We start from the raw sequence: 72,089 nt of genomic DNA, 5'->3' as shown, positions 1-72,089 counted from the left end.
TTAGCAGCACTGTTTCTTGCACTGGTATGTTGGCAGGTTTGACTCTTACAGTACCTAGTGCAAGCGAAAACCGACACTAAGGTGACGAACCTTTTCATTCCGCGACTGTACATTGATGATGCGTTGTTATTCGGTCTGCTTTCAAAGCTAACGCCTAGTTAGCTTTATTATCGCTAAAAAGTTATTAGTAAGAGCACACCTATTGCTCTGTAGGTCAAATTTTCAGGTATTCGAGTTTTTAAATCTCATCCGAAATTGCATAAATCGTTTAGGAATGAAATTGTTGGTTACAAGTCCCTATTTGGATCGTTTCAATTGTATTTGCAATTTTCAGTTTTTGATTGATTAGGACAATCCAATCTTCATTCTTAGCTTGTCCGAAAAGATAAATGATGGCGCTACATCGGGTTAATTTCTCTATTTCAGTATGTATTTCAGCCTACACGACTTTTTTCATAGATTTTACGCGTATAACTTGCGTGAGCAAGAAGACCAATCATTGAGTCACTGTCAATTAAAAAAAACCTATTTCATAAACGTTAACTTTCTCGCTATAGCCATTGTTATTTCCGTTTGATCTTGCTTAATTAGCGGCAAACAGAATAGATTATTACCTGCTGTGCCCGTAATTAGAGGAAGCGTCAGAGCCATCGATGAGGCGCCGAACGGTGACGTGTTAAGTACATCGGACAGTTTTCATCATTGGATTCCCATAAATTGATGTTGGATCTGATTAGTACTGCCGGCAGCACTTCAAAGTAAACAGTGTTAATTAAGTACGTTTTTCAAACAAAGACATGTTTTGTTATGTGCTGTCAACTGTAACTAGATATAAAATTGTGAACTAGGTAGCCAGATTTGAGAAAATAAGTTCAAAAAAATTATGATTGGTCTTGGTAAGCCATTCATTCCAAAATAAATACTCGAGTTAGAGCCTAATATAAAAGCTATTCAAACCTCCTCCAGGTAAATCTTTTGCCAAAATCTCTACAATAAAATAATCTACCGTTCCTTTCCAGACTTCCTAAAAACCAAGATTAGCTCCAAAAAGTCACTGAACGGCCTCCACAAAGTTTTTTATTGAAAATTTTCCATCCACTCCAACTTCCCGTGAATCTAGTTAAAAAATTCCCGAACACTTCAGAGGCGTTTGAGCGACACCGGATCCTATTACCTCATCTTTATTTTAGGAACGTGCCAATAATTAAAGATATTTTTGAAGTTAAACCGATCGGGTCCCCGGAGGAGTATTATCGCCCGGCCAAGGTGAGGGGGGAGAGGGGGGCTGATGGCATTTTTTTCCAAGTCGTCAGATAGATTGGATGACACTCGATCTCCCCAAGAGGACGAAATTAAAACGGTGGCGATGAGCCGAGCAGAACGACCCCGGAATTATTTTCCGTTGAGTGATTCTAGTCCATAAAATTTCTGATTGATCAATTCATCCGGTGTTTCCATTCCTCCTTAATGAAGAGCACGTTCGGACATTTTTTCGTTCCCCCGACTCTATTTTTCCGGCTGTTTTCGCTTTAGTGATGTTTTATTAATTTTTCTCCCCAGTTTGCGCTTTTTTGACCGGGCGCCGATAGTCGAAAACAGATTCGAGGCGATTTGAATGGCGATTAGGGTCGCCTGTTCGCCGGTTTTGTTTTCGATGTCGTTTTGGTTATCGGCTTCTGCGGTTTGCCGTGTTATGGAATTATTTTTAGACTTTTTTGATCCCCGTAAACGATTGTTACCTTTTGCTCCCAATTTGGAATCCATTCATGAGTACTTCACTACACTTCTCACTACACTTCTTCAATAAGATGAAAAGTTTTTTTACTGCCTGTATAAAAGACGTTAGATATTTTTTGTTATTTATCACTGACAAACAAAAAATTGATAAACAAAGAAATACACTTTAGCCTTTATTGTCCAAGGATATTTATTTATTTATTGTACAAGTATAGTACCTATTACGTTGCACAGACTAATATTAAGATAGCATCCCCTTAGATTATCACATTACTAATATCGGTAATATTATTCGAGTAGGTATAGCTGCTACGTTAGTTCGGAGAGTCCTGCATCTGCAGTAGCGTATAGAGATTCGCAATCGCAACCTCCCAAGGATTTAAGTAAAATTAACGAATTTTTGTTTTGTTTTTAATCAAACTAATAATAAGAATCTTCCATCCATCTCTGGAGTTGCGCCGATACGGGCGAACACCTCGCCGGCCCGCTAACAATTTAATTTACTAGGCACCTAACTTCGACCGATAAGCGTACATTCCGCCCCGCCCCCCTCTACGGAAATTTTCACGGGCCATCTAAAAACAAATTAATAAAAAGAGGGCAAGTGTGAGAGTTCCGCAGCGAATCACTTATCGTTATTAAACATCATATTTTTATAGATTCACAAAATAATTTCATTTCGCTCTCTTTTTTCTTTGATCAGGCACAGAAAAAAAGCACCAAATCATTATGTCCTTGCACAAAGTAAATACATCAAACTCCTTCCACATTTTACACGGACTCAAATTAATTAAGATCTGGAGATAAAACGGATGTATGTAACATACTCATTTACACCTACTCTAAATACTTTTATTGTAAACATACCTATACAATACATATTCATACACGCAAATATTTTTGGAGGGATTGAACCTGCTACATCTGGCGTAATAGCCAAGTTATTTTCCACCTAGGCCAAAATCGTCCGTGGATTCATGCTTAATATATTTAAGATGTAAGCAAAATCAATCAACAAAAACCAAAGGTCCACCGCACCCCAACCAACCCTAAAAGCTCGAAGTAAAAAATCGCACGCTCGACTAATAAACGCGATGTTCGCTAATTCATCATTGTTTTTCACTAATAAAAACACGACAAAAACACATCCTCTCCTCAGAAGTGTCCTCCCAGGGAGGGCTCGGGCGGAGGGGGCATCGCGTATACTTGCGAAATGTCCGTTCTTTGATTTTTTTGGGTCGACAAATTTTGCATTCATTACCATACTTATGACTTTGCACTGGGCTCCAAATTATGTTTTTTGCTGTACACAAGTCAAAGGGAAATTGTCAGCTCCGATGCTTGTATTTTAGATGAAACTAATTTGCCTTTAGAACGGCTGAAATCGGTTCAGTGGTTATGAAAATGCCGCTCCTCCTTTTTGGTAACGATGTTTGTGATTAGACGGTGGGATTTTTTTAATGAATACAAATTTTTAACATCGAAAGTAATGAAAAAAATATTTGTAGGCTTACCCTTTGCTGAGACCGATCTCGGATGTATCAAAACTGTCTTTGGAAGAGTAAAATTAATCATCATCATCATCTCACCCATAGGATGTCCACTGCTGAACATAGGCCTCCCCCAATGCTTTCCATGTTGCCCGGTTGGTAGCGGCCTGCGTAAAAAAAACTAAAATTTTCTTTTTTACAAACAATTTTATTACAGGAAATCTATTTTAAATAGATATAAAGCGTGTAGCACACTGTTCTCGTTACATCAAGCGGAACTTACACTACACTAAACACGTTCAATGTTAATAGTTATAAAGCAGCGCTTACACTGGGCTAAGGAGAGTCCCCTCAGGTGCCAGCCAATTTCCGGTGCAGCTCATTCTGCTAATTTTCATATTAACGAACATGTCTAGTCTAGTCTAGACCGAAACTCGAAGGCGATATGATGAGGGGTGTAAATGGTGGGACCTTTCTTAGGATTTTTTATTGTTCTAGTTGAAACTAAGTTTATTAGAGAAAAAAGGATTTGTTTTCGATAAAATCGTCAATGTTTTTAATTTGCAGAATTTGATACCTTCAATATCTAAATTAATTGCTTACCTCTTAATTATGGCCTGTCAATTTGCTAGTATTTAGTTGAGTATCTATAAATTGCATCAAATTGACCATAATAATATACCCTTTAGAACACTATGGTTATTATTATCGTTGATCAAGCTAAAAAATTTGAGATCACTGAGACAGTTCAAGTTCGTTTCAATATCTACCATACATATATCCTATAATTTACGAAATTGCGATACCCTCGAAAAGGGCAGGCAAATGATGATGACAAAACAAACTTTAAAGAGGAACATTCACAAACCAAAAGCATACGCCATAGTATAAAGTAAATAGAAAGGTATCTGCAAATACAACTTAGGTCTTCTAGCTTAAGTCGAAGAAAATTCGTGTGGTGATTGCATTCGTATTTTGTACACATGCGTTTCGCTAGGCTGTAGTTAGTGTAGTCTATATCATAATTTTCAGTCAGTATTCAAAATATCTTGACGAATAAAGCGTCGCGTCGATTAAGATTTATACTAACTATATCGAGTACGAGTATGATGATAAATTAATCAATTGATTTAAGCTATGGCGACCACTTCGTTTCCTGTCTTGGCGGCGCTGCCGCGCTGGTGTTTAGATTGTCGGCACAGCAGCGATACTCCGCAACACGCAACGCTGTTTACGTAGTTTCGGGTCTATCTATCACCGTCGCTCGTGCTGGCATCTCGCTTTGCGCAACAGGGATGGCAACATTCGAAACTTCCGACAATGTTTTTCGGAGTAACCCCGCATACCTACTTTTCCCTTTTACTACGACCACACCGAACCTTATAAATGAACGTCCATACTTCTACGAAACAACAAGCTGTAAACTCGTAATGTCCGAACTTGTCACTCGATCAGCGAGGGATTTTACGAGCGTCCCCGGTTATTAAGAGCAAGGGATAATGGATCCCGATCCGTCGGACAATGCTTCGGCCGCGCGACGCACGCGTTTCATTAAAACCAACAATGAGGGTAATGGGCGGTGTGGTTTCTTCAAATACAACCGTTTGCGGCTTCGATCAGGCAGTAAAAAATGCTGTATGCGTGTTATAAATATTCACGAGACTAGGTACTCCAGCTGGCCTTATAAATCTGAACTCAAGAATATTTTAAGCCTGAAGAACTTCAATATTTGGTTATATGCCTGACTGTTCTGACTGTTGATTCATAAATAAATGCTCGTAAGTCTAGCTCATTTTAGTAGGAATCGCGTTGATCACTGATTGAAAAGGTCACCTAATTGATCCGGATGCTTCATATCAGACTTATATCCCCAAAAAATAAGATAAAAGGGGATAATGGATCCCGATTCGTCGGACAATGCTTCGGCCGCGCGACGCACGTGTTTCATTAAAACCAACAATGAGGGTAATGGGCGGTGTGGTTTCTTCAAATACAACCGTTTGCGGCTTCGATCAGGCAGTAAAAAATGCTGTATGCGTGTTATAAATATTCACGAGACTAGGTACTCCAGCTGGCCTTATAAATCTGAACTCAAGAATATTTTAAGCCTGAAGAACTTCAATATTTGGTTATATGCCTGACTGTTCTGGCTGTGGATTCATAAATAAATGCTCGTAAGTCTAGCTCATTTTAGTAGGAATCACGTTGATCACTGATTGAAGAGGTCACTTAGTTGATCCGGATGCTTCATATCAAACTTACATCTCCAAAAAATAAGATAAAAGGGTGTAATGAATCCCGATCCGTCGGATAATGCTTCGGATTGGCATGCGGGAGTCCTATAATCCCAGAAAAATCTGACTTAGTGGTTTCTATAAAAAGGTCAAAATTAGATTGGTCAGAATCCAGAGTTACAGTATTCCATGCCAAAGTAGTTATCAATTCTTAAACAAAAAGACAAACCAAAGGTTCCACATTTNGTTAATAATTCTTAAATAAAAAGACAAACCAAAGGTTCTCCACATTATAACGGAGTAAAAATTCGTTGCCTAATCGTATAAAGCCCTGAATCATCCCAAGCATTTCGAGACAAAAGAGAAATTGATTCAATTCCCCAAATTGCTTCCATTTATTTCTTTTATTGATCTAATTCCAACTTGAATATGCATTAAAATACGTAAGAACGTTAAAAATAAGCGCTTCGTTACTGGTCCCATTCAATTTTAACGACGTCGTATACTCACCTTTGATGTTAATCTATAATGCAGGCTCGATCTCCCGATAAATAACGAATCAACAAACAAAGGACGGAAAAAAGAGGGGGGAGAGGGATTTCTACCCCCCCCATAATTTCATTATTTGCGACTATGATGCAGTCGGAGAAATACAGACAGTCCAAAAACTCCGATGAGCCAAGATATTCTACTGAAAAGGCTTAAGTGTTTTGAAAGCGTTAGAATGCCAAATCGAATATTTTTATACAATCACATATTATAATGCTAATCATTTTTTACATTTTATTACAGATCAAGTTTCATTGGCTGCATACATATGGTGTGCTTACATCATTTTTCTATCGTAGGTTAGGGGACCTAAAGGCCATGAGTGAGTTTTACTTTTCTTCTTTTCTGGGACCTATATATGAATTATTGCAATAATAATATGATGATTAAAAGGGCTTGCTGTTTTCCTCCAGGCTGTGACTATGAGCACTTTAAAATATCCGCAATCTATGGAACGGTGGCCGTTAAAGCTAGTCTTTGTTTGTCGGTTATCTTTTTCGTTTTATAAGCCCGGTATTGAAGAGGAATATTTAATATTTTGCGATGAAACTCCGGCGGCTCATGGCTTTTAATATTTGGTTTTTAAATGATTTTATTAACTAGCCATCCGATCTATTTACTGGTTATCAATTAGTAGAGATATTGGCTGTCGCCAACACAAAATAATGTTGAAGATGTCTATTAATGAAAAGTTTACGAGTCTTGGCAAACCTTTATTTAGACTCACCATCGCAAGTAATTTAGCAGCTTTACATAAAAAGTAAGGTAAAGTACCTTCAAAACTGCAAGCTTTGAATTTGACGTAGTCGCAAAATACGTTTTTTTCTCTAAAGTAGGTATCATGCAGTTATGACTAGGGTTGCCAGGCGTCCGGCCTTGTGGGTTGGGTTTAGCCGGACATGTTTGGCTTTTTAGGGACTTGTCCGGCCAAATATTGCCTTGTCCGGCCTGTCCGGCTTTTGTTAGGCTTTTTATTTGGTCGCCGCGCCAGGCGAAAGTCGAGTCGAACCGCACGCATCAGGATGTTGGTTAGCAACCGATGATGATAGTACTAACTCATGAGCTTACACTAATTGCACCCCCCCGTCACATGTCCGGCTTTTAGGGTAAAATGTCCGATGACAGTCCTAGTTCAGCCACTGCTGGTCAAAGAGCTCAATCTCCCAACTGCTGCCAGCTATTTTTTAAGATCTTGAGATTAGTAATTGAATCACTGAAATTCCCTAAAAATTACCTCCCCATCCGAAATCAATAAGTCAGACTCCATTTTACATTACTCCATAACTCAGGGCGCGCATCCGACCGTCGCATCTCCGAGAAAAACGTTTTCCCATAACGTTTACACAGAAAAATTGCTTTCCCACGGCGCAAAAGTCGTAAGCACCATCCGAGATACAGTGCGAATATTTGCAGCAGGAACGCTCTGCACCTCATCGAGAATTGCTCTCTCTACTCATTAAATTGTCTATAAGCCTTTGAAGGATCATAACCGTATCAACTCTAGGAGGTTAGTATTCTTTGTATGAAACTCCATACTGCAGCGCACACTTATCTGCACCGTAACGTAAACGCCTCGCCTCGCGATCGCGTGTTGACAGGGTGCGAAAGGGGATACGATGTTGATCCCTTTCAGAGTTGATAAGAGATGACCTTAAGACATCGTTGTAGCGCCTTTTATTTGTGATACTGCGATGGGAATTGGAAACAGTTCGTTTCAGCAAAATGACGTCCACTGCTGGACAAAGGTCTCTCCCCAATGATTTCCACAACAACGATGTGAACATGTTTTTATGAAAATTCATACTACGTACCAAAGTTTAGTTCTTTTTAACTCGGTCCGCGCGACCTTCAATGGAGTAACTTTAATTTTCTAAAATGTCGATACCTACCTTGATTAACCCTTTTATTTCAAGAAACTTGTGAAACTAAAATACCTAGGTATTGTGCCATTGAGCTGAAAAAGCCAGTACATTAAAAATAGTATTAGGGTTAAAACACTGAATATTATTGTAAACCAGCATTGATTAAAAAGGATTCAATTAGGAACCTACTTAGAGCATTTTTTATGTTCCCAAGTCTTTCTGCCCCTCGCTAACTTGCGTTCAAGCAAACCCACTTACGCTCTTTAGCTTCTGCGGCGCGCATAATGGCTCACTTTGACTTACTAGATGGAATTTTTAATGCAATAATTTCGATAATTTATCGCTAGATAGCGGCTCTTTGTGTTGGGGCGGCGGCTCAAATTGGTTTTCTTTTTATCAGCAAACATTAGAGTGGCTACCCGATTGACCTCCGGCTGTGGGGACACACAGCTTCTGGGGTGGCTGAGCCATTTCCTGGCTCATTATTGCTGAATCTTTGTTTATACCGCCATTGTGTATTGCATATTTTATAATGCTCGTCAGACACGTGTCAAGATGTATACAGCAAAGTTTGATACTTAGCAAATACGACCTCCCACACCGTTTCGCAAATATGTGGGAGTATTTATAGTTTGTGCCCTTTGAGAGGCCAAAAATCCGTCAAATGAGAGGCAAATGCGAAACATTTGCACAAAGTTAAATAATTTGCAATTTATTTGACTCTCATAGTTTTGGTGCATCTTTTATAACGTTCACACGTGTCGGTGTGCGTCTTAAGAGAATGACTTTCGATTCTTCATCTTTTATAGGAGTGAGGTCAGATTTTATAAATCTCTATAGACAGGCCACACGCTACAACCTCATGCAGGCCACTACCAACCGGGAAATGTGGAAGTCATTGGGGGAGGCCTATGTTCAGCAGTGGACGTCCTTTGGCTGAAATGATGATGATGATAGGCATCCATATAGATCAAATGTCACGGCTTTATTGGCCCTTCAAAACGCGGTATATAACTTACTTATCAAAAAATCAGGTTTTCATCAACCTGATTGTTCTGCCTGCGTAATATGTTTGGCTCTACCTAGGCGCAGACCACTGACTTTTTGTCGGCCGATAGTTCTGTCGGGCTGTTAATCAGTATGGGCATTTATGAAAGTGTGCACATTGGATAAAAGTCTTTAGTCTACGGGAAGTCAAAAACTTAAAGTATAGTCCACGGAGACTCTAAAATTGATCGCAGCTACAAAATAGAAGTCAATAGATATGTAAGATTTAAGCTCCCAAGACCATTCTTACTCAGTCCCTCGACTGCAATTCCTATGTTGCCCGTATCAAGTACCTATCAACTATCGTAGCTTGACCGCAATAAACCCAACTAGTACGAGTTGAGCTTGTCCCTAAGGAAGGATGTAACCGCAACAAAATTAATCAGAAGAATAGGTGTTCGAAGTTTAAAATTGGATGTCTAGTAAGTACAAAACGGAACACATGTCGCAAACATTCACAAACAGGTCTCCAATGCGCGAGAACGCACAGGATGATATACGAACCAATCACAGAGCTCTATTCAACGCTGTGCGTTCGATTTGCTGCTGCACTTAAGCAAGCATCGTTTGTGAATAGGGGCGTTATTTGTGATTGTGACCCAATCGATGAGCCGATACGAAAATGAGCATACCTAGCTGAAATGACCGTTTCAGCTCGGAATGACCACTTCCCAAAATGACAACCGAGGCGCAAAATGTCAACTTCTCGAAAAAACAACTTCTTAAAATGTCATGTTCGCTAAAAGACAACTTCTCATGATGTCTATTTCTCACAATGACAAATTCGCATTTGGTCTACTTCGCATAATGTCAACTACTTGTTGATATTTTATTTTCATTATTTCTAGAGTTCTAGTTCTTCTAGAGTTGTCATTATGTGAAGTTGACCAAATGCGAATTTGTCATTGTGAGAAATAGACATAAGAAGTTGTCATTTCGAGAAGTGGACATTTTGCGCCCCGGTTGTCACTTTGAGAAGTTGTCATCCCTAGCTGAAACGGAAATGACTTGCCAAAATCTGTCATTGCAACTCGCTACAAGATTGTTCATTAAAATTATAGATGCCCTACACTGAACCGTCCCAGCTATGACATTGTCAGGAGGACACTACTATCAATACTGTATTATTAGTTACGATTATTGCCACGTTGGCCAACCATATAATTGGGTATTGGCCACCACTCACTCCTTTTTAAAAAGGCACTTCATCCTGGTTTTAAAAACTTAATTAATTTTAAATTACCTGTAAATTAAGATTTTTGGTTGATTTGTAATTGAAAAAACTTGTTTAATTGAGTTGACAAAATAGTGACGTCACTGGCTAGTACTTCCATACAAAATCTATGGGAAAGTCGTTTTGACAGTTTTAAAAAGTACGTCAATAGATTGGTAGTGGCAAATACCCACCCTATTATTATGACATTTACAGGAGGGCTTCTTGTTAGATTTTGATTTTTGCCACTTGACGATTCAAAATCGTTGAACTATATGAGAGTTAATTATTATTAATCAAAGTTTTTCCTATCTGCTATTGCCAAAAACATTACAGTGTCCATTACCGTATGTCACTACCGCCTAGCTTTCAATTTCAAAGTGACACTTTGAGGTTCCGTAGGCGTAATTAAATACGTGACGTCATTTAGCGATGGCCTCTCTCGGTAATTCGCGAAAATGGAAAGATAAGCGACCAGTTTGTTCTGCTTTTTTATTATTCAAAATGACAGATAAGGGTGAGTGGTCGTTTTTTTTTTAGAAAAAACGTACTCTTCAATTTGGATGGTATTATTGTTATACACAGATCTGCTAGCCTAGGATAGGCGCCATTTTATCATTTTATAGAAGCATTTTATCGATTTAAAATGATAGGTATAAGCCATTATATTTGTCGTCTAAAGTTGAGACAAAATTATAGTGGCCCGTATCCTAGGGCACATTGGGCAATTGACTTGATTATTCAATCAATCCCAAATCAATTTTAGGGGTAACTTATTCCGAAAATAAAGTGATTATAAAGTGTTTTTTTTTAATACATAGTAAAGTTAATTCGTTCTAAGTTTTCTGAGCCTCACAGCAATATAAATTCAATAAAAGATATTAAAACAATCCTCTTATAAAGTACTCCCCTGGTTTCATGCGAATTTGAAGAAAATATTTCACCCCCAAGGGTGGAAAATTGGGGATGAACTTTTTTATACGCAATATTTTTAATTTTTAGTTTTTTTTTGTGTTCACGCATTTGAAGTCGGTTTTATTTTTTTAAAAAGTTAATTATATAGGAGTGAGGTCAGATTTTATAAATCTCTATAGACAGGCCACGCTACGACCTCATGCAGGCCGCTACCAACCGGGCAATGTGGAAGTCATTGGGGGAGGCCTGTGTTCAGCAGTGGACGTCCTGTGGCTGAAATGTGGATGGTGGTATCCACAGGGATCAAATGTCACGGCTTTCAAAACGCGGAATATAACTTACTTGTCAAATAATCAGGTTTGCATCAACCTGATTGTTCTGCCTGCGTAATATGTTTGGCTCTACCTAGGCGCAGACCACTGACTTTTTGTCGGCCGATAGTTCTGTCGGGCTGTTAATCAGTATGGGCATTTATGAAAGTGTGCATTGGATAAAAGTCTCTAGTCTACGGGAAGTCAAAAACTTAAAGTATAGTCCACGGAGACTCTAAAATTGATCGCAGCGACAAAATAGAAATCAATAGATATGTAAGATAAGCTCTCAAGACCATTCTTACTCGGTCCCTCGACTGCAATTATAAAGTATCAACTATTGTAGCTTGACCGCAATAAACCCAACCAGCATGAGTTGAGCTTGTCCCTAAGGATGTTACCGCAACAAAATTAATCAAAAGAATAGGTGTTCGAAGTTTAAAATTGAGATATCTAGTAAGTACAAAACGGAACACATGTCGTAATCATTCACAAACAGTGCGCGTGAACGCACAGGGTGACATACGAACCAATCACAGAGCTCTATTCAACGCTGTGCGTTCGATTTGGTACTTCACTTAAGCAAGCATTGTTTGTGAATACGGGCGTTATTTGTGATTGTGACTCAATCGCTGAGCCGATACGAAAATGAGCATACCTAGCTGAAACGACTTGCCAAAATCTGTCATTGCACTCGCTACAAAGTCTTTCATTTTAAATATAGATGTCCTACTCTGAACCGTCCCAGCTATGACTTTGTCAGAAGGGGGCTACTATCAATACTGGATTATTAGTTCCGATTATGGCCACGTTGGACAACCATATAATTATTATGACATTTACAAGAGGGCGCTACTATCATTACTTACTGGGTTGTTACTTTTTGATTTTTGCCACTTGACGTTTCACAATCGTTGGACTATAAGACTAGGCGCAGACCATCGATTATTAGTTCTCCGATAGTTGGATCGGGTTGTTAATCAGTATGGAGATGTATGAAAGAAAGTACGCATATTACAACGATTTACTATCGGCCGATTCTTCATACAAATTAAAATCGGGCCCAACTATCGGCCGACTAAAAATCGGTGCATTGCGCCTAGGCTAAATGAGAGTTAATCAAAGTTTTTCCTATCTGCTTTTACCAAAACCATCACAATGTCCATTACCGTATGTCGCTAACGCCTAGCTTTCAATTTCAAAGTGACACTTTGAGGTTCCGTAGGCGTAATTAAATACGTGACGTCATTTAGCGATGGCCTCTCTCGGTAATTCGCGAAAATGGAAAGATAAGCGACCAGTTTGTTCTGCTTTTTTATTATTCAAAATGACAGATAAGGGTGAGTGGTCGTTTTTTTTTTGAGAAAAAAACGTACTCTTCAATTTGGATGGTATTATTGTTATACACAGGGTAGCCCAGGATAGGCGCCATTTTATCGTTTTATAGAAGCATTTTATCGATTTTAAATGATAAGTATAAGCCATTACATTTGTCGTCTAAAGTTGAGACAAAATTATAGTGGCCCGTATCCTAGGGCACATTGGGCAATTGACTTGATTATTCAATCAATCCCAAATCAATTTTAGGGGTAACTTATTCCGAAAATAAAGTGATTATAAAGTGTTTTTTGAGTACATAGTAAAGGTAATTCGTTCTAAGTTTTCTAAGCCTCACAACAATACAAATGCAATAAAAGATATTAAAACAATCCTCTTATAAAGTACTCCCCTAACTTTAAGAATGTTTTTATATCGTCCCATGCGAGTAAATATGGCGCCCGTATTAACGATAAGCAGTTTAATATTAAACGATGTTGAGTGCAAACTACCGATACCCGATGTTGGAACGGTGCCCGCTCTCGGCCGCCTCGCCTGGATTTGCGCTTTGGGAATATTATAATGCTCATATGGATTTTATGGGGATATTAGCTCATTTGTCGTTGTAATAAGGTTTTTTCCCTATGTGACTCATCATTTCAGCCACAGGACGTCCACTGCTGAACATAGGCCTCCCCCAATGACTTCCACATCACACGGTTGGTAGCGGCCTGCATCTAGCGCCTTCCTGCGACCTTTATCAGGTCAGGTTCACCTTGTGAGTGGACGTCCCACGCTGCGTTTTCCGGCACATGCATTAGGTTGTTAGATTTAGAAGCTTTCAACATTGCAGTCAATCGCAGTACATTCCAGACGTAAGCATCCAAAGAATATTTCCATCAGCTGCTTAGCTATCTACAATTCAATTTGTTTGCCGAGACGGGGTCTGGCCAATGAATGGGCTTAAAAGTTTGGACTACCTATGGCAAAGACAACCACGTTAATACAATTAATGGGAATTATAAGGAATTATAATTAATAGGAAGCAAAAACCTTCCTAATTTATCAGTTATAGCCTTAAGAATTAATAAATTCACCCAAACTTACGCGCTTCACCAATTCAAACAAAGATCAAGCCTGATAATACGTGCTTATTTGCACGTAACGTGCATGTTATAACTTTCCCCGATTACAAGAGCAGTCCCCAAATATGAATAGACAGCATAAAGAACGCTATACAGCTGGCTTGCGGCCAGGCCCGCCCTTATCGGTTCTAAATATTAGCCATTGTGCAGTTTAGCTTTACAATCGTTCTTGTACAGCGCTGCTTAGTTCATAAATTAGTAATATTTAGTTGCTGAAATATTATAGTAGATTGTGATCTTCAAAGTAAAATTGTGTTACTATGGGAACAGCAATTAAAAGGTTAAGTTTAAGTCACTGTTAGAGAGCCATTGTGCAGCATAGAGCTTAACAATCGTTCTTGTCGTTGCTTAGGCTGAGTTGCACCAACTTACTTTGACCGTAACTTTAACAACAACCGGTACTTTTTGTATGGAGTTTGACAGATTTTTGACGTTTGTTAAAGTTAAAATAAGATGGTGCAACTCAGCCTTAGTTCATAAATTGATGACAGGACTTAGTTACTGCATTTTGCCTATCATGGGAACAACATTAAAACAGCTTTCAGTCAAGAAGTTTGAGATGTGTGGTTGTATTTCTCAAAAAATCTTTTTTGTCCCTTCAGATTTGGAGACTCCAATTTGATAAGTGAGTAATTCTTGAAATACAGTTTCGCGTTCGCTTATTTCTCTTCGAGCAGTACAAAGAAAAATGAATTCCCATCTCGCAAATTCACGGTAATAATCCCCCAATACACCCGATACGCACCTACCGGCGAACTTTTCATTTCATCCAGCAAACTTTTAATCTCAAAGTGCCCGTGAAAGAAAAATGGAGGCGTTAAGAAAATCGCCAACGCCACCTATTATCAACTTGAACAATTCTCAAACTCGAAATCTTAACCCGTCGTACGCGATCTGGGGTCGATCTTACCCCCTGGGGTTACGATTCCCTTTTGCGTAACAACACAGATGTCGCTTACGTCGCGTGCCTAAGACGGATTGTTACAGAAGAGTCATAAAAAGTAAGATATTAATGTATCGCGGGAGGCATTAGACGGTACCCGGATCGATTTCTATGCATAAAAAATGCTAATGGTCCACAGAGGCGCGTTGGGCGAGTTGGTGATTTATGCGAGTTGCCAACTATAAGGTTCGATGTTCTTTGAGGACAGGTGGAGGATGGTTGATAACGAGCTGGAGTTAATGATGGTGACTGTGTGTTTGAAACTTTTTAGGGAATTTCTGATGATTCTGGTTTACCCGAAAAGGCAAACTTAATCCAAATATGTATACAAGTAGCTTGCCCAACCACCACTTCGATACAACCTATCGGCTGTTGCTGAGAAGTGGCGGATGAAATTCTAGTTACCTTTATTAGACTTTTAATAATTAACCGCTTGAGTCCCAGACGGCATTAATTAATGTCATAACAATTGATTATCTATTGTGTCTAGATTCGCGGGCCTTGAAGGATTAATACAGTTTACAAGATATCTAATAAATGCGAGCTAGGCAATCCATGCAATAGTAGTATTAGTAAACCTAACTGCCTACCTTGAAATATAAGTATTGCCTTATGAAAATGTTTCATCAGTTACCTGAAGGTTGAAGTTACAGCCCTGCAACTCAATTCGTTCTCGAGTTACTTTTAAATCGCTTCACTAACCGGTCAACGTCAAACTAAGTTCGTTCCGACAGTTATCCTATCACGGGAATAAATTTCCAATTTGTTACTGGCCTGTAAATGACTCTAGCAAAGAAAAAAGTTAAGATGTCCCTTTTTTAAATCAGTGTTATTATTTTTAAATATCGTTTGAGGTCAGAATCCATACAGCCTATGTTTAGCGCAAAATAATTTACAAATGTTTCTGGCCAGTAAATGAAATAAAATAGCTGTCACTTTCTTAACTTGGTGTTCCTTTTTTAAAATTGGGTATCATTAAGGGCGAAGGTCGTAAACCATACAGCCAGATATTTTGCGCCAATTTTTCACACCAACGTGATATTCGAAGGACCAAAAACAAAATTAAAAAGAAAACGATGCCAAAAATCCTGATTGCCTCCATTCCAAAGCAATCCATTACTTATACAGGCCTCCCCGCAATAAAAATACGATTTATATACGGAAATAAATTCCACCTCTCTATAGGCGGGAATTATTAATTTCCGTTTAACGACGTCACACGGCTCGGGACGGGACTACTAGCGCCATCTAGTGTGTGGTAGACGAACTAATGTCGTGATTCTTTGACATCGTATTTTTAATGAGTTTTTCTTCCTGCCTATGAATATTTAGTTTATTGATATGTTTTATTCGTTTTGATTTTTCAAAAATCTTACATATTTGTAATAATTAGGGACTTGCTAAAAATATGTCAGGTAAACGTTCTGGATTTTCAAATTCAAATTCAAATTCAAATTATTTATTGCATGTCACATTTTAGGAATCGGGTCAACTCATTATGTTTAAAGTAGATTTTTTTCAGTATATTCAGTAGATGCATTTTAGTAACCAACGGTTTTTTATGTTCATTCTAGGCTTGCTTAGGAGTAACGATTAGTGTAAATACTTGTCAAACTTTTACACAATACATGACAGTGAAATCGAAATTTTCCAATATGTAAGAAGTCTACCTATGACTTGGAAGAGTAATCTACGATATCACAACTTATAAAATGGTGTTGATTTAAAAAAAATCCATAACACTTAAATCATATTAGATATTATGGATTGGTGCTCAAATTAGTTGCAAAAAAGCTTCCATCCAACTTCCCAGCGAAAAAAATAATAACCCTTAAACCTTCCGAAATTGAGATACAAAAAAGATACCAAACAAATTAATTACAATTACAAATAAAAAGCCGCAGCCCAAATATATTATATGTAATCGCGTCATTAATATTCGCGTCGTGGACGAATTAAAAATATATCCAAACAATGGTTCCGATGCGAACTGCTAGCAACGGTCACGTATACAAAATGGCGCAAAAGTACGTCTGTCCGGAACACCGATCGCGGAGATTTTTAGGGTTCGCTTTTATAATTGTTTTGTTAATCTAGGTTTGGTTTAAAATATGGTGAAAAATTTTTTCATGGTTGTTAGTTGGATAAAAATTGTTGGAGACATTAAGAAAACTACAATCTTTGAACCCTAAGATAATACTCTATTATCGATCACTGTCGCATCTCACATCCTTGTCTTATCTTAGACGTATGACCGTTTTCACCATCAATCCCTAATTTTAAGTTACCCCTATGAAAACAAATACTTAGTTTATAGAACCTAACTTTGCATTAAGTTTGTTTTCTTAAACTATCATCTTTGTAGCAGTGACAAAATATTTTTCTAGGTTCTTATGCTTTTTTAATGTCTATATTATCATGTTGCATTATTTCTTTTATCACTCTTTACAAAAGGGCATCAAAAGGAAATCGAAAATGAAAACTCACTAATTAATTATACAGAACCCACCGAACCCTCTCATCTCGCGTCTAGCCGCTTTTTTTATCGCGATACACGAACGCACGCGGGCGGAATATTTTAATTTTTATATTATTTTATTAAATATGGAAAAATAACCCTACCACAACCGACCGACTCCAGAAGACCCACCTAGCGTTATTGTGCTCAGCTTAACCGCGTGTGTATCTCGAATTTTAATATCGTATACGCTAATCCAACCCGCCCTTATTTTTATTGTGCTTTCGCATTATTTGCATATATAATTTATTTTGTTTTATGCCTTTATTCTGTAAGTGTAATTAAGTTAGGCGACCGCAGCGCCTCACAGGCATGATCTAATCAACGCTGTTTGAACGTTTCGGACATCCTAAAGATATTAAATGTTATGTTTATGCAACGGAGGTGACAATTTGAATAATAAATAAAGAATTATGCGAAAAGGCATTGCAATTCAAACACACGCTGAAGCTGAATCTGAAGAAATTATCAACCGAGGAAATATTTAAAAAATCAAAAGCTTTGACTCTTGTATTTCTCGAGTATTAATTCAACTGAATCGGTTGAACAGGGTGAATTAGCTATAATTAAAAAATAAAGAAGACCACGGGCCGGAAAACATATTGTGGATGAGCCAGAACGTTTTCTGGCCCATCCACAATACGTTTCAACGCGTACAATACGTTTATTGTGGACGAACCGGGGGCACTAGATGAAACGACGATCTGGTGAAGGTCGCGGGAAGCACCTGGATGCGGGCAACACAAGACCTGTCGTGATGGAAATACTTTGTCCAGCTGTGGACGTCATTTGGCTGAAACAAAGAAAATCATAATAATATACACTCGTCTATTAGACCATGTTAGAAATTTTTGGTTCAATATTCATTAGAAGTAACCAGAAGAGTTTACTTTGTCGTACAAAACTACTCGTAGTAGTTTTATTTTTTAGTTATAACAACGAAGTTTCTTTTATTATCAAGCAAATAAGGAACTGCATTGCAACTTTTTATACACTCGCGAGCAAAAGTGTGGAATCACTTACATGAAGTTGTTTCCACGCGATCTTGTGTACTAACGAATTTGTTAGTAACAAAAAAAGTGACACCATTTTAAAGATTAAACTTTTAACTTTAAATTGATATCAAATTCATTTAAATTACACCAGTATTTAAAAAGATATCCCGGCTGATGTGAAGAAGTAAGGAAAAAGACATGTATCAACTGTTTGATACGTCGCGAGTTGCGGCCTATTTACCCCCTATAAAAGCACGTGTTTTCGGATTTTTGCTTTCACATGTTAATCCATACACATCTCCACTTCTTTTGACACTTTACCTGGGATTCTACACCTTCAGAAGCAGCACAAATCGTTGCACTATTGCAAGAAGGGCTCAGCCAGCGGGCTGTCGCACGTCAGCTCCACATAAGCCAGTCCTGGGTTTCGAAAGTTTTAAGACGCTTTCGGGAGGCTGGTGGCTTTATCCCGAGACCAAGTTCTGAACAGCGCCGGTGCACATCGCAGAGGGATGACCGTTTTTTCATGTCAACCTCTCTATGAAATCGTCATTTGACTGGTATCGACGTCCAGCAAGAGCTCAGAAATGTTCGTAGGATAGCTGTTAGCAAGTGGACAGTTTGTCTAAGATATAAGCAATAGAATTTGACTCCAAAAAGGCCTGCCTTAGGCTCGAAACTGACGGCAGGTCACCGACAAGCACGCTTTCAATTAGCTCGCACTTATTTTGATGGGAAGGCGAGTAATGAAGGCGAGTTTTGTTCTCTGATGAATGCAGACTGTGTTTGCAGTTCAGCAGTCGAAGAGATCGGGTCTATAGGCGGCCTGGGGAGCGATTTGTGCAGTGCTGGTTCGCTGAAACAGTGGCTTATGGGGGTGGTTGCTCGACTTCCCATCGAGATGTGTACGAGCAAATTGAAAGCGTGCTTATCGGTGACCTGCCGTCAGTTTCGAACCTGTGGCAGGCCTTTTTGGAGTCAAATTCTATTGCTTATATCTTAGACGAACTGTCCACTCGCTAACAGCTATCCTACGAACATTTCTGAGCTCTTGCTGGACGCCGATACCAGTCAAATGACGATTTCATAGAGAGGTTGACATGAAAAAACGGTCATCCCTCTGCGATGTGCATCGGCGCTGTTCAGAACTTGGTCTCGAGATAAAGCCACCAGTCTCCCGAAAGCGTCTTAAAACTTTCGAAACCCAGGACTGGCTTATGTGGAGCTGACGTGCGACAGCCCGCTGGCTGAGCCCTTCTTGCAATAGTGCAACGATTTGTACTGCTTCTGAAGGTGTAGAATCCCAGGTGAAGTGTCAAAAGAAGCGGAGATGTGTATGGATCAATGTGTGAAAGCAAAAATTCGAAAACACGTGCTTTTAAAGGGGGTAAATAGGCTGCAATTCGCGACGTATCATACAGTTGATACATGTCTTTTTCCTTACTTCTTCACATCAGCCGGGATATCTTTTTAAATACTGGTGTGATTTAAATAAATTTGGTATCAATTTAAAGTTAAAAGTTCAATCTTTAAAATGGTGCCACTCTTTTTGTTACTAATAAATTCGTTAGTACAGAAGATCGCGTGGAAACAACTTCATGTAAGTGATTCCATACTTTTGCTTGCGAGTGTACTTATTACGTAATCTGCAAATGTTATATTTGGCAAGATGTCATGCTTCTTATTACCGAATCAAGGATAAATATTTACTTGATTTGGGTTGTAAAACAGACAAAAAGAGTAACCCCTTAGTCAGTGATTATGGCGTATACTTAGCTTGACAGAAATATTTTATTCTTTCAATATCTAAGAAAGCGAACCGAACTCTTTGTCTATCCATCCAAAGTTACAGCTTCTAAAATGCTATACATAATGATATGTACAATAATGTACATCATATGTACCCCAAATTGTATCCTCCATATCATTTCATAGGTAATATACAATAGACCGTAATACTGTCGTATCTCCAGTACGTTTCCAGAACATTACCCGTGGATTCGAACCGCCTCGTAAGTCATATTGTGAACTGTTACAATGTATATTGTAATGTAATAAGGCATTTAATGTACTTATACTGGAAATCACATGGAATTGTACATTTTTGTCACAAAGTATCTAAGTATTACTACTTCAAAGATCCCACTGTTAGTTAGATTCGTAGTCACCCAAATTCCTTATCCATTACGTATGTATCTGACGGTTTAAATTTGATTTTATGACTCCGAAGATTCGTTTCGTCAGTTATGTGACTTGAGAGATTTGATATTTGAATACCTACTTGAGTAAAAATACTCAGGTGTTCTAACACAAAACAAAATACTTTATCTCCCTAAGGGTAGATTCGACCAAACAAGATTAAATATTAATCTCAGAATAAATCGTCAGTTTTCACATATTTCCCATACTGAAACTGTCAATGTGCCAGTTATACCAGGAGTTATTCTCGGATAAAAGTTTGGTCGAATCGGGCTTAACTCGCGTTTAAAATTCCTACACACTACCTGCCAATTGTTTCTTCCGCCATTAGGTACTCACTCAGCATATGCCGATATTTTCTCCCTAAGTGATGATTTGTTGTTAGGTGACATGCCTACTTACCTGGATAAGAGTCCAATAAACATTGTAACATGATAATTACACACGCCGATATCAACCTTTCCTGTAGAGCCGTCGATTCATAAAACCGTTCATAACTATCCCAAATATTCTTTTGTACTCCTTTCAGAAACCCAATCGCACCGTAACTTCCTTCCATCCCACACACATTATTTAACCACGCAAATCCAACCCTGCCAGATGCAATTGGCTCAATTTTCAGTCGATTAGGGTTGAAACAAAGCGGCCGCGGGTTGAGGAATAACGCTGCATTAGCGAGCGATTATCGAAAAGAATCGAAGTGCGTTAACCCTGTCGGGATCCGACCCCTAAGCTGTGTGGGGGCTCAGTTTCAGCGGATGAGAAATGAAATTGAGCCTTTTCAGGACTTTACGGGATTACATTTTCATCGTTTCAGCTCAGAGATCACACCTTCTTTGACACACTTCAAGAACAGGTGAACTAGGAATTAAAGTTTAAATAAATAAATAAACTAGATAGGTAGGTTCTATAATTTTGGTGTAAAAAAATATTGTCTTACAGTAACTGGACTTTTAGGAATTAGCACGAAAAAAGTAGTTTGTTTGAAAATGCTTGATCTTGAGCCATTTTCGTTTTTAGAGATAACTTGGGACCGGGACAAACTTGTTCTTTACTGGTTAAGTTGTATAAGCAGCCAAACTCTAAACAAGTAATGGGAACGAAGGGTTCCCGTTGAGGAAGAAAATCTTATAGCATATTTAAGTCTTTCCATCTGATGATGGTAGGAGAAGACTGATGTTTTCTGTTACCCATCTGCCCATAGTACCTTGCTGAGATTGAGATTAAATGGCGTTGTATAAAGGATGCCCAAGGATGCATTTTTTACTTTATCCGCTATCATCAAGTCCCCACTTCCTAATTCGCGCGCTGCGGCTGCCGCCGGCATTAATTCTGGAGACGGAGCCGACAGCCCAACTGTGGTCCGCGCCGAACGATAATGGCTCCCAATTCCTACCCATAGTACCTTTGTTTAATTTTATACTATAGTCCGGTCGCCGAGCACGTAGAATGTCGTCCAATGACCCCAAGCTACCCATCCTTATCGCTCGCGCGTATTTATATTGCTGTCGCGACGGACGACTGATGGGTAGCTTGAAGTCATTGGACGAAATTCTTCGTGCTCAGCGACCGGGCTTTAGATGGGGTCAACAAAGCTTTATTTTTATTCATAAAATCCGCCATAACTGAGTCCCCACTTTCCCACTTCCTAATTCGCGCGCTGCGGTGGCCGCCGGCATTAATTCTGGAGACGGAGCCGACAGCCCAACTGTGGTCCGCGCCGAACGATAATGGCTCCCAATTTCACACCTCGCAGGATTCTTTTGCAGCATACATTGTGAGCTTTTAATTTGGTTTGTTAGAGAGCAATTGATTTGATTATACCTATTCTGTTTTCAAACATTTATGATGGTCGCGATGCGATGCGATTGATTCTGATCTCAGCATTGGCCCATTTGTTGACCCGAAGCAGTGGTCAAAAATCAAAATCAAAAATATTTTATACCTAGAAAGTAGTCACTCACCGCCCATTCAGACAGTGCTAGTTTAGGTTAAATTTAACAAATAACATACGTATTAGTTTAATGGACATGGCNGAATTCCATTGTATCGCGTCGTAGCAAGACTCGCATTTATTTAAATCGTCTTGCGGAGTAATCCTTCTGTACCTGTACTATTCCTTATATAGGTCCGAATTGCTTGGAAATTATTGACAATATTTTTGTCTATTTTCAGAAATACTCTTCCCCGTATTGGATATAACTAGGTTAGCAGTTAGAAACAAGGATATCAATGGGCAAATATTCGACACGACGTACGGCCCGATGTTCGTCAAATATCTTCTGTCTTTATTAGCGCCAGGTATGTATCCCAGTATCTGATAAATCATAGGCAATTTTGTCAGAAATTGTTTGAAAAATAGGGTAGTGCTTAGAATAGATTTGCAGAATTTTCCTAATAAATAAATTTCAAAAACTATGCTGTTGTATAATACTATCACATAACAATGACATATTGTAATAAAATTAGCTATTATTGTTATGTTGTATCAGAAACAAACAGAAGATTGGCCTACACTTTCCATGCTGGACAGACGGGTTTCGGAGGCCTGTAGCCCTATTCACGTAACAACTTCAACGACAACAAAACACTGAGTTGCGATCCTATCGAGTAATCGTTCCATCATAAATGACCCTTGTGAATACGGATTTAGAACTTGTTTTTCAATGGGACGACTTCTGTACGTCAACGAGATCTTGACTGTCAAAAAAATACATGAATGAGGGTTTTCGCGAATGAAAGATCCGCTAGATGGCGGGACGTGGATGTGGGGTCTGACTGCTGCGTGATTGGTGGATTTTGACATATCTGTCAATGTCCTTTCAAAAATAACCAATCATGCAGCATTTGGACCTCGCGTCTACGTATTGCCATCTGGCGGATTTTTCATTCGCGAAAACCCTCATTAGGCCACTGATCTTCCTTACATCCACGGGAAGTGTTCCTAATTTAGCCTCGCTGGAACAATATAGGTATGAAAACGTAAATGAATTTATATTTAAATGGTTTTCTTTTGTTTTCAGATAACCTGCCAGCGAACCAGATGTTAGCGATGCGAGTTTTAGTGAACGCTTTCAGCGACCTGCCTGGAGAGATGCTGGTGCTTGCTGCGAGAGACAGCCTCGTGCATTGTATCATATGCCTGCAGCAGATGAACAATAACGCGCAGGTCAGGGTTATGACGGTATCTTTACTAAGCGTGTATTTAAATAGGCAGTGCACATAGAAATAATAGTAGTTTGAGTAGAAGTTATCGAGTGGCGGCCACGATCAGGTAGAAGGGGAGGTCTCCCATTCGGTGGACTGACGATCTAGTGAAGGTCGCGGTGCACTTGGATGCATGGTCGGTCATTGCGGAAATAATTTGTTTTGTCCAGCAGTGGATGGATGTCCTTTGGTTGAAACGAACCCAAACAGTTCAAACTGGAGACAGATGACTAAAGAGGCTAGGTTTCTAAAAGTATTCCCACCTAACGAGCGAATGCTATGTTTGTCCTGGGAGAGAGTTAAATTGCCGGTCTATTCTTTAGTGTCCTCTGATCACCCCTATATAAACACCTACAAAAGTGAAATAGATCTAAAGTCCGGTCGCCGAGCACGTAGAATTTCGTCCAATGACCCTAATGCTACCCATCCTTATCGCTCGCGCGTAATTATATTGCTGTCGCGACCGTGGTCGCGACTGTGGGACGGGCAGCCGCAGTGAGTGTGTGACGAAATTATACGTGCTCGGCGACTGGACTTTATACCTGTTAAAGTTTCTAAGTGAAATATAATAGGCTAGATGACAAAATTTCAAATTTTTGTCCGTCAGACAGATAATTAGAAAATATTAGCATATTTTTTATTTTCTTTCATACCCAATTTAATAATAACAGTGCTACATCGAGTTGAAATGGCGCGTCACGTTACGCTTGAGTAGAATTTTTACTCAAAAGTGACGTCACGCGACATTCAACTCGATGTAGCACTGTTATTATTCGATTATGAAAAAAAAACATGTGTCCAAAATGTTTTTATTATCTGTCTGACGGACTAATAGAATTTCGATTTCATTACCCAGTCATCATCCCTATACATTTTTTGTGCAGATCGCAGCAGCCTCCCTACTCCTGAATCTGTGCGTAGCGTTGGCGGCGCAGTTGGACACGGCCGAGCTGGCCGACTGCCTCGTGGCCGTGCTGCCGCGACTGCACGACAACGAGGCCTACTTCCGGTAACCACATCTCATATGCAATACATATTAGCAGGCCTGTTCATCTCCGCGAGTTTACATCGAAAACAAAACACGCACGATGGCCCACCTACAGGATACTATTCCACAAGGCCTCACATACGAGCGAACATTGACTCACGCACGCGTATTCTTGTGTATGATGGAAGGAAATAAAGAAAATGGTGTACTGAATACTGTGCAGTATTTAACTGCCTAAATAATAATAAAAACACAGAATGTACTTTTTTAAGTTGCCTCAAGACACTGAGAGGTAAATAAGTAGTTAATATTATTCATGATAATTCATGCTAAATCATGTATTTCCTCCGCCATTTTCCGCAGTTTGGCACCTCACGTCACATCACTTTACCGAAGTCAGCCCTATAGCTTCGGCGCAGTGCCGATCACTGACGTTTGTCAACAAAATGGTGCTTGACTCTTGAGACAGGCTAAATTACACCATATTGTTAATGACATTGAGCATACATTTTTTAAATACCTTCGCGAAGTAAAACTTCTGTACGTAGTACTTATTATTATTCTGTGATATTAGTAGTAATGTGCTGTGCGGATGATACATATTATCGTTGCAATGATTACAAGTTGTTTCCACATCAGCCAGACAGTTTTGACAGTTCCAACTCCTTGTCAGTTTTTTTAGCATAGCTGCCATAGCCACGATGAGCCAAACTTCATGATTCACCAACATTATATCCTATATTGGGAGCACACGCTGACAAACTTTCAGCTTTTATAAAATAACGTAGGTCTGGCGTTCACCGGCTCTTAGTCTAAAAAGTTACATGAATGTGTTAAACTTTATGCTTTATGTTTTCCTAATAAAGAAAATAAATAAATGAGTCAAGCTCTCGCAATCACTGAATCACCTTTGTTCAACAGTAGACAAACCATAGTAGTGACTCGTAATATGTATGATATTTGAAATAGGATATTTAAAAAATGCAGCAAGGTTCTGGAGGCCGCGTACCGGAAAACGCAGCGTGGGACGTCCACCCACAAGGTGGACCGACGTCCTGATAAGGGTAGCAGGAAGGCGCTGGATGCAGGCCGCTACCAACCGTGCGATGTGGAAGTCATTGGGGGAGGCCTATGTTCAGCAGTGGACGTCCTGTGGCTGAAATGATGATGATGATTTAATAAATATTTAACCGCAATATTTTCTGATATGTATAAGTTATGTTTATAACTGAAAACTGACTCGAATCATTCGCACTGGTTTAACTCGAACTTCATAAGTACTTACCTAAAACAATTCTTCTCCATTCCAGGGCCCTCGTAGCACTAGGCACTCTGCTGGCCGAGACTCCCAACAAGCTCGTCATCCAAACCAAGGTGGTATCCAGCGCACCTCTACACAACCGCCTGAAGCGAGACGCCGCGTCGTCCGACGCCGCCATAAGGAAGCTGACGGTGGCCTCACAACAGCTGCTGCGACTGTTATAGTGCATTTAGTAATAGTGGCTCTCGAGAGAGGTATTTTCGAAGCGTTCGAATCGAATCTTGCGCTCGGCTGGGGACAAATCGCGTGCGTATTGTGGAATCGACGTTGAAGAATAGGGGGTCGAACACAAGTCAATTGAAATACTTTTTATGAACTGACAAATAGCAGTTTCTCCAAAGTTTATTGAAATATCCACATTTAACAGCACTTGGAGATTTTGGTTATCAAAGTGCTGTTAAATGACTAATGATTTGAATGATGATTTAAATAGCAACTAAAATAAAATGCTTTTATAAGTTCGTTCAAATAATTATTTGTATATGTTGGCCGATCCCCTATTCACAAATTGGCTTTTGAAAAATATCTTATTGAAATTCGTATGCTAATCATGCGCATTCGATTTGGAATTCGAATGTTTCAAAAATACGTTCCCAGTTTTGATTCGTTCCCATATTTGGATGAACAGTTTTGATTCCTATTGGCCTTTTTTATCGTGTGGTTTGTTGTCGGGTATCGATCGGCTGAAACGGAATTTTTCGATACTCATTGGTTGTATAAAGACCAATAGGAATCACTGAAATTAATGACACTTTAATACTTCCAGAAGAATCACAAGCGCAGAAATAACATGAAATGAAAACTTAAGTCAGTACAGACAACGGCATGTAAAGCTAAACACTGGCATCTTATTTAGTTGTAAGAAGTGCTATTTTGCAAAGTTTTTGAGCGATGCGCTATGTGATTCCACAATTTTATTCAAAGTTCTTGCGGTTTAGAAGTGGCAGCGTGAACCAGTTTCAATTGTTTGTGTGTTATGATAATGTGCTAGTCACAACTTGGTGTTAAGTAGTTTTATGGTCGCAGAAGGCTAGTAGACAATACTATTTCCCTGATCAAAGGACATTGGGAACTTTAATATGAGAAAATGCCCCACGGCGGACAAAGATGAAACGTATTTTATTTCAAAGCTTTATACTTGTAGGTATATTCACTTAAAGCGCTATGTTGTGAGATATGGGAATTCTGAGATATGACGAGTCTAAGTTGAAAATATATTTGTCTAAAATGATTTGATATTTTTACATGTTATGTTGTTTGGCATTGCAGAGTAACCAATAAAAGTAAATAAAATAATATAAATAAATAAAAAATATAAATAAAATAATATAAGTAAATAAAATATTATAAATACTTAAATTAATATTAGACAACATCTCATATATTACTCCAACCCAAAATAAGTAGCTAAGGCATTTGTGTTATGGAAATCGGGAACGACAAACCACAACACACCCAAACCAGAGACAATGTGAAAAGATCGTTTTCTATATTGTCCCGGCCGGGAATCGAACCCGGGACCTCAGGATTGGCCCGGCACCGGAAAACCGGTGTGTGCGCCTCTCCGCCACGGAGGTCGTCAAAAATGTTACCTAAATGTAAAATAAAATAAAATATTAAAACTTCATTTTCTCAATATTCCCATATAAGAGAGAAAAAAAAATGCACGGTAATTCATTGGATATTAGTATGTATCATCTGTGATAGGTTTCGTTTGTGTCCGCTACTTTTCAAAAAGTGGGGCAAAAAGTTCCCAATGTCATTTATTTGTTAGACAATAAAATGTACTAATGCATGCAATCCAAGACTTCTTCCATTGGATATTGTCCTGGACTGAAATATTGCAACTTGTGTCAAAACCACGTTCCCGTTACAAATAATGCTAGCTAGCTGCGACTGATACATTGATTTGTGTTGTTGGAGTAAAGTGTATGGATGGAATCTTCATAAATTGCAAGAACTTTGTTGTGCGATTGTAAAACAATACGAAGTTCATATATTCACAAACAGAAGCGTAAGGGACTTCGTATTGTAAAAACTTTAAATTATGACTTTTGACGATATGTTAGCAATAATGAGATCAAACCTAATGCTAGAAGATACTGTCTAAAAAATAATAAATAATAATAATAATAATAATAAGANTAGCAGGTATATTGTCCCACCCAGTAGCGCAATCCAGACGTAGAGCGCCTATGAGGTTTAGAACTTGCTTGTGGTCAACCGGCATCAACACAAACGAATTTATTTGTACCGGGGTGGTAGAAGAGGGGACTGTGGATGTGTTACCGATAGGGACCACCTTAGAGGCAAGTTCCCTTCCTATGCTAGCAAAGAACCTGTTGACCTCATTGATGGACGCTTCAGGGGTAGCCGAGATATTTAACAGCTCTTTGGGAGACTGTGGCTGAATGGTTGAATTGGTAATGGTTTTGATGACCCTCCATGTGTTTCTGGGATTGTTCTTGGCTTTAAGAAGTTCGTTTGTTTCGTACGTTCGCTTTAGTTTCCGTATCAAAGAATTACAGAAGTTGCGATATCGAATGTAGGTAATTTTCAGGATTAGATTATCAGGAAATTTCTTCACTCGCTGGTGCATTTTATCTCTATTACGGATGCAACGAACAACGCCAGGTGTAATCCAGGGTTTGACTGGGAGGGTTTTACGTCGAGTCCTAATGCGGGTTGTGTGTTTATGGATAACCTCTTGGATCAGACTTATAAACAGATCTGCTGCTGCATTGGTATCAGAGGTCTCTAGTACCGCTGAAAAGTCGATACTATCTACCTCGGCTTTAATAGCATCGTAGTCAATGCGAGGGAGCAGCCCACATGATTTAGCTTGCGTTGGTTGACTTACTTTCAGGCCAAGTAAAACGGGTAAGTGGTCAGTGACATAGGTGTCTAATATTAAAGCAATGGCTGTACTTCCAGTTCGCAACAAGATGTGGTCCAAACAGTTATCACCTCTGGTGGGAAGTAAGTGAGCTGGCAACAAGCCTAAGGCTGCTGTCAAGTTCAAGTAGTCGGCCGCGTGACGGTCGTGATTACCAGTTTTTATGTCAATATTCAGGTCACCAATAACCACAACATTTCTTTTAGATTTCAGAGGAAGAACTAGGTTTTCTAGACTGACATAAAAATTTTCAAGATTTGTGTATGATGGTGATCGATACACGCAAACAATAGCAATGCCATCCAAGTGGCAAATGAGGCAGTTTGCATCGATGAACTCAGGCTCTATAACAGTGTAGGTCAAGGTGTTTTTTACATAAGTTACAACACCATCATTTTGTTTGCTATTTCTGGTTGTAAAATGCGATGTAAAGCCCTGCAGAATGGGAAGGGCACCCGCGACCAGAAGCCAACATTCAGTAAGCACTATAACATCAAACTCGATCTCAGTCATATTCAGAATCATCATGAACTCGTCAAAGTTCTTTTTAATACTTCTTATATTGATGTGGATAATTCTAAAATTGTGAGCAGGTGTTATAAAGTCGCGACAATTCTCAGGGCTGCACCTATTCGCGACACTTAATGAAAAAGAATCAATTTCGTTTGTTACATTAGTAAAATTAGCCATATTTAGTAATTAAATTATAAAAACAGAGAAACTATAGATTAGACAAAAAAAAAATGAATTAATATTAGTTATAACAATAGACTAAAAGAAAGAAAAAGTCTATAAGATTGAATTCAAGCCGCTGCCAGTTGAAACACAGTACTATGTAGAAAGAGAGCATAAGTGAAAGAGGAGAGATTGCCGTTGTTGAGGTTGGTGTGAGGTGTGACATAGTATTTTTGGTTTTGTGAAAAAGAGTATGTGCATGAGAGTTTGTGTATAGTGTATTTAAGTCTATTATAATTATAATTACAACTGAACCGTATAAGATTTTATCAGAATGGTCGGGGCTGTCAAGTATACACCGGAGGACTAGTCAGCTTTGTTCGTGTAATTTATCGAAGTCTGAGTCAGCATTTATGCGTATGTGTGGGTCTCCTTCTCTCTTCCTTATATAAATGCTCCCATTTGCTGTCCAACAATAATTATAGTTGTTTAATTTTGCAAACTCTCTGCTCGAGTGGAATAGTCGCTTTAATTTAGGGGTCAATGATTCACCGATGTATATCTGCTGCGGTTTGCCTTCAATGTGTAAATGTTGAGTATTTAGTTTCTCTGCTCCATCTACTCGGTTAAATTTTTTGAAAGCAGTGATAAGTTGTGTTTTCTTCATTACATTAGACAGTTCCACGATGATGGGTTTATTTTCACGAGCTTTCGAACCAATACGGTAGACGTCACGGATGTCCGTGGTTTCTATAGGAATCTTAAAGAGAGAACCGAGTTTACCAACAATATCACACAAGCAATCCTTTGTTTCTACCTTGTTTATGGGGATATTTCTTATTTCCAGAAAGGTGGCGCGCCCCTTTTTTTCAAGGAAATCGATCCTGTCCTCAAGTACAGCAATATGCTGTTGGTTATTTTTCCTCTCATCCTCTAATTTATTTATCTTGCTATTTAAATCATCATATTTCTGTGACATAAAATCTAATGTCTTAAAAATCTCAGCATTTTGGTCCCTAATCGCTGTTATGGTGTCTTGTAGTACAGTTAATTTTTTGTCTTGATTTATTGAAAAATTGGTAAAGTACATACGCATTTCAGCCATAAATGCGCGCATGTCGCTGTGGTCATCACCTTCAAGCTGCCTTTTGTTACAGTGTGAAATGAATTTTTCCGTTTCATTCGGGTGAGGAGACGACGGACTCGAATCTGAGCCCTCGGAGGCACCCCGCCGTGACTGGTGCTGGAGTTCTGATTGCTGAAACTTGACCGTACTCGACGCGGGCTGCGGGTGAGCGGCGGCCGCTCGGTTGTTAGGCGCGCCGGACGCGCACGGCGCAGGCGAGACCGGTGGGGTTCGTTTTAGCGGCATAGCTACCAGGAGCGTATAAAGCGAAAGAAGATGACTCACGCAGTGCCGGTCTCGGCGCCGTGGGCAGGCGATGCTGGAGGTGCACGCGCAGTATTGGTCGTGCGGTGTTACGCCTCCGGGGGCGGGCAGCAAGCAGCAGTGGGCGGAGTCGATGACGACGGTGACTCAGCGTGCCGGGTACCAGGAGCTTGCGGCCAAACTACCTCTTCACTGTTTATGCGCTCCTATTTTTTCACTTGGATTATTTCGCCAAAAATACTTTAAAATTTATGAAATAAAATTGCGTGGCTTTAGACTAAAACACGTCTGAACTCCTCAGAGGTCCGGGGGGGAGAGGAGGAAAAGCAATAATTGAATTGAAAACTCCAGTTTATATTGAGATTTTAATATTAAAACCGTATAGAATTTGATCTCACCAGTTTCAATGCCTTACAATATAAAACACCATGTAATGTTATAAAAAATAATTTATTTTACACAAGTCGTAGCGATGCATGTTCTACAGTTGCTTGCTATAGAATGTTATCAGTGAAGTTTTTTTTATTTTTAATATAAACAAGCATTAAATAGCATTGATAATAAAATTTAATATTACATAACATTTTTTTTATTTCAATACCCTATCACATAATATTTATTCACATTTTGAGTTATTATTAAATCTACATTGAGAAACTTTCAAAATGAATTGAAGTTTGTTTGTATTGCTATTAACAGAATCGTGATGACGGCAAGTGCACGATTTTTATTACACTATGTTTATTTTACATAAAACAGATCATATAAATAAATACGTATAACAAAATATAAACAGATGTTTGGTTGCATCATACGGATATAAATGACACCAAGTAAAAAAGTAATAATTGGCTTACAACTAAACATTTTCGTACTGATGATATATTAGTATAGTTTTCATCAATGAAGCTAAACTTTCATCAATAGCGATATACAAATAAATATTTAGAAACTGTTTTAGGTACCTCAACGAGAAATAAGGATGTCATGTCATTGTCAAAATCAAATAACACCGAACTAACTTTTAAAATAAACATTAGAAAATGTTTATCGACTTAATTTTTATGCTGACAAATTACGCTGTTTTGCTGTATTTGAGATATATGAGCCCATTTTACCATTACATTCTAAATTTCCATTGATTAACATACCAGACGCTATCAGTATGTACATATTTGTGACCCGTTAATCGTCAATATAGATTTGATAGCGAAAGAAAGATTTAACTTCATTATACAAGTCATCGATTTAAATTAAGACTGATCCGAACAGTGTGAAAATTCAACTCTCATTACTTTTTCTTCTTCAACTCCTCAAACCGGCGATTCAGGTCATCAAAGTCAATCTCATCGGGCGCGTTCGGTGTATTACCAGATCCTGATCCTGGCCCATTGTTGCTGGTCCCAGAGCCGTGGCTGTGAGGCACTGAGGGCAGGATGAGGTCGGAGGGCACTGAGGGAAGTTCCGGGAGTTCGGGGAACAGGTTCGGTGCTTGGACGGTGCGCGGCCGCGGCTGCGGTTGCGGTTGCGGTGGTTGCGGCGGGAGAGATGGCTGCAATGTAAAGTTGTTATGTTAGTCATCGGAAATAGAGGTAGACGCAATCTGGGAGGACATGAACCCAAATGGTGAATAATGAAAATCAGTCACTATTTTACCGACCCGTGCTCTTTTTAATACAAATAAATTAGTGGTTTGACAATGTAACATAGAAAAAGATGCAACACTCGATTCTGCGTAGGTATTTAGCAGTTTAGCTTTTCCAATAAAATAAGACAAGCAGTTGTACAGTTCATAAAATACTAAATACATTTTATTTATTTATTTATTTGTAATAGGTACAAACAGTTTACAGTCTAGTCTAGTCTATTTTAAGAGCAAGTGGTTAACTATATGGCTGTGCACAAATTAGAAATTAGCGCCTTTATACACTACACTACAAAACTTGGGCAATAATATAATAACACTATAAAATGTATGAACATGCAGAGCGGGGAATAATTGTATTCATGTCAGTCAGAATTAGTTTTAAGCTCAGGGTCAAGAAATTAATTTGAACTAAACATAAAAATATTATAATTACCATATCGTGATTAATGCTGTCATAAGCAGGTGGCAGATTATGCATCTCATCCTGCAATAAGAGGAGATCATTACATTCTTATAGGAATCACAACATGCACATTGCACATAAAATTGCCATAAGTAATGCATATGAATGTAAGTATGTACCATACATTCATAATATTTTGTTTGGGTATAAACTTGGCAATAAGGAAAATACTTCAATCATACCAAAGAAAACCAGTGTCAGTTCGAATTTGTATACAAATTGTTTCGTTTTCAAAAAAAAATTATATAAAAAACAATGGAAAGGTATATGATTGCTACAGTGCAATGATGTTCTGGCAGCGCAGGACCGTTCATTGTGGAAAACCTTGGGGGAGGCCTTTGTCCAGCAGTGGACGTCATTTGGCTGAAACAACAACAATGATGTTCTGACTACAACTAAAATAAGCAAAAACCAAATTACTTTAAACAAATACACTTAAATCCATGCCTATGTACAACAAACAAATCACATTCTATCAAATGCAAGCAAAATCTAAATAAACATCAAACCTGAAGAAAACTGTTGCTCAGATTTTTTGAGTCTACGCCTGGGGGTAAATTGTACCCCATAGGAGACTGACTGGGACCACCGTAGTTGCCAGGAGGGGTTGCTATGAACCCACCAGCTTTTCCATGTGAAGGTTCCTGAAATCATTTAATTGTTCATATGTTTATATTGTTAAGTTAACAATAATACATAGTTTATTTTCAATAGTGACAGAAAGATTTTTCAAACAAGACTAAACTTAAAACTCATCACACTGGAGTTTATTCTAATTTATGTTACGATTTTTTTTATTCTGGAACACGACGTATCACGTAATAAAGAGTTCAACATGACGCGCGATTCAGACGCGTTTATCTGTAAAATGGTACAAAAACCTTGCTCTTGGATTGCTATGCACTTTTTTTTTTTTCCTTTTCCAATCTGCTACTTGGCAATCTGTTTCCGCGAAACAATAATCCAATAATCTGTCCGATTTCAATCCGGTTCTTGAGGCGTTCAGTAAGAGACTAGTCCAGTGAGTCATCTCTTATTCTTTCACTGCGAATCTTTTCGCTAGGTTTTGAATGCTATGCACTAACCGCAGGCATATTATGCTGTCTAAAAAACTTTATAAGAATTGCTAAACACATTGAATGCTTACCGAGGGATAGCTAAAGGGCTGTACGCTTGGCATCTGAGGCATCTGCATCGGGTATCCGATGAAACCCGGCGGGTTGGGAGGCCCGCCTATGTCGATCAGGAGCGCGTCACGGCCTGTAATACAAAACAAGTGCTGTATAAGCGCTCCTGCACACGACGCCGCCACCACGCCGCCAATGCGCCGCCGCCGCGCCGCTGGCTTTGACGGCGCGGCGGCGGTTTTACTCGGTGCGTATGTACAGTGTAGCGGCGCGGCAATGGCGGCATCGTGTGCAGGAGCCCTTACACGGTTATATTTAGCTATACTTGGATTATGTGGCAATGCTTAAGTAATGGTAAGCCCAAAAAATATGTTGTTAAAAAGTCTGAATCTAAGGCTGATTTGCACTTTAAAGCTAAGCGTCCACTTGTCGGTATCGTACGCAACGGACGCATCGTACGAAACACATCGTATCAGATGTGCGAAGCGTACGATGCGGACAGGTGGACGCACTTATATGAGTTTCCATATAAATAATACTAAGATCCGTTGCGTGCGATACGTCCGATGCGTACGATACCGACATGTGGACGCTTAGCTTAACAGTAACTTTAACGATAACTGGTGCTTTTTGTATGGAGTTTGTCAAATTTTTGACGTTTGTTAAAGTTAAAGTAAGATGCACCATCTTACTTTAACCAGCCTAAGTATTTTCATAAGCTGTTGCTAAAGTAAAAGGAAAAGGCACAGTTTAGGACACCACACAACCTTTCCTCCTCCATTCATTACCCACTTTAAAAAAAAATACAGGGAAGGTGATGCAAAGATAAAATTATGAGTACATTTGCTATCATATTAAAAATCAACAATCAATAACATAGTACCTTCTTCCTCCCCCCTCATGACTTGTTCATCAGGCGTATACTCCACATTGTAGTTCTTGGCGATCTCTATCAAGTACTTCTCCACAAGTATCTTGGGAGGGCTCTGTACGGACAACTTGTGTCGCAGCTTCTCGCTGATTGTGTTCACACTTTCGTTTCTACAAGCGTCTGCATAGATTTTACCGTACTTCGCAGTTAATAGATCTGAAATTACTTTCAATTCCTGAAAAAGAAAGTTATCTTTAAATGTTTTTTTTTTCTCCATTTTATATCTGCAATCGACTTGGGTCGTAATCAGATGTTTTGTCTTGGTTTTTATTGGGTATCTCAGTAAATTCTCTCCCTCACGCCCATAGCACACCTCCGCCACGAAAACATGACAGCGAAACTATTTCAATATACATCTCTGAAATCACACCCCCACATTAGCAACGAAACCAAGTAAACGCAGAGATGTATATTCCTTTTGCTGTCATGGTTTCGCGGCGGAGGTGTGCTACGGGCGTGAGTCTTTAAAAGTGAAAATTTATTGATAAAGGCTGTTATAGTGTCAAGTAGCTTATGAAATTGTATTATTGGAAACATATAAAACAATGTAATAATATGACAATTCCTAAATTAATCATTTAATTACAGACAATAAAAATATTTGCCTCTGTAATCTTGCATTCTTAATCAATGAGTGAGTATTGCATATCATTTCACTATGAAATCATACTATCATAAACAAATACAATGCATATCTTTAAACATGTTATCCCTACTAACAATAACAACCCTGACACACCTAAACAAGAGTAATACATAAATAACGATGTCTTAGAATCTGGTCTAAGCTTATTAGGGTTTATTATAAACTGTTTTTTTTTTTGACATAGTTATTTTAGTCAAAGACAATGATTGGTGAGATACAAACCTGTACATCTGTATGCATTCTAGGAGCCACCCAAATCAGACTGGATATAGACTCTGCAAGACCCTCATCCAATTCCTTCATTTGTGTGACAAGTCCAAACCTCGCCAGGATGAGGTCACAGTACATTTCTACTATTTCCATTGCTTCCACCATGTAATCTTCTCTGAAAGTAGAATTTTGCCAGATTTAAAATACATTAGAGACTATGTACTATGTAATTATGTACTTTGTTCCATTACTGTATAACAGGTTTATACTGTATGTACTTTAAGTAATATTGACGCAACATTTGAGCAATCAAAGGATAGTCTATTAATTGACTTTCAAGGACATTTGGAAGATCACTGCGCCTTTGATATTCATAAAACAATACATTACCTGATGATATGTTCCACGCGAATTTTAGCTCGTTCGCTTTTCCCAGCAGCTATATAATCCGCAATTTCCTTGCGTGCCTTCAGAGCTAGTTCTGTTTTCTTCTTTTCTAACAACTTCAGACGATTTAAAGCTAGCCGCAAATGAGTTTTCAGCTTGGAATAGTTAGGGTTAGTTGAAAACATGTTGGTTCGCGAGTATTCACAATATAACACAGAAACTTATAATGTCCTATAAAATTGCTTGATGAGTAATACGACAAGGGATTTATAATGTGATTACAATTTGTTTGTGACTATGAATCATCATCACAAATTCATTTTTCCCGTAATCCTCAACAAAATGTCAAATTGACAAGTAATGACATTGACGTTTTAATGACATTTAGTTTTTTTTATAAGCAATGGTAGTAAAATTATAGTTTTGTAATTAAGAAAAATTAAATAGTTGTGATTTAAACTAAAATCAAAAACTTAAGAATAGATGTACTAAAAATCATCACAGCATTCGATATAATTCATAAGTATTATTTTCTTTGTTGCATGCAGGGAAAACTGGGACATTTCTGTTACCTAGCGCGACGAGATTAAAACTACCCACTCTCAACCCTCCGAGCTGCGAGCCGACACAGAAGACGTTCTGTGCTGTGCAGCAGCAATTAGGATATTGTTATTTCGACAAGCGAGGGCAGTTCGCATCCATTTGTTTACATAAACCCAATGAAAAAATAATAGTGGCCCACTGTACTACTTCCGGTAATTATTCATAATATTACTTATTTATTTGCTCATTAAGTGTAGGTACCTACTTAAGGTCTTTAACTAAACAGTGCTTAAAACTTAGTAACCTAGTTGAGGTATTGCAAATTTTTTTGGAGGGCTGCATGCATAATTATATAAATTTTATCCTAAAATGTTTTATTGATTTCACCCAATTGGGTTAAAACTGGATGATTTGGGTTAAAACCAGTTTTTTTCCATTATCACCCATTCTAGTGGGGGAAAATTAAAATAGCGTTTTTTTTAATAGTGAGAAATTCACTATTGGACATTTACCCCCGCCCCTATCCTTCCCTCGCTGAAACTTCAACAAAGTCTTCGATCTCCTACTGATATCAGTCCACCACCCTTACCATTGCAGAGCCCACTCTAACCAGCCTCAAAATCTCCCAGCCTCCCCTACTGAAACTTCTGGTATGAAGTCTCCTGCACCTCTCAAACTTGCAAAACCCCCTAGTTTTGCAACCCCACCCGCTAATTCGCCTATCTCAGCCCCCCTCATCACCTCCCAAACTGCAAAACTCCAAGTCTTGTCTCTCCCCCCATGTCTTTGCCATGATCACAAATTGTGTTCCTTCTAAATCGGTTCAGCGGTTCTTGAAATAACAACATTTTATGAAATGATCGGTCACCTCACATCATCATAAAGTGATCGATTTTACGATTTAGCCACGAGCCCACGATATGTATATTAGTGTTAATATTTGACTTAGTACATAATAATTAATAAACTTAAATGAGAAAAATTCAATAAAAAGAAATTATGACATTGTTTTTACCCGCTATAAGTAATCACCCACGGGTGGAATGTTAGGTACCTAATGGGTTTTTACCAGAGAGCAGAAATAACAATATAATATATTATAATAATAATAAGTTATTTCTGCTCTCTGGTTTTTACCCGTGTGGAAACCCATCTCTACATGCATGCTATAATTATGTATAATTATTTGTAGGTAATATTATATTCTAGGTATTTATTACAGTCTCAGTTGTATGTAGGTCACAGATAGTCATGTATTATTATTTAAATCTAACATCCTTCTATCCATATCTGTGTAACATCCGGTTAAAGCCGAATGTGGTCGTTGGAATTTTGATAAGGTCCAGGAAAAACACTGATTAATTTACAAAAATTAACACTTTATTTCATTTTTTAAGAAAGTACAATTTGATAGAACTTATTCTATATGCAGCGACTAAAAATAAGTTTACAATTCGCTGCGTAAACGATTCTTCAGTAGCAAATTAATATAAGTACACCAAGAAGAGTCAATAATGATGGTTTATCCATCAAATGACTCAATAACAACACCTAGGATTATACTTTACTACGTGGATATGGCTAAATTATTATCAGTATGATAATAACACAAGTAAAACAGTTTTTTTTGTACAATTTTTTGTGCAAGAATTCAGTAGGTATTTATGTTTAAGTATAAATCTAGGAGACAAATACATTTTGTTTTTTTCAATTAACTCTGTTTGAATAGTTTAATGAAAATACTGAGTCAAGTAATCAATTAATACTAAAAGACTAGGAAAAGTCACATTAATAGTAAATGGAAATTAAATAGGAAGTTATTTCCCAGGAGTCCTCTGATACCTAAATTTTAGACATATACATACTATACATAATAACAATACATAAATTATGTATGTTACTACACATATTAAAACTAGGTAGGTCAGTGTTTTCTAATTATAAAAATAAATACATAGGTACTGAATTATGGCACTGAACATTATCTCTAACAGTAGATATATAGGCATGTATATTTATCTTATGTCAGCATAACATAAACAAATGTAATAATAATCGCCTTCTTCATAAAAACTTTTAACATTAAATAATAAGTAACCATTGATCACTAATTAATTTAAGTTACATAATTGTACCTTAAAATAATTTAACTCTCTTATAACAAAGTAGTACTTAATATTAATACTTTCTACGAAAATACATTTAAATTTTCGATGAATAAAAATTTCATTGTGATTTTGAATTGACACCAAGTAATTTTCAAGGGTGGATGATCTAAAAATCGTGAGATTCAATAGCATTATAAATACTGGAAAATAATACTTAGCAAATCAATACCTAATTCATACAAAAAGAATTGATTTACTACAGAAAGATCATGTTTTACTTAGTAGGTGAATATAAACATCGAGATGAAATTCAAACATAATAAGGTAAGAAAGAGAAATCAACATAATTAATTATTGATTATGTTCAAGCTAAGCTCGTTTACATACCATATTGTCGAATATGAATTATTAATTTATGCGATAGTTATTGTCACAATAATAACGTTTTCCTCTTGATTTTATCAGTTAATTAATCGATAATATTTACAAAAAAAAATAGTTAAGTAGGTACATGAATCAAAATAGGCATTCACTTAAAAAAATCAATTAGTTTTGCAGAGAAACAGTAAGCTTGTAAACTAGTTTTGTGAGCGTCACAATAATACTGTTCGTAAAATTGTCATAAATACTCCAAAAAGTTTATTTTCTTATAATATCAATTACATCTAAACATTCAGTCCTTGTCACAAGCTATATTATTACTAGTAATGCTAATTTTCTTATCAACTTTATTGTGAGAAGTATCGTAGTCCTCATGGAGCACCACAGTGGTGGCGCTTACACTGGAAGGACTATGCGAATGAGTTACATTTGTACGATTGCTGTCTGCCAAGTGTTCCAGTTCATGGCTTTCTAAATTGGGTACCCCAGAACAAATAGAACTAACCCTCGATACAGATTTATGTTCCTCTGTGGGAGATTCCTTCGAAGAATTTTTCCCAAATAATTGAAGCAGAGAGCATAAGAAAAATGTAGCATAAAACCAACTTACTGACATTATTAATGCAAGAAATGTTCCGATTTGGAAATACGGAAGAAGATTAGAACGGAGAAGAAAAATCCCAGCTAAGCCGGTAGTCAAAGCAGCGGCAGCAGTTGGTCCGGCGGAGGCCGATAGCGCATATTTGACTCTAGACGATTTAGTACCACTGGCATTTGTGTAACTCAGTGCATAATGCAGACTAAAGTCAACAGCTAAGCCAGCTGATGTCGATATAGCTACACTTTCCAAAACATTCAATTTCCAGCCAGATAAAACCAAAATCGCTATAGTGACGGTAGATGAAAAGATCATTGCCGTCAACGCGCAAATACTAACTACGAAATTTAATGTCGCCGGTATCAACACGACAAATCCTAAACTAGCCGATAAAATTAATGCCATTACAGTGCCACTGGCTAGAGTTCTTTGGAGATCATAAAACTGGAAATCAGACAAGAACCAACCACCTGACATTCCTGGTGGCGCAGATTTTAATTCTTCTTGTGTCCAGTTTTCAACATGCAAGAAGAAATTATTCATACTAGTATACGACATCGAATATGGGACTACACTTTCAAATTCAACTACCATAGCGGCTACAGTAGGTGGCCTTGCGCTTCTTAAAAATTTGGGACCAGCCACCCCAGGCATAAACAACTCCCCACGTGTCCCATATAAAGACTCCATGGCTTTTATAATGCAATATTCAAATACTTCTTTTTTATAGGGGAATGGAGATGACTCGCAGCAAGGTGTTCTATTTAATTTGTCAATATTATCAATGCACCGAATACTCATTAATTTTTTGAAACCTTCAATAAAACAATTTGGCAAAAGAGGTCCAAACATTGGCTGATAGAATGGTTGTGCTTTTAATTTCATGCAGAACTTTAACAACCATACTTGGGAGCTTGGATCAGACACAGAAAATGTCTCATCAAAAACCAAATGTCCTGTGGAGTATGGGTCCATATGGTTTCCATTGTCAATAGCTTTAGCGCCCCATATCCATCTTAATGGCATTCTACTACCTGTGCCAATGTCTTTTCCAAATCTTTCAAATAGGAATTTATCTCTGTACTGCATTTCATACTGTTCTACAGGATGTGAAGACTGAAATAGTTGAAATTGTCTGGACTCTGGCAGTTGCAGCCCTGGAGAGTAGAACACTACAACAATACTTCCAATCCCTATAGCACCCAATGACATAACAAACGGCATGTGTAGTTTCATTACACATGTAATAATGAATCTACTTAAAACAACTATGATATCTTCCCAAATCTCATTAATAGCTTTCTGAATTACATCTAATACCTTGACATTACTAGTACACAATTTAACATCTATAACATACACTGATACAGGCAACCAACTAATCATTAGTAAAAAGTTTACCATAACCGCCGTTCCTGCAAAAACGCTAAAACAGTTAATAGCTGGAATGTAGCTTACATAAGAAGCGAAAAATGCAACTGCAGTCGTCAAAGTTGTGATGAACATAGTCACGATAGAATGTTTCAAAGTTTCCTCAAGGATTTGCACGAGGATTGTTTCTCCAGCACTTGATACATTCTTGATGTCAGTTAAACAGTTATCTTCAGTCACCACATTATCTCTTATGAGCTGTTTACTAACAGTGATCCAAATTTTAACATAGAGAAATGCATCGTCAGCTCCAATTCCTATCACAACAACTATCACTAGTAAATTCATAAAGGGAAAAAACTCCAAATTGAACACATAAACATACAAGAAGTATGCTATTCCAAGTGAATATGCTATTGCCGTAAATAACAGCACAGTAAGAATTACAGATTTAGTGTAAAACCATACACCTATAAATACAAAGATACCTCCTAAACCTATTAGCCAGGTGTCTTGAATCAACAATGCATCAAAAAGAGTATTTTTTAGTCCGAAATCCATGGCAGGTACAGTAAGAGCATCATATGTCAAATTTGAACGTTCCAACTTTACATAATAAGGTAATGAAGTAACACTATATGGCAAAGGAAGAAAGATCATTGCATTTTTCACAAAAGTTTGGGAATAATCTGTTGGGGAGAAAGCCTCTGAGTCTATGATATAAAACAACAAATTGTACACAGCATCATACTGTGAACAATATTTTGGGACCTTACAACGGTCCAGGTCACACGATGCCATTAAAGTAAAATTGTGAAAATAGCCAGCACATTTCCGCAAAATACTAACAGCTGAATCTACATCCTCCCTGGTTAAATTTTCACATGTACTCTTGCCTGATATTAAAGCTATGTAGTTTGGCACACTCCAAATAGGGCAGCAAAGATCTTCAGAATGTGTGTTCCGCTGACACAACTTATAATATTCAGATGTTCCCACTTCTACAAGATGAGTTTGGAATTTACACATACTATATACATTTTCAAATGTTAACAATGATGTATTATCAGAACTAGTTACAACTAAATGGGCATAATCAGAAACTGGCGGGCCACAAGTACCTGACGCGTAGTTGAGGTGGATGGGCTTGTCGGGTCGTCTCTGCATCTGTTTGATTGATAGCCATTGTTTCCGTCTGTGTTCCTTTATAAAAGCAGCATTTTCATCTTCAATAGAAACATTGATTCCAAAACCCCAGTGCACATGTCCATTAGATATGTTTAATTCAGGTAAATTGAACAACTTCTTTTCAATTCCTGTACTATTGTTTTTGAGTTTTTTCTTTTTGTTGCGATTCTTCTTTTTTGAGCGGCCGCGACCTGACCTGGGTTTATCTGGTCTGGTTCTATTGTAGTAAGTATGATTCATACGAATTTGGTCTTCAATTTCCTTAGGGTTAACGGCCAGTCTCCGAGAAGGTCTCGTTTCGTCGATCAAATTTTCCCAAGCAATAAAACGGTGAGCCAGTGCAGTGCCGCGGGTCTCAAACCCAACCAAAGGATCGGAAAATGATGGCAATTCGTGACATACCAAAGGAATTACTGTAAGTATTGTGGAAATCACACTTATGCTTCCAAGAATCAGGTAGGGGTGGCGAACAATAAATCTGGCGTAGGCAGACAACATCATTTTGTGTAGATTTCATGAGCTTCATAGTTATTATTCCTCTAATCCATCTTCTTGCATTAATGTAACAACACATACTCATTTAAAAAGCTTAAGAAAGTTTATTTAATACTGATAAAGAATCACATTTTTTAATGGAAGATGGGGAACTAAAAATTACACAAAACCACTGCTTCATTGAGAAGAATACACACATTTGATGAATTTTTCATTTTCAGAATTTGACGCTGTCTTTTTTTGATTGACGCATGTCATATAATTTTGGGGTCAAAAATTACTAATGACAGATTAAAAATAGGTAGAAACGGGTAAAACTGGGGTACAACATCGAGAACTTAACTTTATCCTTTCCAATATCCTACTAAATAATTTCTTTACAATATTTAATGAAATAAATAACAGGGCCTGGGTCATGATAATATGTTTTAAATTAACCTCGTTAATTTATTGTTAATTTCTTTGATATTTCTTTCTGCTTAATTATCTGTGAAAATGAACGTGACCGCAAACAATTTCCAAGCTGGCAACATTATTATTGTCTCTGACATCTTGTGATCACAAGACCTCTCCGTTTTGAGTTTTCTGTCAAGGCAAAAATTGGGCGAAAAAAGACCGTCCCGAACGGGATTTACGGGTAAAAAGCTCCAATTTGCTCAACAAATATCTCAAGATGAGATACTTCCTCACTTACCTGTTTGTGCTCCTTCTGGGAATCGCTATCACAGTGTTCTCGTTGTACTATCTCCTGAATGGAAAGGGTGAGCAAATCAGTGTAGGATGGTTCTTGGAGAACACGTCCCCTTACATGTGGGGGACGTTGGGAATCGCGTTCGCCGTGGCCTTCTCCGTGGTGGGCGCCGCGATGGGCATCCACACGACCGGAGTGAGCATAGTCGGCGGAGGTGTCAAAGCGCCCAGAATCAAGACCAAGAATTTGATCTCTGTCATCTTCTGCGAGGCTGTCGCCATCTACGGTCTGATCACCGCCATCGTGCTGTCGGGTATGCTGGAGCGATACACAGAGCCCCTTGTTGACATTACTATCAAGCAACAGAACTGGATGGCTGGCTATGTGATGTTCGGAGCTGGGCTTGCCGTGGGGCTGGTTAACTTGTTCTGTGGTATCGCCGTCGGGATCGTGGGCTCTGGAGCAGCCTTGGCCGACGCGGCTAATGCAGCCCTGTTCGTAAAGATCCTAATTGTTGAGATCTTCGGGTCTGCCATTGGTCTCTTTGGACTCATTGTCGGTATATACATGACGTCAAAGGTCAAGATGGGTAACCAGTAATGTAAGAAGAAATGGAACTTGAATTTAAGTGTAAGTATAGACTATTTTTTATCTTGTTGAAAAAGTCATGCAAACATGAATTTTACCTTGTCAGTTACTGATCAGTATAATAATTTTGCATTGAATGACCTGGCCTGTCATGTGGCAGGGTTTAATTTTCTTCTGGAGTAGGCCTTTCTTTGGTCTGTCTAACACAGAATTGACATTAGCTACTTGTTTCTCCCAGGGTCCGTGGCCGAGTCCCCCAGTTTTCGACGCACCCGTGGTCGACGCCCCCGGTCAGTTAAATTCGATTTGAAGCAATTTTTAATCAAATGTACAGTCAGGCACAAAAATTTTTATAAACGAATAAATATTTATTAGGCCAGTAGAATTAAACACAAAAATGAATCTAATGAAATGAAAATAATTCCTACAAAAGTTTTTTGTTTCTTACTACTGCTGGTTTTGGGTTAAAATTTTGCTCCCATATTGCATAAATAGCGTCAAACATGCATAGTTTAGTATAATAATTAGCTTGTGAAACTNAAAAAAAAAAAAATGAATTAATATTAGTTATAACAATAGACTAAAAGAGAGAAAAAGTCTATAAGATTGAATTCAAGCCGCTGCCAGTTGAAACACAGTACTATGTAGAAAGAGAGCATAAGTGAAAGAGGAGAGATTGCCGTTGTTGAGGTTGGTGTGAGGTGTGACATAGTATTTTTGGTTTTGTGAAAAAGAGTATGTGCATGAGAGTTTGTGTATAGTGTATTTAAGTCTATTATAATTATAATTACAACTGACTACATTTTCGTCAGCATAATAAAATTTACTATCGAATGATACGTACATTAGAATTAATAACCAGAAAGTTAATTCTTCACTTTAGAGGGCGTAGCGGTCAAAACAATTTCAAATGCCTAAGGCGACCCATAGTTTAACATTGGGATGATGACCTAAGTAATTGTTGTATAGTATACCACACGATAGAAGTTTGCCAATAACTTTCAGACACTACCAATCAAGCGTACCATAAATGAAGACTAATTTGAGCTTTATTTATGTAATGATCTTGCAAATCAATCAATTTATAATTCCTTAGTATTCTTATTAAATCTAGCAGCCTTGTGACTGATCAAAAATAAACCGATATTTCACACTAACATAAAAATAAATTGAAACATTGCGAGTGTTGAACGATCCTGACAGGTTTCAATTTCAAGCTGGTCTTAAATGTCGGGCTGTGGTAAAATTAATTGTATGCACATATCCACTTAGCGTGTCTGAGAGCTGCCTACATCGGTTTCTAGATCGTGTCAGTGGCGATTACTATTTACTATTGCTTCTCGAATTTAAATTATTTTTAGCACTGTCTTATTACTTCCAGTGGGATTTGTATGTCATGCTTTTTGTTTTTTGTCCATGTTGGGTTGTTTACTTTGTTTTGTGAAAGTCGGTATCTCTGATTTGAAAAATATCGTATGGTTATGAAACCATTTAGTAATTTTGCCTCATGAGTGACTGTCAGCATACCTATTATTCCCGTTGTATTCAGATTTCCAGAAAATAGAGTGGATGGATGAAAAAGCGGGAGATGAATAAACTAGTGTAGTGTAGGAAGGAATACCTAAAATCTCAACCAATTTACCAAATCCTCTTGAATATAATTAAATAATATTTTTCAGTTCCAGTAGTAAGGTGAACAGATCAACATTTACCGGCTGTCAGCTGCGCGCGCGCCCTTTGCATAATAATTGATACTGTTGCTTTTGATCGAATATAGCTTACCTACGAGTGAGAAATGTTTCTAATAGTTAGGTATAATATTTACTTGAAAACAAATCAAATAGCGGCGCATGGTTGGGAAAGCCGACCCCGCGTAACCGAATTAGGCGAGGCAGAAGAAGAAAAATGTTTACTTGGAAAACAACTGGGGTGCCGAGATCTTTCACATGAAGGAAGAATGTTTATAACAATCGTCGGATCACCACTAAGCAATCAAGTCACTGAAGTAATTGTTAACCAGTAATTAATTCAGTTACTGGACAATTTTATTGAATCCCCGTTTGTTGGGTGAATATTTTCTTGTAAAAACGTTATCGAACACGGGCCTCTCGTCCATCCATCAGCCGCCAACAAGCCGTAACGACCACGCTAACAAATGCGCCATTGTTCAGAAGCCAGGGGTTTAGGGTTGTCAATATGATCTGACGTAATTATCAAGATATTATAATTATTGTTAGGTCTTTGGAATTTTTATAGATGGATAATTAATGTTACTTGAAATATAATAAAAACCTTTTTAAAATTATTGGGATAAAGTATTTTTATTTTGTGGAAATCTTACAGCAAGATGACTATACTTGTTCAGGTTAACAGGGAAATCAAATTGGACCAACCCTCTCGGTTGGGCCATTGATGCCAGTGGCGGCGTAGCATGGGTTGGCACCCGTCCGATCGATCACCCCCCCCGTCACAAGTCCTAAGGCACCCCCTGGTACCCCCCAGGATCTTGTTACCTACCGATTCGAAGATTGAAAGACAATCGCACCCCCCGTATCAATGACCGATGCCAGTGAGTACTAATCTGCGCGACTTGTGTCACCCCCTGATGCTTGGCACCCGGGGCGGACCGCCACAATACTGANTGGTACCCCCCAGGATCTTGTTACCTACCGATTCGAAGATTGAAAGACAATCGCACCCCCCGTATCAATGACCGATGCCAGTGAGTACTAATCTGCGCGACTTGTGTCACCCCCTGATGCTTGGCACCCGGGGCGGACCGCCACAATACTGATTGATGCCATTGTGTGTGACTCCCATGAGGTACCTACATTATTTTTATGCATTTGATGTTAAACAGATCATACAAATTTTCAGCATTAGATGCCAAAATGTTTTGAAAAATTGTCACACGGTTTCTAACAGTTGTTTGTTGAGCGACAGCCCTGAACAACCACGACACATGTCGGCCGGTGTCTTTGCGATTAATAAGCGCGCGCGCAGCTTTCGAGCTTTGAGTTATGCTTCCTCTTCGATTTTGTCATTTGTGGCGACGGGGAAATTACTATAATTTTTCAGAAATATTATGTGGGAGGAAATCTCCACGAGATAGTGTTGAAAAGCTCTAGGAGACAGAAACAATATTTTTCGTAAAGTAAATCTAATCTAGAATTCCATGGTTATGAATACACCGTATCTTTTGTTACTGACTTTTTTAAAATAAAGAAACAAAGAACAGACTTATTGAGCCGTCTAAACATCACACGTAGCATAACGTGCCCTTCGAAAACCCTTCAATGTTCTGACCAAACTGAGAATATTTTTATAGGCACATATGTAGTAACTTTTACACTCATCTAATAATCGTCTCCGTGGTTTAGTGCTTTGAGAGAGACTCTCACTTTATTAGCATGGCTTGAATTACACGGCTGATTCCAGACATCAGATGTCTGGTAACAAATATCAAGTGATTTCATATTATGTGTAGTCGTAAGTCTACAACAAATTACAACTCATGACGATGATGACCACTCTGCCAAAAGTGTAACGACTGAGAAGAAGGATAGAATCCAGTGTCTCCAAAAGTCTCTCACCACTGGACTCTGGCGTTCAAACCCAGAACCTCCAAGAAAGTAACGCTCTCACCACTGGACCACAGCGTAACATTCTGTATGTGTGTCATACATACGCGCGGGCGTGTGGACTGGTTTGTATGAGGCAACAATGGAACTGGAACTATTAGAATATAGAGCAGCCCTGCGGGTTTGCTCGTGTTCAGTCTTATTCAATCGGAAGAATACTTTAAAGATTTATATTTTTTCCAGACAAAAAGAGTCTCGGTATTTGGTATATGGATTTTTTATTATTATTATTATCGCAAGTCTTGTCTGATGGAATGCCTACCTATTACGCATCGTCTTCTTGAATCACTATTATTAATGATGGTTTTCTCGTCAATAGATACACTTTAAATCCGTTGCAAAGAAGCAGACGGAGTGTTTAGCACTATGTATAACGATTTATACAGGTTTATAAGCTTTTTCGACTCTCTTAAGTTAAATGACATTGTAGAGTTTACAAAGCCCTCTAGGCATACGTGCCAATATCTTCAATTTGCGAAAGACGTTCATATTTCTCGACATCATGACATTTATACGCAATTAGGGGAGACCGAGCAGAGTTGTAACAGAGGAGGGTTGAGACATTGACGATTTTTTGGAACTTATTAACTACTAGCGCGCTTGTAACAGTGCGCGCTTTTTAGTTCAAGTCTCGAGCTAACAAACTGTTGCGAGCTCGGTGTTAGTTGATAGGTTTAACTCTCCTCGGTTACAAATCTCCTTGCGTAAACTTCTTCAGTAATTGAATCGGTCAGGCCCAGAACAGACGGTGAAACGCAACTGCAACGAAACTGCAACTTTCTGATGATTCTGATGAATGAAACTGAAACCGAAAGTTTCGAACTTGTCGCGTCATGTGTGGTCTCTCAACGGACGCTATGACAGAAACTTAGATGCAACTCAAAAGTAACTAGCAGTTGCAGTTTCGTGGCAGTTGCGTTTCACCGTCTGTTCTGGGCCTCACCTATCCAGCGTCCACACATCATACCCCAGCTAATAGATACACCCATAGGGGAACCTGTTGTACTTAGGCCAGTTTTTCGAATTTTGATTTTTTGAAAAATAATGGTGATCGTTAAACTTGTCTAGTGCAGTTATATTTAAAGATCATTTAATTAACTACATAATTCATTCATAAAATTGTGTATAATTTTAAAAATTTGGGCATACTAGCTGCTAGAAAAAAAAAGGGAAAACTGTCCTAGGTACAACAAACCAGATGTACCTTGGACCGTGTACATTGTACCTATTTAAATTTAAATAAATGCTTATATTCGCTTCAATTTGTTAATTTTCTGTTAAATTATTATTTGAAATACCAATTATTACAGTTATTAGCAACAATATCTAAGTAAAAGTATTTTTTTAAAAAGATCCTCATCCATATTTTTTGCACTAATTATTTTTCACAATTTTTTGGCAACAAATCACTTAAGTTTAAGCCGGCTCTCCAGTCCATGTTTAGCCTTACACAATCAACAAAAATATGACAATATTCAACATTTTTTCTAGAAAATTTTGTTGAATGTTGATATGTTATGTCGTGTAGGACAAAATACGCGCTGGAGTGGCTTTAACTTGCAATCTAGTTTTTTTTATTTCTTATCATTTAACTTAAATTCTAGCAAAATATCCATTAAAACCGCTTTATCAACAAAAATAATCTTAAAAAAGTCATATGAAGATACATTAAACGTAAATTTAAAAAAACATTAGAAATTAAAAAAAAAATATCAAAAACAGACTTTAAATTGCTATTTTGAGGTCTTCGGGGCATTGTTTCTATAACAGTATAATGTTTCTTTTATTACAATAAAATTCTCATTAAAACGTAATGAAAATCAGTGACCAAGGTACATCGCTAGTTGGGTGGTCAAGGTACAACATTACGACTACTTCACTTAATAAGCATAATAAACCCACTTCCATTTGAGCTTAGGATCTGAAACTCATATCGTCCAGTAGCTAGATATATAAAGATTATGTTCTAACTATAACCGTTTTGTCAAACATGCAACATTTTTCATAAATTGACATGAAGTAAACCTCCAAAATCTCACTGCGTCAGTGTAAAATATTAAATTACCATTTTTTCTTGTACTTGCACGGCGTCGGCGAATCTTAGCTAACTTCACGTTAATGTTGACAAATAACGTATGTAATACCCTAGACAACTTTTCATAAAACCGCATAATTTAAAAAATATATACAATTGTTTTAGGTACAACTCTGTCCAAGGTTCAACAGGATCCCCTACACCTTGTTATTTTTAATTAGATCCTGTCAATCAGCTATCATATACCATCGGATCGGGATCTTAGATCGCTATCGATCTAACAAGCTGATTCCGTAAAAAGTATCGTTAATTCTATCCATCATTCGTTGGCTTTTTTATTGTTTGGGTACAGTCAGCCGTAACTACTCATGAAGGATGATTACTTTCAGTATTTTTTTTATGCATAACAAGGCAGGTATTTGACCACAATCGCACCTGATGTTAAGTATAGGTACTTTTTAGCAGACGGATCGCCTGATACTAAGTGATTACTGCAGCACCGGTGGAGTTACAGGTGCGTTGTCTCTTCGTTTTTAAAAAAAGATGGTGCATTTTAGAGCTTATTGAAAAGTTAAAGAAAATGGTAGATGGACCAATATGTTACTTCGATAGTGAGTGTAGTGGAAGTTATTAAATGAAAGGAGTGGACTGTATAAAGTTAATTGTCTATTCGGTATAAATTTACAATAATATCGAGACCGTTTAGTGCAAAGTCGTTGAAGAGAGTGCCTCAGGATCGTCTTCTTCCATGTTCGCTCGCGAACCGAACATTGTTCGTTCGTTCGCCGAACGCTCGCCGCTCCCTCCGGTCACGCCGCCCGCGGGCAATGTCCGTGAGTAGACAAAACGTGAGTATAAGCCCACTAGGTGAAACGTTGATCATTTTAAGGGTGCAGGAAACACTAGTTTATGGGTACACTTCTAATTCAAATCGTTCTTGATAACGATGATGATGATAACATGCAATCGTCATCTTGTATTTGTTGCTTGCATTTTGTCACTCATCATCTGGTCATATTTTGGTCTTTACTACAGGCAAAAGGTTAGAATCTTCGTTTATGTAATTTATGTCATCAACTGTACATATTGAATGTTCATAAGGGCTCGGGTCCCGCAACTAAGTACGATCGTTTTTTTCTCTGGATTATATCGGTTATGATATATGAAGTTTTAAGAAAGATATATGAGCATTATCGTCAACGCTTCCTGTGTTTGCTTCAAGCTAATTGTTTTAAGTGCCATTAATAAATCTCCTAGTTCCAAGTCCATGTAGAAAGATGGCAAAATATCTGCCTACAAAAATGGACGCGAAAAGTTTTTTTTTTCAAAATGGTAGTAACAAATAAAGTAAAATTAAAGTAATAACTTATTATGCAATTGACTACGATTGAATAAAAAGAGTTTCATCGCAATATTTATAACTACAACACATTTTATTGCCAGTCAAATTAAGTAAAAACCATCAAATGCGATTCTGGTCAAATAACTGCCTTGTTATGCATAAAAAAAATATAAGGGTAGATTTAACGATTAAGAAAGTCCACTAGTGAATGTTAAAACAAATGACGGACGTTAAATAAGCGAGCTAAGCGAAAAAGCTTGTAAAAGCTCTACCAACTAGCTCAATTAACGATATTACTTGCCTAATACCTCCGCTCAGAACTTAATTAAGGCTTGTCATACCACCGCAAATGTTTGAAACAAATATCAAGATATGAGCACATGTAGCATGAGATTTAATGTAATTCCAATTATCGAGCGAGTTAACCATAACTTGAAGTAAACTCGGCCCACGCTGACAACTAAATAAGTGTAAACGTATTTATGATTAGGTCATGTTGATAGGATAATAATGTGGTCGTTTTCCGTTGATTTGGAAAATAACTCGTTTGGTCATATATAGGGTGTGGCGTAAGATAGTTGCCCAACGATATCGAAATAGGTACCTATATTAAAAACCCATCCAAAAAATCCTATTGTGTCTCAAAAAAGCGTACTGTCTCAAAAACGCTGATTGTGTCTTAAAAAAGCCGACTATGTCTCAAAAAAAGCCGACTATGTCTCAAAAAAGCCGATTATGTCTCAAAAAAAGCTTACTGTGTCACACTGTAGATTCTGGCTGATTATTGCAGTGGCAGTGGAAAGAAGACTAATTTTTAACATGTCATGACGATTTGACATTTTATTTGTGATAATTTGATAAGTTATTGTCCTACCAATGAACCTTTTCGTTCAAGAATCAAGCTTCAATTCCAACTAAAACTAAGTTTCAATTCCAAAGAATAACATTGATTAAGTAACAGTTATTTATATCTTAACGAATTAGCGGATTTATTATTCATGAAAAGCAACTTGTTGCAAATTAGCCTCAATCCTTAAGAACGACAGTACATTCTGAAACAGACATGTCGCAACATGGACCGACGACAAAACGTATGGATGTAATCGCAAACACGGAGGTAGATTAATTACTCGATTATCAAATCGAGAGCTGCATTAGCATAGCCAGTCTTGAAGATATACAGGGTGACACTATTATTTAACAAAATATTTTAATGTGGGATAAGATAAAAAAAAAACGTAAGCTTAAAACTTTATCTTTGACAACATTTGGCTGTTAAAAAGCATTTTTAAAAATTTTACATATCTTAGATTTCAACCTTGCTACTTTTCTTCGGAAAAAGGCATGTGAAGGCATTAGAAGAAACTCACTACAATTTAGTCATTAAAAATATAAACAATTAGTTTATATAAAAAAAGTTGTCATTGATTGTGACCAAAAAGTATGGAACAGCAGATTTTTATAAAATGGAAGAGTGACTCTTCTCTGTGTTCTCAGAAAAAATAAGTTTACGTCTATTTGTTTATTTATATTATATTAGTTTATAATAATAGTTTTTTTTCAGTCTATAAATTCATTTAGTAACTATTGCCATTAACTAGCACTAATCAAAATTGAAACCACCCTGTATATCGATTTAAATCGATACCGGTCCGATTTTATCGATCCACTTTCGAGTCAGATCGCGGCGTAATTAAAGGAAAGCCGATTGTCACTTAAGAAGTTTAAGTAATCACTTGTTACAAATTGTTCGGCGGCATTTGTTTGGTGTGTTGTTTAAAATCATTCAAAATCATGAATCATTAGCGATTTTGTATCAGCCTTGCCAATAATGAGTAAATAAGTTATCTAACTGGTAGGATTAACGTTAGGATGTGTTTTTAAACATGTTTTAAGGGTCTAATAAATAATGGATTTGCAAACGAATTAAAAAAATATATACTTTTATGACTTTTGCCCGTGGTCTCGCCTGCATAGGTTTCAGTCTGTGTATTTTTTTTATTGCGCTATGAGCGTTCTTCTTTCAATATAAAACCAGGACAAAAAACAAGTTTCTACTAAAACGACACATCACCCGTCCTTCTTCTCAATTTAGCTGCCTATTTTATTTATTTGAACGCAAAATCAATACCTTGAAATTTTTGAAAGCCTAATTGTTAATACCGGTCAAAACATTTTCCCAACACTGGCAACAATTTCATCAGTTCCCAAAAGTATGCTCGCGGCTAATCGACGCGTCACAACACGCCTCAAAACTTTGGGTTCCGTGGTATGTACAAAAAGCTACAAAATAACAAGAATAAGTACAATTACACATAGCGCCTGAACTATAAGTTATATGGCCACAAAATAATATTATTATTGGAACCCCACGAATAGGTAATAATTTATCAATCAACTACTATCAATTTACCTTATTTATTTTTCCAAACATCTTAGAATTACAGCCTATTTATTAATTATTCTAATTTGTAATCAAAGTTTCATCAAAATCCGGTCAGTAGATTTATCCTGAAAGAGTAACAATCCATCTGTTCAATCTATAGGTACTAATATTATAAATGCGAAAGTAACTCTGTCTGTCTCTCTTTCACGCCTAAACCACTGAACCGATTTTGATGAAATTTGGCATAGAGATAGTTTAAGTCCCGGGAAAGGACATAGGATAGTTTCTATCCCGATTTTTGAAACAGGGACGCGCGCGATAAAGTTTTTCTGTGACAGACATAATTCCACGCGAGCGAAGCCGCGGGAGGAAAGCTATTACCTCTAAAGTATGGGCACAGATACTCAATTTTTTCATTCAGAAAACCCTAGTAACAGTTTGTGTACAGAAAATTATGACAAAATGATCAAATTGCTGCCGTGTGTTGTATTTAGCCTATTCCATTCAGAACCCTCCATAAAAGCACCTGTTCACGCTTGTCCACCTTGTTCTGAACGATGATCGATTAGCGAGCCGACAGCCGACGGATAATTATATCATATCTGCCCGATTGATCGACGACGGCCCGCGCCGGACAGCGAAATTGTACGGACTCATACAACGCTGGAGGAAATGAGAGACTTGTGGTACACTTGTTTGATGGTGCAGTACTAAAGTTTTTATTATAATTGATAATCATATCAGGTCCCTCATAAACTATCAGGTATTATAAACATTGACAGACAAACTAAGTTTAACTTTTGGTTTTACAGGTCTCGTAAAGAAAGAGATCTTTTTGGACATTCAGATTTATTAACTCAACAGTGATTTGCACTTTCAAGGCGAGACTTGACAGCGAATCTAAGTACATATTCTAGAAGCTGATTTGAGAGAGTACAACTTTACAACTCTTTAGCCATTGGCACCCTATATTGTTGATACTGAATGAGAAGAACAACAATACAACAATCAGCAATACTATCAATAAAAACAGAAATACCACATCTGTAACATTATGAATGCAATAAAGAATTGAGTATTGAGAAATGGTATTGACTCTATGTATGTGTGATTCAGATGGTTTTTAGACTGTAAAGGACAATGACCAGAAATGTATGGAGTGTGGTCCAAATGTCCACCACTAACGAGACCTATGTAGTAAAATAGTCTACTAAATACTGATTCATTATAACCAAACCGCGATCAAAAATATGCTGTCAGCACAGATATAGGTATATCTATATCTGTGGCTGTCAGTAAAAAGTTATGACTGAATGAAAAGTCTGTTTTTTACCATTTCATCCGAAAAATGTTCTTGATATCATTCTATCCATTGCACATTTTGGACTAATCTAAGCATGTTACGTCATGTCGCATGTGGCGCGAGGTTATAGATGAATTTTATTAAATATTATACTAGCGCCTACGACTTTGTACGCGTGAAAATAGTTTGAATAATATTTCCCATTTTTACAACATTTGTCTTTACTGCTCCGCCCCTATTGGTTGTAGGGTGATGTTGTTTATCCCAAAACTATCCTTGATAAATGGGCTGTCCATAACAAAAATATTTTTTCAAATCGGTTCCTGAGATTAGCGCGTAAACTACTACAATTTTTCAAACAGTCATAACTGTTTACTGACAGCTTATTTTTTTTTGTCCCTTACTGAAAGTTAATCTGTATTTAATGGACTATAAGCCAATATAGGTCTCATTAGTGGTTGACATTTAGACCACTTTTGGTCATTGTCCTTTGATCGAAACGCAAAACGATAGGCATAATACTACAGAATCCAAAAACTTACTTATATCATTTGTTCAAACTAACTACCACGGTTCCTCCTCATTCATATCTTAGTAATGGAAAATCCCAACAGAGGTTTTCTTTCATATATATAGTACGAGAGCCCACGACCAAAACCATGTGTCATAGCAATACGGCAAAAACCCTATAAAATCGTTAGATTGTATGATTCTGAACCCGACTAGGTGTGTAGTAACGGTCGAAAGTGTAGCAACTGAGTGGGAGGCCGTTTCTGCTGTGTCAAAAAAAAAAGACAGTCGGTATTATAGCAATACGTCTGATAGTGAAAATGTACATAGATTTTATAATTGTATTACGAAAAAGTTTGTTTTCAGACATTTTGCGCGTAGCATATAGCCTGTGCGCATTTTTGAAAATGTCAACAAATTTAGCCGACCTGTATCATAGCAATACGGATAATTATTTTTTTTAACTTTTCGTATTGCTGCCATGATTACCAAAAACCTGTTTTCAGACACTTTAAGTGTATCAAAAAGTTGTATGATAGAGAAGGTGCTACACTTAATTTGTCTGATATAATTTTTTTGCACATGTGGACAACTTATTTTATCATGTCCAACAATTTTCAGACATATTGCTATGATACCGATCGGTAAAATTTGTTAACATTTTCAAAACGATCTCAAAATTTAATGCGTTCACATTTCCGTCTGAAAATTGTTTTGTTCGCGTCAAATAACCAAAATTTACTAATAAAAAAGATTTTCAGACGTATTGCTATGAGACATTTTTTTTGTCTCATTTTTAATTTTTTTAAGTGATTTTACGGGTTTGCGCTACACCACTAACGTCTGAAAATAATGTTTCCGGTATCTCAGAACTATCATTCAACTACAGTCTGCAAATCAGACATATTGCTATGATGCAGTTCGGTAAAATTCTTTGACAATTTTGAAAATTCGGTCAGATCAAACGCTACGCGGAAAATGTCTGATATTGGTATTTTCGAGTTCAGGATAATCGTATCTATCGATTTGATGCGGTTTTGGCCGTATTGCTATGAGACAAAAATTTTGGTCGTGGGCTCTCGTACTAATAGCTCTAACGTTAAGAACTAGCTTAAATTATCTCACTATAATGATTACACCGTGCTTGCCGCATCGAATTCCTTTCTAATGAATTGTGGATTCCCGTCATTGGCGAGTTTGGATAAATGGTGTCTAATGACAACTGAATAAGGTCGCAAATGATGTGCAACCACGAGGGGAATGTACGTCGGATATAATGGGTAGGCTTTAATGGTTTTTGTATCGCATTCGCCACTTAGGTATGAATACAGACTAACTCGTGCGGAGTGGAGTAGAAGCTTAATTGGCAAGTTCGTTTTAAAATGTAAAATAAATAAAGGAAGTTAAAAATCTTCCAAAAACTTTAGGAAAATACACTTCACGAGTACCTATAACAAATTAATTTCGGAGACTTACATTTCTACAGCAAAATACGAGCTTTATTGATGGGGATCATTAGTAAGATGTCATGGAATTTCAACTTTTAGAAACTTTTTCATTGTTGATTTAAATAAAAGCTCTACTTCAGCCTTTTCCTTTGTTTTTTAATAATTTAATAAGCATAATATTAACGTTTTCTAATTGGAACTCGACAAAAATATTTTTATTATAAATTTCATAATTCGTCATTGTTTATATCGCATAACAAACGATATCTCTCCGTTTTATGGCCTCTTTCCCACCCTACAACTTCAGCAGCTCAGTTAGGTTATTCATTATTAATAACTCACTGCTCCCGTATCACGGGCGACGTGTTACACCTGGTTTATGGAGCGGCCTTGTAGGGAACAAATGCCCATAGCGCTGCCTGTGCGCGGGACTGATCTGCGCGGACGTGACAAACTTGCCGATCGGAGGACACCATTTGATGCAGGGCTGTGTCAAAGTCAAAATTTTGTGTCACAGGCTATTCACAAACAATACTATGAGGTCTCACAGAGGGCCTGGACGCACAGTGTCCTAAAAACCTATTTATAGACAATACTTGAGTGGCGGAGTGGTACACACGAACCAATCACAGAGCTCTTCAACGCTGTGCGTTCGACTTCGCATAGCATTGCTGCTTCACTTAAGCAAGCATCGTTTGTGAATACGGGTGTTTTAAAGATATGACAACGAAAACCATACTTATTGCAAATGATTTTGTATAATAAAATTAAGTAACAACCATAGCATCCAATTTTATGAACTACTTGAACACTCCGCGTCTTGAAACAAAAAAAAAATGCTTTGACTTTTGGCACGTTAAACGATATTGTAATTTACCATACAATATAATAATTTTAATATAAATAAATATAAAAAATGAGCCTGTCGAACTCGAAAAGCTAATTCACACTGATCATTGGAGCAAGGGCGTAATTGCGTTTAGTTACCTATAATATAAACGTCTTAACGAATAATCATCATCTAGGTATCACTATTGGTTTCTATTAATTAATAAAGCAAAAGATTATGCTCCCAGGTATAAAAATATAATTACGATTTCCCATGTCAGCTCACGGATATTATTATAATTGTTTGTCTGTCCGTTGCATCATCTATAAACTAATCATAAAAAAGAAAAAAAAAAAGGTTTTCCTCTATTTGTATATCTCTATGTGTATAACTGTATATCTCCGCCAAAAAACGGAAAAAAGAAGAACATTTCGATGACTTTTCCTGTTATGCAATCTCAGGTATAAAAACACCTAGAGTCGTATAAAATATTCGTAAATCACAAAAAGGTTATTGACATTTTTCTCCAAAATAATAAACGATATTTGCCAGTTTAAGTCTGGCAGCAAATCACAAATATAAAGTGTGAGGAGGATGCATGGAGGTTTGTTACTCTTTCGCGCAAACCACTGAATGGTTCTATCAGAATTTATAAAGAAATTAATGTATTTGGCTAGATTACAATGAAAAATACGTCGGTATTTCTGTGAAAAACTGAATATCACACGAGAGCTCATTCATAATATCTTTAATCTTAACCGCTATAAATTGAATCGAAAATATGCCTCAGGGTAACCATGGGCCACGTAAAAAGTTTTAGGTAGAGTTGTACTACCTAACTTTAACGATAACCGTTGTTTTTGTATGGAGCTTGACAGATTTTTGACGTTTGCTAATAAAGTTAAAGTAAAGTTCAATAAATTGATAGTTCGATGCCGCACCCCTGGTACAAGCGGCGATACGCGAGCGCGTCGAACGCGCACACCTTCGCGGACTTTTTGCTTCAGCTTTTTGCATCGCATCGCTATTGTGACCATAGATTTGAAACAATATGAAATAATCCAGGACTATTTTCATGAAAGTGACGACTAAAATTCTTCTAGTCTCAAAACTAAGTAAATATTTGAATTTAGATATTTAATTTATTAACTCTGTTTTATCAGCTGAGTTCAATCAACTTATCAACGATTTTAAGATAATATCATTAATAACGAGTTGGACTGTCTCGACACGGAGGTTCTCAAATCGATTGTATAGAATAGACACTCAATGAACTCAATTTTAGTCGTTTGGTTAAGTGATAATCTCACGAGTCAATTGAAATATCTATAAAAAGGCCTAGTTGTGAGTTCTTGAACAGAACAAAAAACTATTCACCAAAAATAGTTGCGGATGTCACGTTCACGGTGCAAGCAAGGTCAACAAGCGACAGTAGTACCTAGTACCTTCGGTTAATCACCACCAAATAATGAAGTACTTACAAACCACAAGTTATCTACGAGTACCTACTTGTGGTTTAAATTTAGCTTCGGATGAGATTGCCATCATAGCAGATTTTTAATTCAATAAAAAACGATAATGATCGAAACTTCTTCATTTCCGTGTCCCAAATTATTCAAGCCCATGGTCACCCCAAGGCTGGTGGGCCGTAATTAGAGCCTTCCCAAGCCGCGTAAGTGCCATACTCCTGGAGTGGGATACCCCCATATACGGCGCGATCGGCACGAGGGTAGGATGCCTTTATTTACTTTGAAGACCGTAACAGACGGTACTGTATAATTTTACCGATAGACAACACTGCTTCTAAAAATATTAATTGAAATTGCAAAAGGGATAAATTGTAACACTTTTGTTTGTCACAAGAATGGAAAAACTGTGTTTTTGTGACTGAGTTACTGATATAGTAACAGAGTTTGTTGCGCTGCTTCTTCTCAGCATTGGCCCAGTTATTGCCCCGAAGCAGTGGTAGGGTTAATACTGGGACGTGCAAAAGGGCTTTTTAGAAGTCTACTTGCAAAAATAAAAATGAATTGTTATGCATCTTATCTGTTTTATTTTTGTAACTAAGCCTCTGACTATAGATAGATATAGGACTTTGGAGAGAGACAAGTGATAATCCTACTTATTATTGCAAAAATAAAACTTGAAAAGAGTGAAAAAGACTGACAGATTGAAATTCACGCGATCGAAGCCGCAGACAGTGCAAAAAAAATAAAAAACAAAAGTAAAACGTACACGCGATGATAAAAACGAGTTTAGAATTGACAGTGATTTCGACACTCCGAATAATTAACACGGCTGTTGATTTCAATAAATCAATTAGTGGAAATCAAATCAATAAGTTAATATCAAAACTTAAAGCTCCGATAAGTATTTGACTTGGTGATCGGCTGCTAAACACCTGGCTTCGTTAAAGTTGACTTAAGTACGTAATTAACGTCAAACCGGCGGGCTGTTCTGTCCGTTGGGCCGCTGCATTAACATCGTACGAGCAGTTATGGTAATTTGGCTGGAAAGCCCTATTCTCATTACTGAGGTAGTTCTAATAAGATAGCAGGGTAGATAATAATTATAGGAATGATTAAATCTAATTAAGTTTTTTTTTAAGATTATTAGCGATTTGTATTAATTACTAATAGCCCCGTTAACCCCTCGTGTTAAGGATTGAAATATAATCATTATATTTCGATCTGCGTAAATTAAAATCGAGTCAACATTCCCGTAGGCAGTTATGTTAGAATTGGCAGCGCTTCGCATCTGTATTCTGAGCGCTCTTTGATATCGGGCAGAAGCGCGGGCGCGCGGCGGGAGGCGCGTTGTCTCGCTCTAATGCTCAAGGTCGTTCGGCAATGTAATCGCCTTAAGCTAAATAAGCTTGTGTTACGAGTGGGCTCACCACAATAGTGTTTGGTCAATATTTATAACTAAGCATATTTTAAAGACTGTAAACCCTTGAAAAAGAGGCTACGTTTCTTGCGTTGCTTCTTCTCAGTACTGGCCCGTTTATTTTAAGTGCTTTTTGAAAGCCTACTTGCAAAACTAAAAAAGTTTTATGAGTTTTAATCTTTTTCTCGCCATAAATAATAGAATAAATTTTGTTGAGCAATAAAAACAAAAAAATATAAAGCGGTTGTTTGTTTCAGCAGTTGTAGCAGCCCACTCAATACAAGAAGTCTAGGTGACTCCACAGCCCAGACATATCCTGGTACACAAATGAATGTAATTGATCGCACAAGCCGAATCAGCTGACAAAGATAATACTCGTATAATTCTGTCAGCGACGGATCAAGGTCGCTAACAATGGACGCGAGCATAAGTTACGAGCGCCCCAGTTTCACACATGTCGTATAATGTCGTTACATAATGTGTGTGGATGTGACAGGCTCGGTTGAGCTTTTGAATTGCTATGCAATCATCATTATACTATTTTGCTATATTTATTTAGCTTAATACCACGTTAGGCGGCAGAAAACTTATACTTAATTGTATATAATATCGAAAAGGGATGAAAACTGAAGTGGTAATGTTTCCCATAGAAACGATGACCCAAATGGTAGAGTTTTTGAAAGGATATTCTTCAAACGCCTTGGCAAGTGTAAAGTGCTGGAGGAAGCTCCGTCAAATGAAGTAAGGAAAGCTCGACTGAAAATACTGCTTTTATGAAGCACTTTTACACGTCCCAGTATTAACCCTACCACTGCTTCAGGACAATAAATGGACCAGTGCTAATTCTGCTCCCATACCTCAGTTTTTTAAGCGATATTACCACAGAATATTAATCTATTATCTATAATCCTAGCCACTCCACTACAAATTTGTTAACACTAACTTTATGACAGCTTTCGATCATGTAAGTCTTTTACGCGGTAAAAAACCGCAACCATGCCCCTTTCGTGAGCCCTGCAGAAGTTAAAAACCTAGGATAGTCTTATTAATGGGCTACAAATGAAGTTATACAGGGTGTCCCAGAAAGGGTGAATCAAACTGCTAGGGGAGGTAGCTCTAAGTTAATGTACTATCTATATTACTACTATATCCCAAAAAAATATGAAAAAAAATTTTTGAGTTCGGATTTTTTTTTATAAAGTCCTCTAAACTTGAAATCTACCAAAGTTTGCTTACAGATAAACGAAGCGATCATGTACAATTAATATTAGTAAGAAAAAAGTACAAATAAAGCAATTATAGCCAGATATTTAGGCAAAGCTGATTTATTTTCACTTTAAAAAAAATTTTTTTTTGTTTCCTTATGCGCTTTATTTTTTTCTTATTTTTAGGGATAGTGCATTAGTAGAGCTACCACCCCTAGCAGTTTGATTCGCCCATTCTGTGACACCCTGTATAGCAAATAAAACCTATTTATTTATAGTAATAATTTTTGTAGGAATTATTTCCGATTTAAATTCTACTGGGGCCCAGTCTTTACGAACCCGTAGTAGGTATGTACTGTAGTACATCCTTACGCCACTAGATGGCATTGTGCTGACTTGAATCGCGGTATCATTTGATTTTTTCCATTTCTTTAAGTAGTTTGTGGCAAATCTTTCGAGTATCTTAACAAACCTAAGTAAATTGATTATAATTAATTTTTGTAAGGTGGTAAAATCTATCATGTATTTGATAGAGATCCACTTAGATTAATTCTTTTACGAGCTTTTGCCCGCGGCTTCACCCGCGTGAAATATAGTTTGTTACAGATAGTCATAAATTAAAGGCTATTATAATGTTATTCTGGGTTTTCTTAATAAATAAAATAAAATAAAAAATTTTAGGGCTGATTTTTCAGACATTTTTCCAACCGACTACGAATTTATCTTAAGAAAAAAAAATAACATTTTAACATGTTTTCCTATAAAGAAACTATCAATTGACTAATTTTATTTATTCTTCAGTTAATTTATTCGATGAAAAATCAGAGGGTTTAGTGAGTTTACATCAAACGCCACTTCACTACTAACTGCGTAAAAAAGTGATATTAAATGTATGACGGACTGCACAGCGCCCCTAGCGGAAACTTTCAAGAACTAAATTTTTCATACATATTTTTAACGCAGTCGATGTCAAATGCGTTTGATGATGTAAAAAAACTCACTACGCCCACCGTCCTAAACGAAGTACCTAGTTAGGTCGTCGTCGTCGTTTCAGCCAATGACGTCCACTGCTGGACAAAGGCCTCCCCCAAGGTTTTCCACAATGAACGGTCCTGCGATGCCCGCATCCAGGCTCTTCCCGCGACTGTTACCAGATCGTCGGTCCACCTAGTAGGAGGCCTGCCCACGCTACGTCTTCCAGCCCGTGGTCGCCACTTGAGAACTTTCCTACCCCAACGGCCATCGTCTCTACGAGCTATGTGCCCCGCCCACTGTCGGTATGTCGGTTACTTTGGTTCTACCTAGTTAGGTACAAAATTAGATTTAGGTTGTATTGTTTGTAGCGTAGTTTTATTCTATTCTAAAGCACAACTTTTTTTAAAATGCCCTTCATTCTGGTCTTAAAAACTTAATTAATTTTAAATTACCTGTAAATTAAGATTTTTGGTTGCATTGTAATTGAAAAAGTAGTTTAATTGAGTTGTAAAATAGTGTCGTTACTGGCTAGTGCCATACAAAATCTAGAGTCTCGTTTTGACAGTTTTAAAAAGTACGACATTTGATTGGTGTTGGAAATACCCTATTTTTTTTATTAAATAATAAACATTATTGCCAAAATTGTTACATAATCCAATTTGATTCGATTCTATTGTGTGTTCTGATTATATTGTACAGATCAGACTATACATTTTTGTTGCAAATTAGCACCTATTCCAACAACATAAGATACCGCAATGTTAAACTTTGATGCGCCGCCGTCAGTAAATCAAAAAGAACTCTCGGTCCAATTAAAACGAAACATTCCCTTTATAACGAAACGGTTTTTGCCATAACACGTCTTAGAAAATCTCTCATCATTATGTTACTGTCAATGTACACTTCTAAGTAGCTTGACCATTACCGACTGTCAGTCAACAAAAAACTTCGCCGCAATACGATCACTATAACTCATGTTCACTCGCGCCGTAGATCACGGATCGATAGTAGATCATTAGGCTCGATCGATGCGACGCGCGCGCCTGCATTATTCATGCTATCGCATGATTTAGGTGGGGCGGAAAGAGATGGCAGATATTGAGAGGTGTAGCTTTGATTGACAATTAAGAGTTAGTACCGAATTACTCTGTTGTGTAACGTTGAAGTGTTTGTGTGGAAGCAATGGAGGTGTTAAAGCGAATGTTTTACTTCTTGCGGACAAGGAAGCCTTTTGTTTGAATCTAATTGAGAAAGAAGTTTACTAGATTATGGACTGATTTTTCAGTCGTCAGATATCTTTTAACTGAAGAATAAATAAACTTGTCATTTTGACATAATATTTCCAATGCTGATACTGTCAATGTGCTAAACTTAGGTCTATTTCACTTTGATCACCTGGCTTTGATGACCCAGGTGATCAAAGTGGACTTCCAGCGACAATTTAGTGTCCTTTAATCACCCACGGATCAAAGTGGACTCCAGTTAAATTATTATTTTAGTGTTGTGCAAGACCGCCCACTGTTGGGATCTGAAGTAGCCGCTCGGTGTGTCGGTGCGTGCACTGGGTCTGATCGGCGGAGCTCGAACCGCCAACCGTTCATCGATAGTTCTTGATAAATAAAAACGCAATGGACTGTATAGCTTCTTTAATCACTTCACAAATTCACAAATCTTCACTTAACACTATGTAGGTCCTACACTTTGCCCGTTCGAATAGGGCAACCGCGTCGCGTTTAGGAGGAGCTTAGCTCGACTCGCACTTATTCCGATTTCTCTGCACTGGACTGACTGGATTCACGAACTGAACTGACGAACTGACTCAGGAACGAACTCACGAACGAACTGAACTGACGAACTAACTTTTTGGGCTCGAGGCGCGCTTCTTATGTCTTGTCTGAGAGCGAGGGTTTAGTCGCGGCAATCGCCCATAATCTACACCAATCGCCATGCCCGAATGTAGGCTATCTCTCTTTCAAACCCTCCCTCTCAGACAGGCGCGTCCGTGAGCGCTCACATGCCTATCTCGCTCACTCCTAAGCGATTCCCTATCTTCCTTTTCTTAATTATCTATTTTCCTTAATTATTATGTGTTCTCTTTATTATTTACATGTAAAAAGTAGTACATAGGGTTCGTCTTTTCTTATATATTACAATTTAACTTAGTCCTTAGTAAATTACATCTTCTATAAAGAATTATACATCATTTACCATCTTTACTTATGTAACTTACTTAAATAGTTCATATTTCCATAAATTATACATTAATCTATTTAATATTATTACATAGACCATCAGATACATCTTAAAACCTTAAATATTCAATAATTAACATACAAAACATTCACATTTAGTGTTTACGCACAACGGTGTACGCATTCGTTCGCGCCACTATTTCGCCGATTTCCTCCTTGTCGGCGAGTCGTCCCCAACAAGTGTCCTTTGATCACCTATAAATAAATCATACCTCTGATCAAAGTGGAATAGACCCAAACTTATTGTTCAGTTAAAAGTTATCCGACGATTGAATAATCAGCCCTAAGAGTACATTTAGCCACATTATTCTTCACTTTTTGGCTTTCAATAGTATTATTATCTTACGGTCATTCATACTGAAGCCCAGTCGGAACGGACACGATAACTACGAGCATCTAAAAACGCAAAGTATGATCCTAGTTTTGGTTTTTTAAACCATCTTCAAAGCACCATAGATTGGTCGCCATAAGGAATATAGAGCTAGATTTGGCTTAAGTTGTTACTAATTTACTATAAAGGGTGTCCCAAAAACAATGGATAATCCTGTAACCACAGATAGACCTCTCCATGGTCTCTCTAATCTTTTGTAAAAAATATCACGGTTTTCAAGATTTTTAAGTTTTTGTGCATTTTTAGAAAATTGCCACCTGCGATTACTTTTTGTCATGCCTTTTCTACAAATGAGGATATTTTTGGATCTAGCTTTTTTCGCTTCACAAGGGATAGTTGGGATATCAAAAGAAAAGATTCAACAAACTAGTTCAAAAGTATGAAAAATAAAAGAAATTGCAAAAAAGAAGATACACATATTCTAGGGCTGATTTTACAGTCTCAAGTCAAAGCAATCGAAGGCAGTATATTACCGGAGCACTATGGATCGAAAATGCGATTTTTGGACATAGCTATTTTTTCTCAATTGCTCGTACAGACGATGGCCGTTGGGGCAGAAAAGTTCTCGAGTGGCGACCACGGGCTGGAAGACGAAGCGTGGGCAGGCCTCCTACTAGGTGGACCGACGATCTGGTAAAGGTTGCGGGAAGAACCTGGATGCGGGCAGCGCAGGACCGTTCATTGTGGAAAACCTTGGGAGGCCTTTGTCCAGCAGTGGACGTCATTTGGCTGAAACGAACGAACGAACGATACTTATCGACAGGTTATATCATTCTTAGCATTGACTATCGCCCTTTATTGATTATTTTAATGACAAAATTAAAAATGATCTCGACATTTATACGCAATTAGTCTGCTATAAATCTATCTAAAATCATTGCAGCCTAACGTGACGTGTGACGTGTGACACATCACCATTGGCTAGCCTGCGGTGCCCGGCGGCCAATCGCCGCCGCCACGAGTGCTCCTGACCCAGTTCAGGTATACCTAAACTACATACGAGCATATGATAAGGTGATCGAGTGGTTGACATTGATATTATTTTCTATTCACGCACAGATTGAAGCAATGTCATTTTAATATTCATTAGGTACATGAGCGTTGCACCCTTCTAAATGATTCGATGAGGTGTCTACCGGTGAGGTGAGGTCTGAACCGTTGGCTTTTTCGATTTCCATGTAGGATTGCAATAGTTCTAAACTAACTCGGAATCAAAAATCAAAATTATCTTTATTTGTGTACAAATCGTCAAACGCTCTTAGCAAAAGGAGCCTTTACATGTCTCATACTTTTTTTGCCCTGCAACTAGGAGTGGATCAGAGAAAAGACGGGGGTCAGAGTCGTGGTGGAAGAGATTGAGAGCCGTAAATGGAGATGGGCAGGACACATTGCACGGATGAACCAGGATCGCTGGGCCTGAAAGACCCTGGAGTGGAGACCCTGCAACAACACCAGCGGCAGAGGAAGGCCGCCTAAAATGGCCAGATGACATCCGGCAACAAACTGGATGCAAGTGGCCAGGGACAGTCAGTGGAAGGTTGAAGAAGAGGATTATGTTTGAAGATAAATAAATGAAGAAAACAACGAATCCCAAAGGCTACTATAGATAGATAGAACTAGGGACTAAACTAATCCCATTGAAAATATTGACGCATTTAATATTGACTAAAACTATCCACCTAGATTGGATATTACAAAAAAACATTTACCTAAGATTGCATATTAAATTGCCAAAAACGATTCTAAACGAGCATGTTATTTATAGCAAAACCAATATAAAAATATTTTAATATTTTTTTATGCATGTGAACCAAAAACAAACACCTGCATTTGACCACAATCGCACCTGATGTTAAGTGGGATGCAGTTCAGGGAAGTATATTTCATAACATCTCTTACAATAGCATGTATTTCAGTTAAACAATCCTTCCTAATATTATAAAGAGGAAAGATTTAATTGTTTGCTGTTACTACCGGACGGATTTGATAAATTATTTTACTATTAGATAGAATCTTACATTATTTCTGATGAACATCGGTGGTAGGTAGTTTTTTATTTAAAACCAAACATGTAGATCCATACAAATATGAAGTCTTTATTGAACTCACCAGACTCCTGACTACAAAACTAAATTTACGCAATGTAACGGGCTCAGATGAACATGAAAATGAACTCAGTCAGAATCTATATCTATAAAAGCGAAAGGTCACTCATTGACTGACTGACTCATCACGAAATCTCAGAAACTATAAGTGCTAGGAGTCTCACATATTGCATGGGGGTTCCTTTTAGGGCGTAGGTGCTCACTAAGACGGGATTTTGTTAAATTCAACCCCTAAGGGGGTAAAACGGGGTCCACGCTTACGAAGTCGCGGGCGGCCGCTAATTATAATATACTTATTTAAGAATAAGAACAACCAACAATATAAATAGACACGATGACTGAGATTTCGTTAATTAAAGCCATTCTCAAAACCAATAGCAATAAAAATTAACTGTGCAAATAAAAATTCTCCAATAATGCCTCGAAATGATACTCCACTTGGCGAATGCTCCGCATTGCGAAACTGAAGACGACCCCGTTTTTACGACTGCAAATTACAAGCCGAAGACGCGTCGATAGAGGTACAGTAAGCATGAATAAATGTCAAATCAAATCAAATCAAATCAAAATCATTTATTGCATAATGTAGGTACATATTATAGGTCACATAAAAAAAAATATATTGTTCAGCTACATCATACCATATCGGCATGCAACAGAATCAATTTTTCGTGATTCAAGAAATTATACAAAAGAATTAAATTAAATGTCACAATAATAATTAACAATGTCAAATTTAGTAGATAGAATTTAATATTACATTAGTATGTCAATTTGTCACATAGATTTGATAATAACAAGGTCAAACAAACAATTTATGTAGAATAATGTCTTTATATGGATCTATCCAGGAGGAATTCGCTAACTGAGTAGTATGCTTTATCAATTAAAAAGTCGTGTAGGATTTTTTTAAAAATAAATAAGTCTTCTTTATTTCTTATGGTATGTGGTAATTTATTATAAATTCGCGGTGCCATACCTGGTAAGTTTTTTGTAAACAATGCTGTTTTGTGTTCAGTTGAGCATATTCTGTTTTTGTGTCGTATACTTTTATGTACTGAGAATAAAGGAGGATTTCTTCTGACAAATAAACATACCTCCTCAATGTAAATTGATGGGAGGGTTAGTAGATTTAAGGATTTAAAGTAAGGTTTACAACTTTCAGTAGGTTTAATTTGACAGATTGATCGTATGCATTTCTTTTGGGCTCTGAAAGCTATTTCCCTGTCCGTAGAATTTCCCCAAAATATAATACCATATTTTAAAGTTGATGAAACATAGGCATGATAAGCAACCAATACCGTAGATTGGTTTACAACTTTAGCTAGTTTGTGTAAAGCATAAGAATACTGGTTAAGTTTTTTACATAATGTGTCAATATGCGTCTTCCAGTTGAGATTTTTATCAACCCAGACACCTAGGAATTTTGTTACGTCAGTTTCTTTAATATTTTTATTGTCATATTGTATATTAAGATTATTGTGATTTAGTTTAAATGTCATGAAAAGGGTCTTATCTAGATTAATTTTAATATTATTTAATGATAGCCATTGTATTATGTCATTTAATGTTTTATTAATGTCAGATTCATATGATCCCATAGTATCACTTCCAGTAAATAGAACTGTACTGTCGTCAGCAAACAAAGTCATAGGGTGCTGAGTAACCTTTGGCAAGTCATTTACATAAATTAGAAATAACAAAGGCCCAAGAACACTGCCTTGCGGCACTCCATATTTTACACGTTGTTTTGTTGAATAATAGCAGCTGTTAGTTAATGTTTTTGAACATATTCTGTTAATGCACGTTATTTGTTGCCTTTCAGTTAGGTAGGATTCTAAAAGTTTCAGGGCGTTTCCTCTTATGCCACACGCACACAACTTTTTGAGAAGAAGGGTTTGATTGACGTAGTCAAAGGCCTTCGTCATGTCCATGTATAATGCAGTCACAGGTACTTTTTTGTCAACACACTCAAAAATTTTATGAATTAAACGATAAATTGCTAAATTAACGTCTTTATTTTTTCTAAATCCAAATTGTTCTTCAGCTAAGATATTTTTTGTTTCCAAAAAGCTTATCATTTTGCTGTAAATAATTTTTTCGATTATTTTAGAGAAAATTGGAATTAACGCAATAGGCCTGTAATTGTTGACATTCATTCTGTCATCTTTTTTAAAAAGTGGTTTAATAATGGATACTTTCAGTTCCTGGGGGAAGTAACCATCTTCTAGGCATAGATTTGTTATGAAACTGAGAACAGGAGCAATAATCGGAGCTACATATTTGATACTTACCGTTGTTATGTCGTCGTATCCACAGCTATATGTGTTTTTTAATGACATTATTGTAACATACATATCATCAGGGATAGTCGGGCTCATGTAAATTGATTGATGGCAAGTAGTGCCATTAATTATTTTTACGCTATCGGGACTAGGGATCTGTAGGGGGACGACTTGGTCAATGAAATGGCCATTAAATACTTCTGCTATAATTTGTGGGTCTTTAATTATTTTACCGTTATACGAAAGAGATGAAATGTTTTCTTTTGGGAATAGTTTTTTACAATTATTTATAGTGTTCCATGTTGCTTTTGACTTATTTTTAGCCGTGTTAATGTAGTGAATATTTTGCGATTTTTTTGTGAGTGAGATAATTTTTTTAATTTTTTTCGAGTACTGTTGTAGTTTAACTTTATTTTCTTTGCTAGGAAATAGTCTGAATTGCCATAACATGTCACGTTTATGTCTGCAACATTTCCGAATGCCATTCGATATCCATTTAGGTTTTTTTATTATTGATATTTTACGTTTAATCATTGGAAAACACAGGTTATAAAACAATCGAAATAGATCATAGAATGCTGCAAATGCATCCTTTGCATTAGATTGACCATAAACTTCACTAAAACTTAAGCTTTGAAGGCATTCCCCGAACTTATTCATGTTTTCTCTACAAAAGTCCCGTTTAACAGAGTACCAATGCGAAAAGGTACATGATTTTTTAACTGGACATTTAATAATCTGAGCAGTGTGGTCCGATAGGGCAAATTCTACCACTTCTGATTTACTACCATGGATATTGTGGGCAATGTTGTCGATGCAAGTTCCACTTGTTAGGCGTGTAGGTTCACGTACACTTAATTTTAAATTATAACTTAGCATTATGTTTTGGAATTCCGTCGAGTATCTGGTATTTTTCAAAATATCAATATTAAAATCACCGCACACAATTACTTTTTTATTAGTTCTGATGCAATATTTTGTTAAGATGTCATTCAGGCAGCTAAAAAAGGTAGTCATTGTGTCTATGTTATTTTTTGGGGCACGATAGATGCATATTACAACTATATTGTGTTCAGGCAATTCTCTCTTAAATAAGTATTAATTTAATAATTTTATATTAAGTAGGTACGTATAATATTTTTTTTTTTTATGTATTTGCTGTAAACTTTTATAGAACATTTCGTCAATAGGCTAGTTTCCTAAAAAAATTTTTTTAGTCCGTAATGTTTAATATCAAAAAATATTGGACACATATATTTTTATTTGTCAATCTAACAAATAATTACATAGTTATGGTGCGTTGAAGTTCCGCACGACGTCACAACGTGCGGAATTTTTTTATGAACGCATTGACGTCACGGGCCTCTTCTTATGAACTTTGGCGCGCTTTATCTCTTTAAATTTTCATTAGTTTGAAAAAGTTAAAAATACGTGTAGAGTATTTTTTGATAAGTTAACTGACGGACTAATTAAAACTCTTGCTTTTTGACCCAGGAAACATCCCTATTGCTTGAAATGTATGAATCATAAGCAACAATAGACGAACGGTGAAGGTATGGAACTGACCGACTCGTGATCCGAGGAACGGTTCGATCTTCACCACAGCTGGACATTATGGTAAACCCACACAACACTAGATTATTTAGCTTATCACGAAGGGTTAATTATTATTGATTTATCAAACACTTATTTATAGTCCTATCCCCTCCTCATTACCGTGCCTTACAGATGGATGTGTGGTTATTTATGCAGCCGACTGTACAACGCACGTCGTTTTCTCAAAACTGCTAATTACAGGGCAAAAGTACAAATTATAATTCGGCAAATGTGTGCCATGTTAATGATATTATTACATCGGTACGACAGCTGTAATTAAATATAATAATACAATACAAAGCTTCAATTATTTTAATTAAATCTATTTAGATGCCGAAAAGCCGAAATACATTATAATATTTTTAGCAAAATTTGGTAATAGCTAGAGTCTGGTCTACGAGCACGTAGAATTTTGTCCAATGACCCCAAGCTACCCATAGCTTGGGGTCATTGGACAAAATTCTACGTGCTCACAGGCCGGGCTTTAGATGTCTCCATTTTCGAAGTGAAATTAAAAAAAAGATAAAAAACATAGTAAATTTTTCTGTAAGAAGTTTTAGAAACTCGGAATCT

General features: G+C 37.4%; 5 protein-coding genes across 6 annotated transcripts; 2 read left to right on the top strand and 3 right to left on the bottom strand.

Annotated features, from left to right (window-relative positions):
• Positions 1-22,628: 22,628 nt before the first annotated feature.
• LOC114358375 (phospholipase A-2-activating protein-like) lies at positions 22,629-26,768 on the top strand. Its single transcript, XM_028312322.1, has 4 exons — positions 22,629-22,776; positions 23,499-23,644; positions 24,567-24,691; positions 25,981-26,768. The coding sequence occupies exons 1-4, from the start codon at positions 22,740-22,742 to the stop codon at positions 26,153-26,155; spliced, it is 483 nt and encodes a 160-aa protein (XP_028168123.1). The 5' UTR covers positions 22,629-22,739; the 3' UTR covers positions 26,156-26,768.
• Positions 26,769-29,932: 3,164 nt separating this feature from the next.
• Positions 29,933-30,934, bottom strand: LOC114358366 (uncharacterized). The gene has a single exon (XM_028312312.1). The coding sequence runs from the start codon at positions 30,932-30,934 to the stop codon at positions 29,933-29,935; it is 1,002 nt and encodes a 333-aa protein (XP_028168113.1).
• A 449-nt stretch (positions 30,935-31,383) lies between these two features.
• On the bottom strand, positions 31,384-36,710 carry Ist1 (increased sodium tolerance 1-like protein). Of its 2 annotated transcripts, XM_028312320.1 has the most exons (7): positions 36,368-36,708; positions 35,990-36,152; positions 35,074-35,296; positions 34,211-34,323; positions 33,573-33,707; positions 33,034-33,084; positions 31,384-32,504 (listed from the first exon to the last, which is right to left on the bottom strand). In XM_028312320.1, exons 1-7 carry the CDS (start codon positions 36,547-36,549, stop codon positions 32,244-32,246), a joined length of 1,128 nt encoding a protein of 375 aa, XP_028168121.1. In that variant the 5' UTR covers positions 36,550-36,708; the 3' UTR covers positions 31,384-32,243. The 2 variants fall into 2 exon arrangements, with proteins under 2 accessions (XP_028168121.1, XP_028168122.1); XM_028312321.1 differs by lacking the exon at positions 33,034-33,084 and having other exon boundaries at positions 36,368-36,710.
• Positions 36,711-38,439: 1,729 nt separating this feature from the next.
• disp (RND transporter family member dispatched) lies at positions 38,440-43,340 on the bottom strand. The gene has a single exon (XM_028312317.1). It carries the CDS (start codon positions 43,052-43,054, stop codon positions 39,689-39,691), a length of 3,366 nt encoding a protein of 1,121 aa, XP_028168118.1. The 5' UTR covers positions 43,055-43,340; the 3' UTR covers positions 38,440-39,688.
• Positions 43,341-43,583: 243 nt separating this feature from the next.
• VhaPPA1-1 (Vacuolar H[+] ATPase PPA1 subunit 1) lies at positions 43,584-44,397 on the top strand. The gene has a single exon (XM_028312319.1). The coding sequence runs from the start codon at positions 43,722-43,724 to the stop codon at positions 44,337-44,339; it is 618 nt and encodes a 205-aa protein (XP_028168120.1). The 5' UTR covers positions 43,584-43,721; the 3' UTR covers positions 44,340-44,397.
• Positions 44,398-72,089: the final 27,692 nt, after the last annotated feature.

This window comes from Ostrinia furnacalis, unplaced genomic scaffold (assembly GCF_004193835.3).
Source record: "Ostrinia furnacalis isolate ACB-3 unplaced genomic scaffold, ASM419383v2 OfSCF3905, whole genome shotgun sequence".
NCBI classification, from domain to species: Eukaryota; Metazoa; Arthropoda; class Insecta; order Lepidoptera; family Crambidae; genus Ostrinia; species Ostrinia furnacalis.
Note: the sequence above shows the minus strand (reverse complement) of the source record. Positions and strands in the feature narration are given on the sequence as shown.

Excerpts from the sequence above, each read along its gene's own strand:
- LOC114358375 (XM_028312322.1), top strand. The coding sequence starts at position 22,740 with ATGTTCGTCAAATATCTTCTGTCTTTATTAGCGCCAG. Across the intron at positions 23,645-24,566 it reads AGATGAACAATAACGCGCAG|ATCGCAGCAGCCTCCCTACT; the intron begins GTCAGGGTTATG and ends TTTTTTGTGCAG. Across the intron at positions 24,692-25,980 it reads GACAACGAGGCCTACTTCCG|GGCCCTCGTAGCACTAGGCA; the intron begins GTAACCACATCT and ends TCTCCATTCCAG.
- LOC114358366 (XM_028312312.1), bottom strand. The coding sequence starts at position 30,934 with ATGCCGCTAAAACGAACCCCACCGGTCTCGCCTGCGCCGTGCGCGTCC.
- Ist1 (XM_028312320.1), bottom strand. The coding sequence starts at position 36,549 with ATGTTTTCAACTAACCCTAACTATTCCAAGCTGAAAACTCATTTGCGG. Across the intron at positions 35,297-35,989 it reads GAATGCATACAGATGTACAG|GAATTGAAAGTAATTTCAGA; the intron begins GTTTGTATCTCA and ends TTTCTTTTTCAG. Across the intron at positions 33,708-34,210 it reads AGCCCTTTAGCTATCCCTCG|GAACCTTCACATGGAAAAGC; the intron begins GTAAGCATTCAA and ends AAATGATTTCAG.
- disp (XM_028312317.1), bottom strand. The coding sequence starts at position 43,054 with ATGATGTTGTCTGCCTACGCCAGATTTATTGTTCGCCACCCCTACCTG.
- VhaPPA1-1 (XM_028312319.1), top strand. The coding sequence starts at position 43,722 with ATGAGATACTTCCTCACTTACCTGTTTGTGCTCCTTCTGGGAATCGCT.